This window comes from Myxine glutinosa, chromosome 12 (genome assembly GCF_964187855.1).
Source record: "Myxine glutinosa chromosome 12, kmMyxGlut1.1, whole genome shotgun sequence".
In the NCBI taxonomy this organism is placed as follows: domain Eukaryota; kingdom Metazoa; phylum Chordata; class Myxini; order Myxiniformes; family Myxinidae; genus Myxine; species Myxine glutinosa.
In genome coordinates this window covers 10,184,092-10,256,180 of record NC_136272.1, presented here as the reverse complement: position 1 = coordinate 10,256,180, position 72,089 = coordinate 10,184,092, and the positions used below count along the sequence as shown (strand labels likewise).

General features: G+C 42.8%; 1 protein-coding gene across 1 annotated transcript; it reads left to right on the top strand.

Moving 5' to 3' along the window:
- The first annotated feature begins 34,142 nt into the window (after positions 1-34,142).
- Positions 34,143-70,627, top strand: LOC137416687 (uncharacterized). Its single transcript, XM_078766459.1, has 5 exons — positions 34,143-34,215; positions 34,392-34,473; positions 47,188-47,256; positions 53,143-53,241; positions 70,237-70,627. Exons 3-5 carry the CDS (start codon positions 47,211-47,213, stop codon positions 70,416-70,418), a joined length of 327 nt encoding a protein of 108 aa, XP_078622585.1. The 5' UTR covers positions 34,143-34,215; positions 34,392-34,473; positions 47,188-47,210; the 3' UTR covers positions 70,419-70,627.
- The last annotated feature ends 1,462 nt before the right edge of the window (positions 70,628-72,089 follow it).

Sequence of the window (72,089 nt, the reverse complement as noted above, 5' to 3'; positions counted from 1 at the left end):
GTGGAAAAAACACTTTTTGCACTTGTCATAGTGTTGAAAAACCACTTTTCGCACTTGTGTTAGTGTTGAAAAACCACTTTTCGCACTTGTGTTGGTGCAGGAAACCACTTTTGCACTTGTATTAGTGTGGGAAAAACACTTTTCGCACTTGTGTTAGTGTGTAAAAACCACTTTTCGCACTTGTGTTAGTGTTGAAAAACCACTTTTCACACTTGTGTTAGTGTTAAAAAACCACTTTTGCACTTGTATTAGTGTGGAAAAACCACTTTTCGCACTTGTGTTAGTGTTGAAAAACCACTTTTCGCACTTGTGTTAGTGTTGAAAACCCACTTTTCGCACTTGTGTTGGTGCAGGAAACCACTTTAGCACTTGTATTAGTTTGGAAAAACAACTTTTCGCACTTGTGTTAATGTTGAAAAAACACTTTTCGCACTTGTGTTAGTGTTGAAAAACCACTGTTCGCACTTGTGTTGGTGCAGGAAACCACTTTTGCACATGTATTAGTGTGGAAAAAACACTTTTCGCACTTGTGTTGGTGTGGAAAAACCACTTTTCGCACTTGTGTTAGTGTTGAAAAACCACTTTTCGCACTTGTGTTAGTGTTGAAAAACCACTTTTCGCACTGGTGTTGGTGCAGGGAACCACTTTTGCACTTGTATTAGTGTGGAAAAAACACTTTTTGCACTTGTGATAGTGTTGAAAAAACACTTTTCGCACTTGTGTTGGTGCAGAAAACCACTTTTGCACTTGCATTAGTGTGGAAAAACACTTTTTGCACTTGTGATAGTGTTGAAAAACCACTTTTCGCACTTGTGTTAGTGTTGAAAAACCACTTTTCGCACTTGTGTTGGTGCAGGAAACCACTTTTGCACTTGTATTAGTGTGGAAAAAACACTTTTTGCACTTGTATTAGTGTGGAAAAACCACTTTTCGCACTTGTGTTAGTGTTGAAAAACCACTTTTCGCACTTGTGTTAGTGTTGAAAAACCACTTTTCGCACTGGTGTTGGTGAAGGAAACCACTTTTGCACTTGTATTAGTGTGGAAAAACCACTTTTCGCACTTGTGTTAGTGTTCAAAAACCACTTTTCGCACTGGTGTTGGTGAAGGAAACCACTTTTGCACTTGTATTAGAATGGAAAAACCACTTTTCGCACTTGTGTTAGTGTTGAAAAACCATTTTTCGCACTTGTGTTAGTGTTGAAAAACCACTTTTCGCACTTGTGTTAGTGAAGAAAACCACTTTTCACACTTGTGTTGGTGTAGGAAACCACTATTGCACTTGTATTAGTGTGGAAAAAACACTTTTTGCACTTGTGATAGTGTTGAAAAACCACTTTTCGCACTTGTGTTAGTGTTGAAAAACCACTTTTCGCACTTGTGTTGGTGCAGGAAACCACTTTAGCACTTGTATTAGTTTGGAAAAACAACTTTTCGCACTTGTGTTAATGTTGAAAAAACACTTTTCGCACTTGTGTTAGTGTTGAAAAACCACTGTTCGCACTTGTGTTGGTGCAGGAAACCACTTTTGCACATGTATTAGTGTGGAAAAAACACTTTTCGCACTTGTGTTGGTGTGGAAAAACCACTTTTCGCACTTGTGTTAGTGTTGAAAAACCACTTTTCGCACTGGTGTTGGTGCAGGGAACCACTTTTGCACTTGTATTAGTGTGGAAAAAACACTTTTTGCACTTGTGATAGTGTTGAAAAAACACTTTTCGCACTTGTGTTGGTGCAGAAAACCACTTTTGCACTTGCATTAGTGTGGAAAAACACTTTTTGCACTTGTGATAGTGTTGAAAAACCACTTTTCGCACTTGTGTTAGTGTTGAAAAACCACTTTTCGCACTTGTGTTGGTGCAGGAAACCACTTTTGCACTTGTATTAGTGTGGAAAAAACACTTTTTGCACTTGTATTAGTGTGGAAAAACCACTTTTCGCACTTGTGTTAGTGTTGAAAAACCACTTTTCGCACTTGTGTTAGTGTTGAAAAACCACTTTTCGCACTGGTGTTGGTGAAGGAAACCACTTTTGCACTTGTATTAGTGTGGAAAAACCACTTTTCGCACTTGTGTTAGTGTTGAAAAACCCGCACTGGTGTTGGTGAAGGAAACCACTTTTGCACTTGTATTAGAATGGAAAAACCACTTTTCGCACTTGTGTTAGTGTTGAAAAACCATTTTTCGCACTTGTGTTAGTGTTGAAAAACCACTTTTCGCACTTGTGTTAGTGAAGAAAACCACTTTTCACACTTGTGTTGGTGCAGGAAACCACTATTGCACTTGTATTAGTGTGGAAAAAACACTTTTTGCACTTGTGATAGTGTTGAAAAACCACTTTTCGCACTTGTGTTAGTGTTGAAAAACCACTTTTCGCACTTGTGTTGGTGCAGGAAACCACTTTTGCACTTGTATTAGTGTGGAAAAAACACTATTTGCACTTGTGATAGTGTTGAAAAACCACTCTTCGCACTTGTGTTAGTGTTGAAAAACAACTTTTCGCACTTGTGTTGGTGCAGTAAACCACTTTTGCACTTGTGTTAGTGTGGAAAAAACACTTTTTGCACTTATGATAGTGTTGAAAAACCACTTTTCGCACTTGTATTAGTGTGGAAAAAACACTATTTGCACTTGTGATAGTGTTGAAAAACCACTTTTCGCACTTGTGTTAGTGTTGAAAAACAACTTTTCGCACTTGTGTTGTTGCAGGAAACCACTTTTGCACTTGTATTAGTGTGGAAAAAACACTTTTTGCACTTGTGATAGTGTTGAAAAACCACTTTTCGCACTAGTGTTGGTGCAGGAAACCACTTTTGCACTTGTGTTAGTGTTGAAAAACCATTTTTCGCACTTGTATTAGTGTTGAAACTTGTGTAAGTGTTGAAAATCCACTTTTCGCACATGTGTTGGTGCAGGAAACCACTTTTGCACTTGTAGTAGTGTGGAAAAAACACTTTTTGCACTTGTGTTAGTGTTGAAAAACCACTTTTCGCACTTGTGTTGGTGCAGGAAACCACTTTTGCACTTGTATTAGTGTGGAAAAAACACTTTTTGCACTTGTGATAGTGTTGAAAAACCACTTTTCGCACTTGTGTTAGTGTTGAAAACCACTTTTCGCACTTGTGTTGGTGCAGGAAACCACTTTTGCACTTGTATTAGTGTGGAAAAACCACTTTTCGCACTTGTGTTAGTGTTGAAAAACCACTTTTCGCACTTGTGTTAGTGTTGAAAAACCACTTTTCGCACTTGTGTTGGTGCAGGAAACCACTTTTGCACTTGTATTGGTGTGGAAAAACACTTTTTGCACTCGTGATAGTGTTGAAAAACCACATTTCGCACTTGTGTTGGTGTTGAAAAACCACTTTTCGCACTTGTGTTGGTGCAGAAAACCACTTTTGCACTTGTATTAGTGTGGAAAAACCACTTTTCGCACTTGCGTTAGTGTTGAAAAACCACTTTAGCACTTGTGTTAGTGTTGAAAAACCACTTTTCGCACTTGTGTTAGTGTTGAAAAACCACTTTTCGCACTTGTGTTGGTGCAGGAAACCACTTTTGCACTTGTATTAGTGTGCAAAAACCACTTTTTGCACTTGTGTTAGTGTTGAAAAACCACTTTTCGCACTGGTGTTGGTGTTGAAAAACCACTTTTCGCACTTGTGTTAGTGTGGAAAAACCACTTTAGCGCTTGTGTTAGTGTTGAAAAACCACTTTTCGCACTTGTGTTAGTGTTGAAAAACCACTTTTCGCACTGGTGTTGGTGACGGAAACCACTTTTGCATTTGTATTAGAGTGGAAAAACCACTTTTCGCACTTGTGTTACTGTTGAAAAACCACTTTTCGCACATGTGTTAGTGTTGAAAAACCACTTTTCTTACTTGTGTTAGTGAAGGAAACCACTTTTCACACTTGTGTTGGTGCAGGAAACCACTTTTGCCCTTGTATTAGTGTGGAAAAACCACTTTTTGCACTTGTGATAGTGTTGAAAACCCACTTTTCGCACTTGTGTTAGTGTTGAAAAACCACTTTTCGCACTTGTGTTGGTGCAGGAAACCACTTTTGCACTTGTATTAGTGTGGAAAAAACACTTTTCGCACTTGTGTTAGTGTTGAAAAACCACTTTTTGCACTTGTGATAGTGTTGAAAAACCACTTTTCGCCCTTGTGTTGGTGCAGGAAACCACTTTAGCACTTGTATTAGTGTGGAAAAACCACTTTTCGCACTTGTGTTAGTGTTGAAAAACCACTTTTCGCACTTGTGTTAGTGTTGAAAAACTACTTTTCGCACTTGTATTGGTGCAGGAAACCATTTTGCACTTGTATTAGTGTGGAAAAACCACTTTTCGCACTGTGTTTCTGTTGAAAAACCACTTTTCGCACTTGTGTTGGTGCAGTAAACCACTTTTGCACTTGTGTTAGTGTGGAAAAAACACTTTTTGCACTTATGATAGTGTTGAAAAACCACTTTTCTCACTTGTGTTAGTGTTGAAAAACCACTTTTCGCACTGTGTTGGTGCAGGAAACCACTTTTGCACTTGTATTAGTGTGGAAAAACCACTTTTCGCACTTGTGTTATTGTTGAAAAACCACTTTTCGCACTTGTGATAGTGTTGAAAAACCACTTTTCGCACTTGTGTTGGTGCAGGGAACCACTTTTGCACTTGTATTAGTGTGGAAAAAACACTTTTTGCACTTGTGATAGTGTTGAAAAAACACTTTTCGCACTTGTGTTGGTGCAGAAAACCACTTTTGCACTTGCATTAGTGTGGAAAAACACTTTTTGCACTTGTGATAGTGTTGAAAAACCACTTTTCGCACTTGTGTTAGTGTTGAAAAACCACTTTTCGCACTTGTGTTGGTGCAGGAAACCACTTTTGCACTTGTATTAGTGTGAAAAAACACTTTTCGCACTTGTGTTAGTGTTGAAAAACCACTTTTCGCACTTGTGTTAGTGTTGAAAAACCACTTTTCGCACTTGTGTTGGTGCAGGAAACCACTTTTGCACTTGTATTAGTGTGGAAAAAACACTTTTTGCACTTGTATTAGTGTGGAAAAACCACTTTTCGCACTTGTGTTAGTGTTGAAAAACCACTTTTCGCACTTGTGTTAGTGTTGAAAAACCACTTTTCGCACGGGTGTTGGTGAAGGAAACCACTTTTGCACTTGTATTAGTGTGGAAAAACCACTTTTCGCACTTGTGTTATTGTTGAAAAACCACTTTTCGCACTTGTGTTAGTGTTGAAAAACCACTTTTCGCACTTGTGTTGGTGCAGGAACCACTTTTGCACTTGTATTAGTGTGGAAAAAACACTTTTTGCACTTGTGATAGTGTTGAAAAACCACTTTTCGCACTTGTGTTAGTGTTGAAAAACCACTTTTCGCACTTGTGTTGGTGCAGGAAACCACTTTTGCACTTGTATTAGTGTGGAAAAAACACTTTTTGCACTTGGGATAGTGTTGAAAAACCACTTTTCGCACTTGTGTTAGTGTTGAAAAAGCACTTTTTGCACTTGTGTTGGTGCAGGAAACCACTTTTGCACTTGTATTAGTGTGGAAAAAACACTTTTTGCACTTGTGATAGTGTTGAAAAACCACTTTTCGCACTTGTGTTAGTGTTGAAAAACCACTTTTCGCACTTGTGTTGGTGCAGGAAACCACTTTTGCACTTGTGTTAGTGTTGAAAAAACATTTTTCGCACTTGTATTAGTGTTGAAAAACCACTTTTCGCACTTGTGTTAGTGAAGGAAACCACTTTTCGCACTTGTTGAAAACCCACTTTTCGCACTTGTGTTAGTGTTGAAAAACCACTTTTCGCACTTGTGTTGGTGCAGGAAACTACTTTTGCACTTGTATTAGTGTGGAAAAAACACTTTTTGCACTTGTGATAGTGTTGAAAAACCACTTTTCGCACTTGTGTTAGTGTTGAAAACCACTTTTCGCACTTGTGTTGGTGCAGGAAACCACTTTTGCACTTGTATTAGTGTGGAAAAACCACTTTTCGCACTTGTGTTAGTGTTGAAAAACCACTTTTCGCACTTGTGTTAGTGTTGAAAAACCACTTTTCGCACTTGTGTTGGTGCAGGAAACCACTTTTGCACTTGTATTAGTGTGGAAAAAACACTTTTTGCACTCGTGATAGTGTTGAAAAACCACATTTCGCACTTGTGTTGGTGTTGAAAAACCACTTTTCGCACTTGTGTTGGTGCAGAAAACCACTTTTGCACTTGTATTAGTGTGGAAAAACCACTTTTCGCACTTGTGTTAGTGTTGAAAAACCACTTTAGCACTTGTGTTAGTGTTGAAAAACCACTTTTCGCACTTGTGTTAGTGTTGAAAAACCACTTTTCGCCCTTGTGTTGGTGCAGGAAACCACTTTTGCACTTGTATTAGTGTGCAAAAACCACTTTTTGCACTTGTGTTAGTGTTGAAAAACCACTTTTCGCACTGGTGTTGGTGTTGAAAAACCACTTTTCGCACTTGTGTTAGTGTGGAAAAACCACTTTAGCGCTTGTGTTAGTGTTGAAAAACCACTTTTCGCACTTGTGTTAGTGTTGAAAAACCACTTTTCGCACTGGTGTTGGTGACGGAAACCACTTTTGCATTTGTATTAGAGTGGAAAAACCACTTTTCGCACTTGTGTTACTGTTGAAAAACCACTTTTCGCACATGTGTTAGTGTTGAAAAACCACTTTTCTTACTTGTGTTAGTGAAGGAAACCACTTTTCACACTTGTGTTGGTGCAGGAAACCACTTTTGCACTTGTATTAGTGTGGAAAAACCACTTTTTGCACTTGTGATAGTGTTGAAAACCCACTTTTCGCACTTGTGTTAGTGTTGAAAAACCACTTTTCGCACTTGTGTTGGTGCAGGAAACCACTTTTGCACTTGTATTAGTGTGGAAAAAACACTTTTCGCACTTGTGTTAGTGTTGAAAAACCACTTTTTGCACTTGTGATAGTGTTGAAAAACCACTTTTCGCCCTTGTGTTGGTGCAGGAAAGCACTTTAGCACTTGTATTAGTGTTGAAAAACTACTTTTCGCACTTGTGTTGGTGCAGGAAACCACTTTTGCACTTGTATTAGTGTGGAAAAACCACTTTTCGCACTGTGTTAGTGTTGAAAAACCACTTTTCGCACTTGTGTTGTTGCAGTAAACCACTTTTGCACTTGTGTTAGTGTGGAAAAAACACTTTTTGCACTTATGATAGTGTTGAAAAACCACTTTTCGCACTTGTGTTAGTGTTGAAAAACCACTTTTCGCACTTGTGTTGGTGCAGGAAACCACTTTTGCACTTGTATTAGTGTGGAAAAACCACTTTTCGCACTTGTGTTAGTGTTGAAAAACCACTTTTCGCACTTGTGATAGTGTTGAAAAACCACTTTTCGCACTTGTGTTGGTGCAGGGAACCACTTTTGCACTTGTATTAGTGTGGAAAAAACACTTTTTGCACTTGTGATAGTGTTGAAAAAACACTTTTCGCACTTGTGTTGGTGCAGAAAACCACTTTTGCACTTGCATTAGTGTGGAAAAACACTTTTTGCACTTGTGATAGTGTTGAAAAACCACTTTTCGCACTTGTGTTAGTGTTGAAAAACCACTTTTCGCACTTGTGTTGGTGCAGGAAACCACTTTTGCACTTGTATTAGTGTGGAAAAAACACTTTTTGCACTTGTGATAGTGTTGAAAAACCAATTTTCGCACTTGTGTTAGTGTTGAAAAACCACTTTTCGCACTTGTGTTGGTGCAGGAAACCACTTTTGCACTTGTATTAGTGTGAAAAAACACTTTTCGCACTTGTGTTAGTGTTGAAAAACCACTTTTCGCACTTGTGTTAGTGTTGAAAAACCACTTTTCGCACTTGTGTTGGTGCAGGAAACCACTTTTGCACTTGTATTAGTGTGGAAAAAACACTTTTTGCACTTGTATTAGTGTGGAAAAACCACTTTTCGCACTTGTGTTATTGTTGAAAAACCACTTTTCGCACTTGTGTTAGTGTTGAAAAACCACTTTTCGCACTGGTGTTGGTGAAGGAAACCACTTTTGCACTTGTATTAGTGTGGAAAAACCACTTTTCGCACTTGTGTTAGTGTTGAAAAACCACTTTTCGCACTGGTGTTGGTGAAGGAAACCACTTTTGCACTTGTATTAGAATGGAAAAACCACTTTTCGCACTTGTGTTAGTGTTGAAAAACCATTTTTCGCACTTGTGTTAGTGTTGAAAAACCACTTTTCGCACTTGTGTTAGTGAAGAAAACCACTTTTCACACTTGTGTTGGTGCAGGAAACCACTATTGCACTTGTATTAGTGTGGAAAAAACACTTTTTGCACTTGTGATAGTGTTGAAAAACCACTTTTCGCACTTGTGTTACTGTTGAAAAACCACTTTTCGCACATGTGTTAGTGTTGAAAAACCACTTTTCTTACTTGTGTTAGTGAAGGAAACCACTTTTCACACTTGTGTTGGTGCAGGAAACCACTTTTGCACTTGTATTAGTGTGGAAAAACCACTTTTTGCACTTGTGATAGTGTTGAAAACCCACTTTTCGCACTTGTGTTAGTGTTGAAAAACCACTTTTCGCACTTGTGTTGGTGCAGGAAACCACTTTTGCACTTGTATTAGTGTGGAAAAAACACTTTTCGCACTTGTGTTAGTGTTGAAAAACCACTTTTTGCACTTGTGATAGTGTTGAAAAACCACTTTTCGCCCTTGTGTTGGTGCAGGAAAGCACTTTAGCACTTGTATTAGTGTTGAAAAACTACTTTTCGCACTTGTGTTGGTGCAGGAAACCACTTTTGCACTTGTATTAGTGTGGAAAAACCACTTTTCGCACTGTGTTAGTGTTGAAAAACCACTTTTCGCACTTGTGTTGTTGCAGTAAACCACTTTTGCACTTGTGTTAGTGTGGAAAAAACACTTTTTGCACTTATGATAGTGTTGAAAAACCACTTTTCGCACTTGTGTTAGTGTTGAAAAACCACTTTTCGCACTTGTGTTGGTGCAGGAAACCACTTTTGCACTTGTATTAGTGTGGAAAAACCACTTTTCGCACTTGTGTTAGTGTTGAAAAACCACTTTTCGCACTTGTGATAGTGTTGAAAAACCACTTTTCGCACTTGTGTTGGTGCAGGGAACCACTTTTGCACTTGTATTAGTGTGGAAAAAACACTTTTTGCACTTGTGATAGTGTTGAAAAAACACTTTTCGCACTTGTGTTGGTGCAGAAAACCACTTTTGCACTTGCATTAGTGTGGAAAAACACTTTTTGCACTTGTGATAGTGTTGAAAAACCACTTTTCGCACTTGTGTTAGTGTTGAAAAACCACTTTTCGCACTTGTGTTGGTGCAGGAAACCACTTTTGCACTTGTATTAGTGTGGAAAAAACACTTTTTGCACTTGTGATAGTGTTGAAAAACCAATTTTCGCACTTGTGTTAGTGTTGAAAAACCACTTTTCGCACTTGTGTTGGTGCAGGAAACCACTTTTGCACTTGTATTAGTGTGAAAAAACACTTTTCGCACTTGTGTTAGTGTTGAAAAACCACTTTTCGCACTTGTGTTAGTGTTGAAAAACCACTTTTCGCACTTGTGTTGGTGCAGGAAACCACTTTTGCACTTGTATTAGTGTGGAAAAAACACTTTTTGCACTTGTATTAGTGTGGAAAAACCACTTTTCGCACTTGTGTTATTGTTGAAAAACCACTTTTCGCACTTGTGTTAGTGTTGAAAAACCACTTTTCGCACTGGTGTTGGTGAAGGAAACCACTTTTGCACTTGTATTAGTGTGGAAAAACCACTTTTCGCACTTGTGTTAGTGTTGAAAAACCACTTTTCGCACTGGTGTTGGTGAAGGAAACCACTTTTGCACTTGTATTAGAATGGAAAAACCACTTTTCGCACTTGTGTTAGTGTTGAAAAACCATTTTTCGCACTTGTGTTAGTGTTGAAAAACCACTTTTCGCACTTGTGTTAGTGAAGAAAACCACTTTTCACACTTGTGTTGGTGCAGGAAACCACTATTGCACTTGTATTAGTGTGGAAAAAACACTTTTTGCACTTGTGATAGTGTTGAAAAACCACTTTTCGCACCTGTGTTAGTGTTGAAAAACCACTTTTCGCACTTGTGTTGGTGCAGGAAACCACTTTTGCACTTGTATTAGTGTGGAAAAAACACTATTTGCACTTGTGATAGTGTTGAAAAACCACTTTTCGCACTTGTGTTAGTGTTGAAAAACAACTTTTCGCACTTGTGTTGGTGCAGGAAACCACTTTTGCACTTGTATTAGTGTGGAAAAACGACTTTTCGCACTTGTGTTAGTGTTGAAAAACCACTTTTCGCACTTGTGTTAGTGTTGAAAAACCACTTTTCACACTTGTGTTAGTGTTAAAAAACCACTTTTGCACTTGTATTAGTGTGGAAAAACCACTTTTCGCACTTGTGTTAGTGTTGAAAAACCACTTTTCGCACTTGTGTTAGTGTTGAAAAACCACTTTTCGCACTTGTGTTGGTGCAGGAAACCACTTTAGCACTTGTATTAGTTTGGAAAAACAACTTTTCGCACTTGTGTTAATGTTGAAAAAACACTTTTCGCACTTGTGTTAGTGTTGAAAAACCACTGTTCGTACTTGTGTTGGTGCAGGAAACCACTTTTGCACTTGTATTAGTGTGGAAAAAACACTTTTCGCACTTGTGTTGGTGTGGAAAAACCACTTTTCGCACTTGTGTTAGTGTTGAAAAACCACTTTTCGCACTTGTGTTAGTGTTGAAAAACCACTTTTCGCACTGGTGTTGGTGCAGGGAACCACTTTTGCACTTGTATTAGTGTGGAAAAAACACTTTTTGCACATGTGATAGTGGTGAAAAAACACTTTTCGCACTTGTGTTGGTGCAGAAAACCACTTTTGCACTTGCATTAGTGTGGAAAAACACTTTTTGCACTTGTGATAGTGTTGAAAAACCACTTTTCGCACTTGTGTTAGTGTTGAAAAACCACTTTTCGCACTTGTGTTGGTGCAGGAAACCACTTTTGCACTTGTATTAGTGTGGAAAAACCACTTTTCGCACTTGTGTTAGTGTTGAAAAACCACTTTTCGCACTTGTGTTGGTGCAGGGAACCACTTTTGCACTTGTATTAGTGTGGAAAAAACACTTTTTGCACTTGTGATAGTGTTGAAAAAACACTTTTCGCACTTGTGTTGGTGCAGAAAACCACTTTTGCACTTGCATTAGTGTGGAAAAACACTTTTTGCACTTGTGATAGTGTTGAAAAACCACTTTTCGCACTTGTGTTAGTGTTGAAAAACCACTTTTCGCACTTGTGTTGGTGCAGGAAACCACTTTTGCACTTGTATTAGTGTGAAAAAACACTTTTCGCACTTGTGTTAGTGTTGAAAAACCACTTTTCGCACTTGTGTTAGTGTTGAAAAACCACTTTTCGCACTTGTGTTGGTGCAGGAAACCACTTTTGCACTTGTATTAGTGTGGAAAAAACACTTTTTGCACTTGTATTAGTGTGGAAAAACCACTTTTCGAACTTGTGTTAGTGTTGAAAAACCACTTTTCGCACTTGTGTTAGTGTTGAAAAACCACTTTTCGCACTGGTGTTGGTGAAGGAAACCACTTTTGCACTTGTATTAGTGTGGAAAAACCACTTTTCGCACTTGTGTTATTGTTGAAAAACCACTTTTCGCACTTGTGTTAGTGTTGAAAAACCACTTTTCGCACTTGTGTTGGTGCAGGAACCACTTTTGCACTTGTATTAGTGTGGAAAAAACACTTTTTGCACTTGTGATAGTGTTGAAAAACCACTTTTCGCACTTGTGTTAGTGTTGAAAAACCACTTTTCGCACTTGTGTTGGTGCAGGAAACCACTTTTGCACTTGTATTAGTGTGGTAAAAACACTTTTTGCACTTGGGATAGTGTTGAAAAACCACTTTTCGCACTTGTGTTAGTGTTGAAAAACCACTTTTTGCACTTGTGTTGGTGCAGGAAACCACTTTTGCACTTGTATTAGTGTGGAAAAAACACTTTTTGCACTTGTGATAGTGTTGAAAAACCACTTTTCGCACTTGTGTTAGTGTTGAAAAACCACTTTTCGCACTTGTGTTGGTGCAGGAAACCACTTTTGCACTTGTGTTAGTGTTGAAAAACCATTTTTCGCACTTGTATTAGTGTTGAAAAACCACTTTTCGCACTTGTGTTAGTGAAGGAAACCACTTTTCGCACTTGTTGAAAACCCACTTTTCGCACTTGTGTTAGTGTTGAAAAACCACTTTTCGCACTTGTGTTGGTGCAGGAAACCACTTTTGCACTTGTATTAGTGTGGAAAAAACACTTTTTGCACTTGTGATAGTGTTGAAAAACCACTTTTCGCACTTGTGTTAGTGTTGAAAACCACTTTTCGCACTTGTGTTGGTGCAGGAAACCACTTTTGCACTTGTATTAGTGTGGAAAAACCACTTTTCGCACTTGTGTTAGTGTTGAAAAACCACTTTTCGCACTTGTGTTAGTGTTGAAAAACCACTTTTCGCACTTGTGTTGGTGCAGGAAACCACTTTTGCACTTGTATTAGTGTGGAAAAAACACTTTTTGCACTCGTGATAGTGTTGAAAAACCACATTTCGCACTTGTGTTGGTGTTGAAAAACCACTTTTCGCACTTGTGTTGGTGCAGAAAACCACTTTTGCACTTGTATTAGTGTGGAAAAACCACTTTTCGCACTTGTGTTAGTGTTGAAAAACCACTTTAGCACTTGTGTTAGTGTTGAAAAACCACTTTTCGCACTTGTGTTAGTGTTGAAAAACCACTTTTCGCCCTTGTGTTGGTGCAGGAAACCACTTTTGCACTTGTATTAGTGTGCAAAAACCACTTTTTGCACTTGTGTTAGTGTTGAAAAACCACTTTTCGCACTGGTGTTGGTGTTGAAAAACCACTTTTCGCACTTGTGTTAGTGTGGAAAAACCACTTTAGCGCTTGTGTTAGTGTTGAAAAACCACTTTTCGCACTTGTGTTAGTGTTGAAAAACCACTTTTCGCACTGGTGTTGGTGACGGAAACCACTTTTGCATTTGTATTAGAGTGGAAAAACCACTTTTCGCACTTGTGTTACTGTTGAAAAACCACTTTTCGCACATGTGTTAGTGTTGAAAAACCACTTTTCTTACTTGTGTTAGTGAAGGAAACCACTTTTCACACTTGTGTTGGTGCAGGAAACCACTTTTGCACTTGTATTAGTGTGGAAAAACCACTTTTTGCACTTGTGATAGTGTTGAAAACCCACTTTTCGCACTTGTGTTAGTGTTGAAAAACCACTTTTCGCACTTGTGTTAGTGTTGAAAAACCACTTTTCGCACTTGTGTTGGTGCAGGAAACCACTTTTGCACTTGTATTAGTGTGGAAAAAACACTTTTTGCACTTGTGATAGTGTTGAAAAACCAATTTTCGCACTTGTGTTAGTGTTGAAAAACCACTTTTCGCACTTGTGTTGGTGCAGGAAACCACTTTTGCACTTGTATTAGTGTGAAAAAACACTTTTTGCACTTGTATTAGTGTGGAAAAAACACTTTTCGCACTTGTGTTAGTGTTGAAAAACCACTTTTCGCACTTGTGTTAGTGTTGAAAAACCACTTTTCGCACTTGTGTTAGTGTTGAAAAACCACTTTTCGCACTTGTGTTGGTGCAGGAAACCACTTTTGCACTTGTATTAGTGTGGAAAAAACACTTTTTGCACTTGTATTAGTGTGGCAAAACCACTTTTCGCACTTGTGTTATTGTTGAAAAACCACTTTTCGCACTTGTGTTAGTGTTGAAAAACCACTTTTCGCACTGGTGTTGGTGAAGGAAACCACTTTTGCACTTGTATTAGTGTGGAAAAACCACTTTTCGCACTTGTGTTAGTGTTGAAAAACCACTTTTCGCACTGGTGTTGGTGAAGGAAACCACTTTTGCACTTGTATTAGAATGGAAAAACCACTTTTCGCACTTGTGTTAGTGTTGAAACCATTTTTCGCACTTGTGTTAGTGTTGAAAAACCACTTTTCGCACTTGTGTTAGTGAAGAAAACCACTTTTCACACTTGTGTTGGTGCAGGAAACCACTATTGCACTTGTATTAGTGTGGAAAAAACACTTTTTGCACTTGTGATAGTGTTGAAAAACCACTTTTCGCACCTGTGTTAGTGTTGAAAAACCACTTTTCGCACTTGTGTTGGTGCAGGAAACCACTTTTGCACTTGTATTAGTGTGGAAAAAACACTATTTGCACTTGTGATAGTGTTGAAAAACCACTTTTCGCACTTGTGTTAGTGTTGAAAAACAACTTTTCGCACTTGTGTTGGTGCAGGAAACCACTTTTGCACTTGTATTAGTGTGGAAAAACCACTTTTCGCACTTGTGTTAGTGTTGAAAAACCACTTTTCGCACTTGTGTTAGTGTTGAAAAACCACTTTTCACACTTGTGTTAGTGTTAAAAAACCACTTTTGCACTTGTATTAGTGTGGAAAAACCACTTTTCGCACTTGTGTTAGTGTTGAAAAACCACTTTTCGCACTTGTGTTAGTGTTGAAAAACCACTTTTCGCACTTGTGTTGGTGCAGGAAACCACTTTAGCACTTGTATTAGTTTGGAAAAACAACTTTTCGCACTTGTGTTAATGTTGAAAAAACACTTTTCGCACTTGTGTTAGTGTTGAAAACCCACTGTTCGCACTTGTGTTGGTGCAGGAAACCACTTTTGCACTTGTATTAGTGTGGAAAAAACACTTTTCGCACTTGTGTTGGTGTGGAAAAACCACTTTTCGCACTTGTGTTAGTGTTGAAAAACCACTTTTCGCACTTGTGTTAGTGTTGAAAAACCACTTTTCGCACTGGTGTTGGTGCAGGGAACCACTTTTGCACTTGTATTAGTGTGGAAAAAACACTTTTTGCACATGTGATAGTGGTGAAAAAACACTTTTCGCACTTGTGTTGGTGCAGAAAACCACTTTTGCACTTGCATTAGTGTGGAAAAACACTTTTTGCACTTGTGATAGTGTTGAAAAACCACTTTTCGCACTTGTGTTAGTGTTGAAAAACCACTTTTCGCACTTGTGTTGGTGCAGGAAACCACTTTTGCACTTGTATTCGTGTGGAAAAAACACTTTTTGCACTTGTGATAGTGTTGAAAAACCAATTTTCGCACTTGTGTTAGTGTTGAAAAACCACTTTTCGCACTTGTGTTGGTGCAGGAAACCACTTTTGCACTTGTATTAGTGTGAAAAAACACTTTTCGCACTTGTGTTAGTGTTGAAAAACCACTTTTCGCACTTGTGTTAGTGTTGAAAAACCACTTTTCGCACTTGTGTTGGTGCAGGAAACCACTTTTGCACTTGTATTAGTGTGGAAAAAACACTTTTTGCACTTGTATTAGTGTGGAAAAACCACTTTTCACACTTGTGTTAGTGTTGAAAAACCACTTTTCGCACTTGTGTTAGTGTTGAAAAACCACTTTTCGCACTGGTGTTGGTGAAGGAAACCACTTTTGCACTTGTATTAGTGTGGAAAAACCACTTTTCGCACTTGTGTTAGTGTTGAAAAACCACTTTTCGCACTGGTGTTGGTGAAGGAAACCACTTTTGCAATTGTGATAGTGTTGAAAAACCACTTTTCGCACTTGTGTTATTGTTGAAAAACCACTTTTCGCAATTGTGTTGGTGCAGGAAACCACTTTTGCACTTGTATTAGTGTTGAAAACCCACTTTTCGCACATGTGTGATAGTGTTCTCCTTCATGATGTCTCTGATGCCTTGGTATCTCTCCCAGGTTACTCCCTCCTCCGGTATGATAGACCTGAGCCTCGTCCTGGAGGTGGGGTTGCTATCTTTATAAAAAACTCTCTTCCTCACTCGCCCTCCACTGCCCTCTCTCCACCTCACCCCCAGGAATACCTTTGGCTACGGCTTCCCCTTCGCTCCCACCTTTTGTTCATATGTGTGTTGTACCGTCCACCAAACAGCGATGACTCCATCTACATCTCGCTGTCTGATAATATGGACCAAATTCTATCGACCCATCCCAACTCTCTCTTCCTCATATGTGGTGATTTCAATTGTCACCATGCCAGTTGGCTGGGTGTGGGTACCTCTCTCACCAGCCATGGCTCTTCAGCAAAGGACTTCTGCGACTCACTGGGACTGACACAATCTGTCAATTTGCCGACCCGGATCTCAGTCAACGGAGCATCTTCTCTTCTGGATTTGGTTATGACAAACTTCCCTGAAAATGTCTGCTGCCCTTCTTCTGCTCCAATCGGCTCATCTGATCATGTGCTTGTCAAAGTGGACATCTCTCTGACCATTCTCAGAGAGCCTCTTCAGCGTCGACGAGTCTGGCATTTCACTGAGGCCAACTGGCACGGTCTTCAAGCAGCCATCAATCATCTGGACTGGTCTCCCATCTCTACCGCCTCTGACATCAACTCATCCTGGGAATTCTTTCAAAGTAAATTGCTCACTCTCATGCACAGATTTATCCCATCTCGTCTTCAGTTGTCATACCCTTCCTCCCGTCCATGGTACACGGAATCTTGTGGTGAGGCTGTTGCCCTGAAACAATTTGCTTTTGTCTCCTGGAAAGCAAATCCAACGGAAGGAAATCTCATTTCCTTTCACAAAGCCCGAAACAAGTGTGTGTCCACCCTCAGGAGAGCCAGGAAACAATATCTCACCGTTCTCAAGACCGAACTCTCTTATCTGTCTCCCTCTTCCAAATCCTGGTGGCGTCTGGTCAAATCTGTTTCTGGTGTTTGTTCCCCCTCCATCCCCTCCCTCACCTCAAATGGCTTAACGGCTGACTCCGCACATGAAAAAGCTGAATGCCTCAACTCTGTGTTTGCCTCTAAATCTTGTGTCCCAAACCCATCCCTCTCTGTATCCACCGTACCCAGTCGTACCCAGCTGCTCTTGGACTCTGTGTCCTTTCCTCCTGACAAGGTGGAAAAGTTTCTGTCAACCCTCGACTCTGATTCTGCAACTGGTCCTGACGGCATCAGCCCACAGGTCCTAAAATCATGTTCTTCCGCTCTTTCACTCCCTCTTTCTGTTCTCTTCACCCTCTCTTTTGCTCAAGGTCATCTGCCATCTGCTTGGAAATCAGCCAACATCACCGCTTTGCACAAAAAGGTGCAAAAACAGATCCCAGCAACTTCAGACCAATCAGCCTTCTCCCAATTATCAGCAAAGTCATGGAATCCATCATTGCTTCAGATATGAAATCTTTCCTCTTCTCCAATGGCTTGATCTCTGATCATCAATTTGGTTTCAGACCTGGTCACTCTACTCTGGACATGCTGCTTCTGCTTTCTCAACAATGGATGGAGGGCCTCAACGCCAAACAGGAAATTAGAGCTGTCTCCCTTGACATTTCATGTGCCTTCGATACGGTCTGGCACCCTGCTCTGCTCACCAAACTCTCCTCCTTTAGTATCCATGGAAATCTCCACGCATGGCTGGCGGACTTCCTCTCTGGTCGTAGTCAACGTGTGGCCCTGAATGGGTTTCTCTCATCTCCTCTTCCTGTTCAGGCTGGAGTTCCCCAAGGTAGTGTTCTGGGCCCTGTGCTTTTTCTGGTCTTCATCAATGATCTCTCTGACTCTCTTGAAAATCCTCTCTATCTCTTTGCTGACGACTCTACTCTCTGTCACTCCATTCCTCATCCCTCAGATCGGCAGTCTGCAGCCTCCTCACTCTCTGCAGACCTGGACAAAATCACAGACTGGGCAAACAAATGGAACATGTCTTTCAATCCTGATAAATCTCACACTCTTACGATGTCTCTCCGAAAAGACCGACTGGAAAACCCTCCCATCCACTTTCTGAATAATCCTCTCCAAGAAGTTCTGTCACTCAAGCTTTTGGGTCTCACTATTTGCCATGATCTTTCCTGGGAAAACCACATTTCAAATCAGGCCTCCAAAGCCAGTCGCCGACTGGGCATCCTCCGTCGTGCGAAGTCCTTCCTTGGCACACCTGAGCTCCTCACCACATACAAGGCTTTCATCCGCAGCTCTATGGAATACTGCTCTCCCCTCTGGTCTGGTGCTCCTGCCTCACACCTAGCCCGTCTTCACGCTGTTGAAACCAAAGCGTTCAGAATCATTGGAATCTCCCGCGATGAAGCTAACTCCAAGGGCCTTTCACTCACTCACCGCAGGCAGGTTGGTGGTCTTTCCGTCTTCTACCGACTCCTCTCTGGCCTTGCCCCCCCAGCCCTCTCTGGGCTCTGTCCCCCAAATATTCCTACAGGTCACACAAGATCTGCCTGCAACCCTCTTATGGTTAAACTGCCAAAATCAAGACTTTCTGCTCACCTTCACTCCTTCATTCCTCTTTTCTCCCGCCTCTGGAACAAACTCCCTCACTCTCTTCAATCCCACTCCACCCTCCAGGTCTTTAAAACAGCTGTTCACCACCATCTCTTATCCTCCCCCATCCAAAACCTTGATCTTTTCTACCCCCGCTAATTTCGGTCCCCTTGTGTTTTATACCTCTCCCCCCCCTCCTCCCCCCTCCCCTTCCCACGCCTCCTGCCCCCAAGCCCTCTCCCTCCCACACTTCTCCCTGCTCTCAAATGTTGTGGTTGTGTGCTTCCCCTTCTCTCCCCATCTTGTCTTCTGCTCCCTCTTTTTGTATATTTTGTTTGTCTGGTTGATTTGTTTGTGAAATAAATGTTAGCTCTTTCACGAGCCTCGATTCAGTATACAAAAAAAAATATATATATAAATATATATATATATATATATATATATATATATAGTTATGAATTTGAGAATGGTGTTTTTTTTGTGTTGTAAAATATCACTCTCCTTCCTCCAGTTGTTGTGTATAAAGGTCAAAGGGCGTCCCTTAGTTAGGTCATATACAATCACGTAGCCAAATCATAGATCTCCCTGTTTAGTAGTTATCTCCTTATTGTGTGTATTAGATTAAGGCTGTTGTAGAATAATAAATTTAACTGCTTTTCTACTTCAGAAACTTCCAGAAACTCGTTATAGCAAAATCAATGTTTTATTCACTTTTGAGAGTTTTGCTGTATTTCACTAAATGTACTAATTAGATATTAATGACGTTGTTCTGTCGGTCGTGGCTGTAGCTCCTTCTGTAGGTCTTTTGTTGAACCTCGTTCAGTTGTTGACCAGTCTCCAGTTGGTTGATCAGGTCAACTGGTCTTCAAGTTGTTCAGTCACTCTCCCAGTCCATTGCTTCTCCGTCACTCTCCCAGTTCTCTCTGCTTCCCAATCGCAACTTTCTCCTGGTTTTAAAGCCCCAAACTCCTTTGATGTTGCGGAGCATGCAGGGTGTCTCTGGTTCCCTTATCCAAAACGTTATTTGGCTCTCTCTTGGCCAGCTAGTACTTATTTCTGTTCAAGAGGTCAAATGCTCTGACCTGCTGAGGAAGAATTTGCAGTCTGTGTGCAGTGAACTGAACATAGGCTATTTTTGATAGACAGGTGGCGGTCCAAGAGCGTTACACATTTTGTCTAAAATTAACTCTCTCGATCACCTGTTAGCTCTAGTTCTATGCTCTTGGCTCATCTTGTAAAGTAAAACATATTCCTTTTACTTTGTAAAGTAAAACATATCCCACTTTAAACAAGATTACATTGAGATATATTCTAGCAATATTGTCAATATGAATATTTATTCCCTGACAATCCCCAGTTTTTCTTTTATGTTTATATTAACCATTAATCTAAACATTACCACATTAAATATTCAAACCACTAATCTGGTAATTCAATTTCCTAAGGCATACACCGTCATTCTGGAAGAATTTTGATCACAATACATTTCCTTGTTCATTGACTCTTTCTATGTTGATAATTCAATTCAACTCATTTGCATAAAGATCACAAAACATTTCACCTTCACCAAAACGCAATAATTTCAGTTCATCATTTAAAATAATAAAGCATCTGCAACATTTGGCAAAATATTTGCCTTTAATCAAATATTGACTTTCTTTGTTTGAAAAAAGGGGCGGATCACTTGTGTTTGAAATTTCAGCATAAAACATTTTCCTCCTGTTGTCTTCATCACACCTTCACTATTTGCGTAGGATTTTCTGCTGTTCTGATAGCTGGGCAGAGTCATAGACTGACCCTGCTCTCCATGCAGCATCCTTGCCACTCTTGCTGTGAGCCATAGTAGATTTGAACAAGGCCTCCATCCAGTTGTAGTCGACTTGCCTCCTCACTCATCGTGAGCATGGAGCAAGTGTTGATGTGATGTTGATTCGTCAACGATGTGGAGCAGGGATGCCGGATGCATCCGCAATGATGATGTTGGGACCATGGTACTCAGTTGTCCATGGTCCATACCAGGAGCACACAGCAGAATCGTGCACAGCTGTTGTGAAGGAAAAGGTGCAGCCATTCGCTTGCAGCTCCATGCTGGCTCCCCGGAAGTTGGTGAAGTAATGACACACACCGTATCCCGTAGACGTTGCAGGTAAAATGTCGTCGTCCTGCAATTGCTGATGTGATGAATGTTCGAGGTATTCGAACACAAGTAAGTGATCGCCCTTTTCCATATGTTGCAGTGTGACCCAGACAAATGGTCACATAATTTTCCCTTGGTGAAGGTAAACATCCATCTTACAAAGGAGTATTTCTTCATCATTCTTTGAGAAAGAGGGTGTATGCCAGAATTAACTTCATTTTTCACAAATTTTCCTTTTTCAAACTTCTTCCCAGATGTCGTTATCACTCCATTTGGGATGTGGTCTTGTCTTTCCTTTACTTAGCCACATTTATATCTGCTCTCCACACAGATTGAATCAGATGGGGTACATTGTAACATGAAATCACTATATTTTATAACAACTTTACACGAATAATATTCAAATCAGACATGTGTTTTTCACTACTAAACTTAGAATAGCATCCACAATTGCTTTCAAGTTCATATAATTCAAAAATTAAACTCATGCAGGTATTGTAACCCAACTTCAAAGAAAATAAATGCATTAATAATGAGTATATATGATTGAAATCACAAACAGGAATATCTAATTCCCAACAAATCTTGCACATAAGCAAACTATGCATAATGTATTATTAGCATAGTCCTCCCCGCTTTTTGTTTTTCTTTAACAGCGTAACTCGTGGTGATATGAGTTCATCGATCTTGTAAAACGGACATAGTTCACAACAAGTTGTTATGCCCTTATTTTAACTCTACTGTATTCATTTTCAACATTACTTGATTCAATCGTTGAATCTCAGTATTCATGTCGCCATAGAAGTCTTCCTCTTTTGTGGTTCCACATTCATTTCCTCATTTGTTGCTTTGTTTATTTCCTCTTTTGTGGCTGCTTGCACTATCATAGTGTTGTTTGTTATCTTATTCAAACCCACCGTCACTAAGGTTTTCAAGCAAGCCACTACTAAAACTATTGCCAATATAACCACTAATCCAATAAACAAATATTGGAGTATCTCAGCTGCTACTCCTCGTATATGTTCATACCTATAACATAATTATATGTCAATGACATTCAACATTATATACCAAACTAACAAACTTCTTAAAATGTGACTAAAGAAAAATCCCTTAATATATAACATAAATCTGATTATTTGCCTTATCCTGATGCCCCTATCTCCCGGGGTCCATATTTGTTTCTATTGTTATCAACTTCCTATGATCTGTGAATTCGTTCCAAAATACCACAACCATAGGTTTTAACAAAGCTCTACCAAACTATTTCCAAGTTGAACTCAAAATACTAGTAAAACAATCATTTGAAGAATTAACTTCAAAGGGTCAGCAAATTCATTCTATAACCAGATCTAATTTTCCCATCCAATAGTGTGCCTTGACACATGTCATATTATAACACTTTAATAAACCTGCAGAAATGTTTCCCATCGCAACAACTTCCCTTTTACAAATAGCCATGTGTAAATTACGTATTGAACGACAATTTTCTCTCAATGTGTTTGGCCTAAATGGCCGCAAAAGTGGCTGCCAACATGCAGTACCTTTTTATCTACCAAGTAAGTGCTCGTCGACATAAGACCTCTACCAAATGTTGTTTGTAAAAACAACTCTGGGATTTCTAATTACATGGATGCACACTCTCAGGACATTTTTTCAGGCTGCTGTTAACAATCCACTACAATAAATTAATTCCTTTACCCACAATCAAATAAGTAACACAAATTGAGGATATTATCCCTATCACATTCATTTATAGATTCATTTGGTTCTAATTCTCTCTTTTCCCACTGCTATAAGGAAGAACAGTAGCTCTTATAAGTCTTTGTAAGATCTCACTTAATTTACCCCTTCTTGGAAAATTAATTTACTATCCATTTCCCTTCTGTTTATCAGTAACCTTGTTTAAACTGCATAACTTAATTTGATAAATCCCGTGTATACAGCAACCACTTATTGAAACCCCTACTGTTGTAGAAAATATCCAAATAAGTGGTTGTATGCTCCCTGAAAAGTTGCTCCTCCATTTCTATGCAACTTAGTGAATACTACTGACACCAGTATGCCAATATAGGTGTGGCAGATTAACAAAATATGTTGCAGGTACACGTAACATCGTGTTCTGAGTGTAAAAACCCCTAAAAAAACAAAAAAAACATCTGAGTGTAAAAAAACATAACAGCGCGTTCACGTCTGCCCCTTGGTTTTAAGATTCAGGTTTTAAGGTTTTAAGATTTTAAGTTTTAAGATTTAAGATTCACAATGCATTTCGTTTTAAAACTCACAATAGTTCAATTCAACAAAATTGTCTTTACTATCTGCCCATATCATCTATGCCTAAGACACATCCATAAAAATAAATAAAAATAAATTAAAAAAAACCCTTTAGAGGCCATTTTTCCCCGCAAAGCGGGGGTTGGCCTTTTTCGGAAACCGTGGTTGTTGTTGTTTTTCGGTCCCCTTTTTGAAGCAATGTTTTACGGCCGGATGCCCTTCCTGACGCCAACCCTTTTTGCCGCCTTTAACGACAAACAGGGAATTACCAGTGAACTGGTACTCAATTAGCCGACCTCGGAAGGATGACAGGCTGAGTCAACCCCCCTGGCGTTAATTCAGCGATCGACCGGGATTCGAACCCAGGATCCTAGGATCCTAAGCCGGCACCCTAGCCGCTAGCCCAACACCAGGCTAAGACACATCCATACATACAGCACAATTTATATGCTGATAAAGGTCAAGTTTATATATGTAAAAATCCATGAGCAGAGCACTCTGGAAAGTCAGTGTAAGACCACTTCCAAATTTGACTAATGTTGTACTCATTTTGTTTATGAAGCTCCTATCCATAAATAGCTGTTATTCTCATATAAATTCTATCAAAAATGGAATCCCAAAATTACTCACAATTTTACTATTAATTAATGGCTGCTCATTACCTAGCACATCAAATCTGTATATTTCATCTCCCTTGACAAAAGAGATAATGTACATAATCAAATTATATTCCTATTTTATTTTACGAATTTTCTGGATATTCTTGTAAGATTGACACACAAAACAAAAAAAACATTGACACACAAACATACACAAACCCAAGCATTATGTATATTTGTTTGCATTTGAACCATCATTAACAGATCAAGATGGGTGTCAATTTTCATTTCAATTTCGTAAAATTTATCCTTTAATGTTAGAAACGCTAATACACAAATAGACAAAAAGTTTATTTTTAGAAAACCCCTATAATGTCACATTGAAATTACCCTTTTTTGGTCCTACAATAATTTATCCAAATTTGACAATACATCTATTTACATGTCAGTCGACCACTGACCTATCAGCATGCAAAAAAATAGTCCAAAATGCTCACCTGCTGATCATGTGACGCTCGTCACTTGGTTTCCAAAAAATTTTGCAAAGCAATGTTCCACACTTTGGTAATTGTTTTGTTGTAAAAAAATTGTTTCGCCCCAAAATACTCCCTAAAACGACATTTATAATTGGCAAATATGAGGCTTCCAGAATGAACTCTAATTCTGGATCTTTTAATTCATGTTCCAAAAAAAATCCAATTTTGGCATTTAATCAATTAATTATTAATTCACTAATAAGCAAAAGTAAAATTCATTCTTGCTCCAAAAAATTTTTTGAGACAAGAAGCAGGAACAATTATTCATGTTGGTCTGTTGGCATTTGGGATCTGCAGCAATGAAGGCCTAATCGTTATCTGAGGTACCGGTAAGCACTGGTACCCTTGATCTTGGTTCGTCCTATTGCGAAATCGTGTTTTGTTGACGTACGGACATCTTCTTTTCCAATGTCCAATATTTCCACAATTAAAACATCGATGTCTGTCATTGGCTGGTCTGTCCACCTGTTCACTTATATCTCTAGGCTGCATCTCCAGATCCCTGAGTTGCCACCGCAATCTCTGGTTCTCTCCTGTAACACGAAAAAATTCTCTGTACCGTCCTTTTTGGGGAGACAAATGGGAATCAGATGGGACAACTGTCACTTTTATTCCTTTTTTCGAGGGCAGTTGTGCATTTATCTCCTCCAATGTATCCTGCATCGTTTTTATTTTAAGTTCTAGGTCCAATATCCTTTCTTGAAGTGATTCTGCACCATATTTCTGATACATGGAGTTGATACAAGCACCTCTTTGACTCAAGTCTAATTGACCTTGTTTATGCTTGCAGAGTCCACTTCCCATCCTGTCTGTGTGTGAGTAACACTCTATACTCACTCAATGTACCAAATAACTACTAGGACTACACATCAGACTACACCTATACCCACTATCAACAGTGTGTACTGCAAAAATCTCTGAAGTTTGTTCCACCTTATTCAGAGTTGTTGTCTAGCTTATTCCTATAAGCTCCACTCTGTGGTCTTCCAGGAAGTATCTCTCCACCTGTCCACTCGATGACTTCAGGTGATTGCCAGAGAGTCTCCCTGCCCTGTGGCGTTTCCCACACCCCAATCTCACTGATCAGTGTTGCAGATGAGTCTGGATCAGTAAGTCCTGTTGAGGGGGGGGTCAAACAAAAATAACCACATATAATATAACAAATAACTACCAGACTCACCACCTCGTTCATCGTCCAAGGTTGTCTGCACATTGATGTTTCGCAAATGTCTCAAAGCTTCTTTCTTGAGACAGCAATTTTGATCAATCAAACAATCAATATATTCAATTCAATTTATTTAGTTCAATTTATTCAGTTAAATTTATTCAATTAAATTTATTCAGTTCAATTCAATTATTCAATTTCAATTAATTTATCAATATTCATCAATAAATCAAATTAATCATTTTGGATGACTCCTTGCATAAGCCCTTTCATAACAATATCGACTAATCATTAAACAATTGAAAGAAAAATCGCTTCTACTGCTCCAGCCGCAGCATTCGTCATTTTGTCTGTTCATTCGCGTGACCAAAACGAAATAAAGGGAGCTCAACCATTACACGGCGCTTTTAATGGCGCATGCCATAGGAACTCAACGCAATTTCGACTCGGCCAGAAAAACGAGCAAATTTTGCAGGATGTTAACTGGAATTTGTCGTGAAAATATATACAAAATACACAAAAATATATACCCACAAAAATAAACAACAAACCCAAACAAACCCAAGGTCGACCATATTCAATTCAATTATGCAATTTCAATCAATTTATCAATATTAATCAATAAAATTCTAATAATAATACATAATAAAATAATATAAATGATAATATCAAAAGTCACATTTATCAGTCTGATAACTCTATACCTAAGCCTTTTCCCAATGTTGCCAAAACAGTTCCGTCCGCTGGCGGAGGTATTTGATCATGGACGTCACTTTCGACCCATACCTTCCGTCAATTGACAAATAACCGTTCTGCCTCTGGATCATATCTGACACATCTTTCAATCCTGTCTGGTCACAAATGCAAGTTTACCAACCACTGAAGGCAATTCAACCCTTCATTTGTGAGACAATCAACCAAATTGATCAGACAGATATGAACCAGTTCATTGGGTACCCAAAGTGCTTGATAATTAAAATGTTGTAAGATTCCTGAAATGCCGTACCAATGAATGGCAATTAATTCATAATATTGACCCATGTAATCCAATCACACTGAAAGTGCAACCTTCCAACAAACTTTGTGACCTGTAATACAGCATTTATCCTGCAGGGCTGTAAAACTATCCTTAACAGCCCATGCACTCAATTTACATCAAAACCCAATGATGACATGCCTGACATGATGACATGATGACATGCTGACATGCCTGACAATCATAGCAATTTTCATGATTGTAAAACCTTAGGGGTATTAATACTATGCGAAATACGACACTCATTGTATTTTTGTAAAAATAACTGTGTATTATTGGCTGCACTTATTCTCCCTTACAAGGCTGTGAGAGGTTATATGGTGGATACTATTGTCCCTCTCGAACTTCTGTGCAAGTCATACACTCATCTGTATATTATCTAACGATGTAACTGTGTCGTACCATTTCACAAATTATTTTAGCAGTATTGGGGCCATGGTTTGAGGAGGGGGGGAAGAGGGGTGCAAAAACACATGCATACCCACACATACATACCCACATACCCATACCCACACACACAAAAACACAGCAAGACCACATAATGAGGTGATATGCTAAATCAATATGGGATCCAATGGGATATGGGATCCACAATCCCATCCAATCCCATACAATCAACAATCCTATTCAACAACACACTTCTATACATGCCTCACAATCTGTAATATAACCTGACTTGGTGGGGAGGATGATGGCAGGATGGGGTTTAGGATTGGGGTAGAGGGGACAGGAAATGGAAGGGGGGGGGGGGGAAAGGACGTGATGTTAGTTCACCACTTGAAAGGGTCACCAAATCCATTTACCTGTAAATTCACCCATATATATACAGATCTAAGTTTTGTTTCATCAAACAGGTACAATTTTGTGTTTGGGTCCAGTTAATTGCCTTGCCACATGGCATAGTATCTTATTTCAATAAATTCCTGTATGACCTCCCCAATACTCATCTGTAACTTACATATGTAATTACAATTGTCTCCCAAATGTGTTTGGCTGGGGGGTGTAGGGCAGGAGAAGGTGAAAGAGGTTACATTTAAAAAAAATCGTTTCTGATCCCATATGTAAGAAGTGGACAGGGACCAAGACGCAACACCAAGCATTGCCATGGGCAACCTGCCTGCACGCATTCCAGTGGCAGGATACAATTACCGGCATCAGTGTGTGCAAATCTTACTTGGAGATGACACGGAAAACCTTTATGACAATGCTAAACTCACTTTTGTAGCACAATGGGAATTTATGTTTGAAAATCGAAGCCAGCCGATTTTCCCTTAGCACTGTATACTGTATAAAATGCAGTTTTTTTTTTTACAAAAATCGCTAGTTATTTAAAAATCCTCAGATAATCGTTTTTTAAAAATCGCTGTTCAACTTGTGCGAGAGCATATCGACTCGTCCCTCGTGACCACATCAAAGAAGAGGCTCACCACAGGAAAAATATATTATATAAGTCTCAACCGTAGGAACCCAACAATATTTGAATCATCATACAAAAGGAACGGGCAGATATGTGACGCAGACCATTAAACTGGAATCACGTATGAAATCAAATGAATACACAAAAAGCATATTCATACACAAAATATTTTCATGACTGGACGAATGCAGCACCTTTTTCGCTAACGTCCCGGGATTCGTTAGTGGCTCTTTGCAGTCGTAGAATGTACCGAAAAAAATTCAAATTACAGAAAAAAAACAAAAAAAAAATTTATTATTATTATTTAAAAAAAAAAAAAAATCGTCATGACTTCTGACATCTTTTCACACCTTTAAGACCCGAAGGGACCAAGCGGTCCTCCCTCGAGGAGGTGTGCCTCGTGGCTTTTTCCACCTTCCACATATCAACAAAAATACACAAAACTCAAACACTGAACAATTATCGCAGATTAACATCAGACTACACAGATAACAAACAAAAGCTTACCTTGTTCTGTGGAGTTGACTCCCTTACGGACCACCAATTTGTAGAATAATAAATTTAACTGCTTTTCTACTTCAGAAACTTCCAGAAACTCGTTATAGCAAAATCAATGTTTTATTCACTTTTGAGAGTTTTGCTGTATTTCACTAAATGTACGAATTAGATATTAATGACGTTGTTCTGTCGGTCGTGGCTGTAGCTCCTTCTGTAGGTCTTTTGTTGAAACTCGTTCAGTTGTTGACCAGTCTCCAGTTGGTTGATCAGGTCAACTGGTCTTCAAGTTGTTCAGTCACTCTCCCAGTCCATTGCTTCTCCGTCACTCTCCCAGTTCTCTCTGCTTCCCAATCGCAACTTTCTCCTGGTTTTAAAGCCCCAAACTCCTTTGATGTTGCGGAGCATGCAGGGTGTCTCTGGTTCCCTTATCCAAAACCTTATTTGGCTCTCTCTTGGCCAGCTAGTACTTATTTCTGTTCAAGAGGTCAAATGCTCTGACCTGCTGAGGAAGAATTTGCAGCCTGTGTGCAGTGAACTGAACATAGGCTATTTTTGATAGACAGGTGGCGGTCCAAGAGCGTTACACATTTTGTCTGAAATTAACTCTCTCGATCACCTGTTAGCTCTAGTTCTATGCTCTTGGCTCATCTTGTAAAGTAAAACATATTCCTTTTACTTTGTAAAGTAAAACATATTCCACTTTAAACAAGATTACATTGAGATATATTCTAGCAATATTGTCAATATGAATATTTATTCCCTGACACTGTGTCTTCCATTAATTGACACTCCATTGCACCGAATCCAGACAAGGTAGTATCCCCTTTCAATTTCCCCAGAACCTCCATTGGATTTCCCTTTCCTCAATTGCCAGCTGCATTGAGCGGTTCGCTGAATTCTGCTGCAGCTGTGGGTTGTTGTTTTCGCTGCAAGACTCCATTAGACACGAGGTCATCTCGGAGCCGAAGGTGGGAGGAGTCGGCCCAGCGCTGGGAACAAGGCGTGGCCTTGCCAACGCCTCCTCTAAGGGCGGGATCGGTGAGCCCTCGCGACCAATCAGGGCCGAGGCGATCTCACCGATGGGCGTGTCCTGGAGGCCGGGCAGCTTGATCGCCCGAGAGAGATATAAGCGCGCGTGGAAGCCTTTAGTTGAGTTGCGTCAGAGATACGGCAGATGCGTGACCCAGCTGATTTCTGCAGAGAGCCGCTTCAACCAGCCCCGTTTCAACCAGCCGCGTGAAGCCCTGACGGGGCAGCGAGTGACCCTGCCGGTGTGCGGTGTAAAGCCGAATACAAGGAGCTGCCGGCTCCTCGCTTCCCGCCCGGAGTGGACCTGCTCGCTGTGCCCTGTGATTCCACCTGCTCATCCCTCCAAACCATTCCTGCCATTCCATCCTTTTGTGTACGTGAGTTTGTTTTGTGTGTTCTGTCCTGGGTTATATCCTTATTGTGTGTATTAGATTAAGGCTGTGTCTTCCATTAATTGACACTCCATTGCACCGAATCCAGACAAGGTAGTATCCCCTTTCAATTTCCCCAGAACCTCCATTGGACCTCCATTGAGTTTGTTTTGTGTGTTCTGTCCTGGGTTATAAGTAAGTCTGTATAAGCTAGAAATTGCACTGTGTCCTTCTGGTCCGTCCCCCTTTCTACATTATTTTATTATCCTTCCTTCTTCCTTGGCTTCTTTCATTGTGTAAATAGTAATAATAAATAATAGTCGTATTTCCAACCTTTTGCCTTCGTCTTCTTCTTCTTCACATCCGTCGTCTTTGTCTTTTCCCCATTGAATACCTGTGGCACGATTTGGCCAACGCTCAGGATCGGGTCTAGTTTCTGTTAACGGTTCGTGCCGCGGCTGCCATCCGCTTGGCAAATTAACATCTTATCCGCGGTCGTGAATGAATCTGCTCACCTGCCTCTGTAGGGAGCTTGTGCAGCTTCAGGGACCACGTCGGTCAGTCACAAATGAGGGGACTAATCCCCCCCCCCCCCCCCCCCCGAGAAGGGATCCGAGGCCGACGTTGGGTTCCGTAACAATATATATATATATATATATATATATATATATATATATATATTAGGGTGGTCCTCAAATGTAAACATTAACTTTTCTAAAGTGCTTTTACATTTTTTTATTACACCTGTAGAGAGAACAAATTGGGTAAAATTTCATTTCATTTTGAAAACTTTTACCACTATCACATGGCCCCTGCTAATCTACTAATCAGCACTATACAGAAATTATTTCAGTTTGTTTCAGTTATGATGGCGAGTGCAAGTACTTCAAGAAAAGCAACCAGAAAAAAGAACCATGTGTGGCTGATAGGCTGCCATATTGAAAAACTACCAGAAACTCGGCTCCCATCTTGGCAAGAGATTCTGCAGCGATACTTTAAGCAACATCATGCTGAGAAATTGAACATAAGCAGTGCCGCAATAACTGTTGTTCGTGAGACATTATGCATCTGGGAGAAAGCACGGATCCCCACTGTAGATGAGTGGAATATCATTGCAAAACTAGAGAGAAAAGTAGAACAATACAGATCCATCCTGAAAGTAAAGAGCTGGCGATCTGTCCCTCAGATAAAGAAAGAAGAGCAGTTTCAAACCGGTCGACGTGACTTATTTGACATTGCTCATGTTGATGTCTTTGATCTGATCAAAATATCAGAGGACCGTGAATTCCTTGAGGCATAATGGGAGCCAGGTCGACGGGGCTTTATGGTTGGTGTTGACAAGGTGCTAGCAGGAAAAGAGGAGCGGACACATCAACGCGACAAGGTGTTGACTGAAAGAGAGCAGCATGAAAAAGAGAAGCAAGCAGCCCGAGAGGAGACTCTTGAGCTCGCATCATCAACAGACAGCAGTGCTGAAGCCAGTGATCATGACGACTCTGCTGTTCTATCTGCTTCAAAGAGGCAGAGCCGAAAGCGTGCAAGTAGCATTGTTACACCGGACCTAACAGCAGCTCTCGACCACACCAAGGTTAGCGATCGATCAGATGTTCACATCTTGTCAGCAGCAGCCTCTGCTCTGGGACATGACCCTTCAGAGTTGGCCATCAACTGCACATTGATCAGGAAATCCAGGCGGATCCAACAGAAGGCAATTGCAGGTGACATCCAGGCTTCCTATGCTCCAAACACAAGGCTGGTGGTTCATTGGGATGGCAAGCTCCTTCCAGACGATGGGACTAAAAAAGTTGATCGCCTTCCTGTCATTGTCAGTGACCCTCAAGGAACTGGAAAGCTTCTGGGTGTGCCAAAGCTGCCAGCAGGAACTGGACTAGCAACAGCTGCTGCTGTTATGCAATGCCTCGAAGAATGGCATTTGCAAGACATGGTGGCAGGTATGAGCTTTCACACGACAGCCAGCAACACTGGTTCAGCACTTGGTGCATGCACTATTTTGCAGCAAAAGCTTGGACGACCACTATTACATTTTGCATGCCGGCATCACATTCTGAAACTAGTGGTAGAGGCAGCAATGGCATCATTCAAACCATTTCTTGGTCCATCAAAAGGACCTGAGATAGCCGTCTTCAAGCGTTTCCAGTCAAACTGGATTTCCATTGACCAAAGCAAGTTTAAGCCAATGATGCCTGATGACCTGGACTCTGTAGTTTCAGGTGTATTTTTAAGTTGCAAAGAAGATGTCGTTTCATTCTGCATCCAGAAACTGGAATCGGGCCAACTGCGAGATGACTACCGTGAACTTCTTGAGTTGACTATTATTCTGTTTGGTGAGCATCCTCCGAGAGGATTCAGGTTCATGCAGCCAGGAGCCATGCATCGGGCAAGATGGATGGCCCGTGTGATTTATGGAATCAAGATCTACTTGTTCCGTGATCAGTTTCGACAGACCCCAAAGGAACTCACTGGCATAAAGCATTTTACAGCATTTGTTGGAGCAGTGTATACCAAAGCCTGGTTCAGCACTCCATCTGCCATTGGCGCTCCCGCTGGAGACCTAACTCTCTTAAAAGCACTCACTTTCTATCCTGATTCAGTGATTGCCGAAACCACCAGCAAAAAGCTTTCCAATCACTTGTGGGACCTCAGCGAAGAACTGGCAGGACTTGCTCTGTTTGACGATAGTGTTGAGCTTGATGTCAAGCGAATGATAGTAGCTGCTCTTAAAGAAGAATGCCAAGAGAATCCTCAACCACGGGTACATGTGGATCTTACAGCAAAAGAAGCCATCGCTGCCAAGACTGTTGCAGATTTTGTTACTTCTGCCTCACTGCGAATTTTTACTGCATTCAAAGTCAATACTGACTTCCTAGAAAAGGACCCTGGTGAGTGGGCTGATGACCCATCATTTCAGTCATCACAGCAAGTCTTGCATGGTATTGCCACTGTCAACGACTTTGCAGAACGTGGTGTAGCATTAATACAGTACTACAATCAAGTCTTGACAAAGGATGAACAGCAGCGCCAGTACCTGTTGCAAGTTGTTGAGTGGCATCGCCATCAGTTCCCCGACGCAAAGAAGATAAAGAGGAAATAATTTACCACAGAACTTATTCATGAGGAATCAATGGTCTGGAGGACTCTTACTCTGTGTGTTTATGATGATTGTCATACATTCTTACTGATTTGGGATTACATCTGAGTATTAGTTTATTAAAAACAATTTTGTGTGTCGATACTGAAACATTGTAATTTTCAACCCATGTGTGACAGTAGTAAATAAAGTCGTGCAGAAACCATCTTTGGCACATTTCATTTTTTCACAACAAGGAACAATTTTAGCAACAAGCACCTGAAAAAAGTCCAATTTTATTTTTTGGTGTACATTTGAGGACCACCCTAATATATATATATATATATATATAAATATATATATATATATATATATATATATATATATATATATATGTATATATATATATATACATATACATAATATCTTATTGTAATAGTCTTATGGTTATAATGGAGCAAACGTATATGGTTATGTCGTCATGTCGTTATGTTTATATGCGACGAAAATGGCTTCTTCTTCTTCTTCAATTAAAATTGAAGTTACAACCCACTCCCCTGTGTGTTTGTGTGACCCACTCGTGTGTGTGTGTGTGTGTGTGTGTGTGTGTGTGTGTGTGTGTGTGTGTGTGTGTGTGTGTGTGTGTGTGTGTGTGTGTGTGTGTGTGTGTGTGTGTGTGTGTGTGTGTGTGTGTGTGTGTGTGTGTGACCCACTCCCCTGTGGGTGATCCATTCCCTGGTGCAGTGTGCGTGATGTGGGAGGGTGAGGATTTGAGCTCTTGAAGTCACACTTTACATGAGATGCAATCACACATTTCAAACTGTATTTCCCATGTGCACGCACATGCATTCACATGTTATCAGAAGTAAATACATTGTGTAGATTACATTATTTGTGGATCTGATAAATTGCCAGTAACCAGTTTGTAAAACTGAATGTGCAGCATCAAACTCAAGATGTCCAAATGTCACACACGTTGCTGCCCGTGGGATTCCCACGGGTGACCCCACTCGTTCCAAAGTAAATGAGAATCACCTGCTTGAAATCCAATTATTTATAACAACTTCTAAAAGGTGCCAATAATATTGTCCGGGCCGTTTTAGGATTTCTGTGTGGAATTAGCCAAGATTTTGTAAGTTTTTCAGCTTTTTTATTTTGTTCCACTAAAAACCAAAGAAATATAAATGTGGATACCAAAATATTTTTTAATTCCAAAAATTTTCTGGAAGAAATGGTGCATTATTTGAAAAAAGTGCAAGGGTGCCAATATTTTTGGCCACGACTGTACATTGTACGGTACATATATACAACACAGTAAATATACACAGTACATTATACTGTCTCCAACACACTATACCCACACACTTGTAGTGAATACCCCGATTTCCTGTTTGGAGTGTGGATTCCACCGTAATTAAAAGATCCTTTTACAACTCTGAATTTACCGAGTTTATGACACGATTATTGCTGTGATTTTGGCTTTAACAGTTTCACCAATGAAAAAGTGTGTTGGATTCTTTAATATTTGTGGTATTCCGATCACTGAGAATTCATTGACAAGGTGCTCGTGCTTACGATAATTTATTAACAACATGAGCTCATTTCTAATCACGTGATGCCAATGAAACGCTGTTGGTTGGTCATACGTCATCACCCTACCCCCATACACCCCAGCACCACCCCTTCCTGCCCTTTTCCAGCTTACACTCCTAAAACACACAAGACCTCTTCAACAGGTAGGCTACAAACATTTTGTGCTTATATAAACGGCTAAAATACAGGAATTTCCTCTTTTTATTTGGACTTTCAATTTGGAACCAAAGAGGAATTCATTTTTCAAGATGTTTCCTAAATTTTATAGAAGTCACACAACTGTGAACTGAGCCTCTTGTCGATAATGTCACCTGTGCAGGGAGTGACCAAGTGATATATAAAGAGGCAGTCCAAAGCATAAAGATCAGCACCAAGACTGAAGAATCTCTTTGTACACAAAGGTAGGAATCTTTACCATACTAATTTTCCTCTTATTGTTGTAACATTTATATATTCTTACATTGTGTAAAATGATACAAGTGCAGTACTGTACCGTTAGATAAAACAACATGTGCATGCTCGGACAGAACAACAACAACACTGATGATTTTGAGAATTCGGGTAAAACCTTGTCGAAGTTTTAGGAAAACTAGGGGCCCGTTGGTCCATTGTGTCAAATTGTCTTTGGTTTTCACCGCCATGCAGCATACCTGCCTGCCGTGCCCCGGATTATTTTGGGTCCTCGGAGTCTTTTGGGTGCTCAGGGACTTTTGGGTCTTTTTTTATTTTTATTTTTTGTATACAAGATCGAGGCTCGTGAAAGAGCTAAGAGTATTTCAGAGTATTTTATTTTTCAGGGTCTTCAGAGTATTTTGGGTCTTCTGGGTCTTTTGGGTGGTCGGGGAATTTTAGGTTTTCTGGGTCTTTTGAGTCCTCATAGAATTTTGGGTCATCTGCGTCTTTCGGGTCCTCAGGGACTTTTGAGTCCTCAAGGACTTTTGGGTTATATGGGTCTTCGGTGACTTTTTGGGTCCTTGTGGACTTTTGTGTCCTCTGGATCTTTAGGGGTCTTAGGGAAATTTAGGGGTCTTAAAAGGTCTTCAAAGGTTGAAGGGTCTCAGCAGTCCAAAGAGTTAAAAGGTACATTTCATTCATAGTACATAATACATTTTTAATTAACCGACGTATGCAATTAATAGATAGAAAAAGTATGCCTCTCTCTCACACACACACACACACACACACACACACCACACACACACACACACACACACACACACACACACACACACACACACACACACACACACACACACACATACCTCGTCCATTTATAGTAGATAAAAGTATATTGTTACGTGTCGATCTTGGGGCACCGCAGCGAGTGCACCGAGAACCCAGAACCTGGAGAGTGTCTCACAGAAAATAAAAAAGACACTGATGTGCCCTTAGGGTAAAACCAACAAATGACAGGAGGGAGGCACAAGGGTAACTTTATAAGGAATATATTAATCCCAACTTATTGAAGCATGGAGAAGAACCTGAGTCCATAGAAAAATCTGTATCACATTTTATGAACACGGGAACTCCAATCTGTGAAAGACGATGTGTTACGTGAAGGACATGAGAGGTTGGAGGGACGAATGAGCTCCGAGAGCATGCACCAGTCAACCAGCCGAGAGCCTTCTCAAGAACAGCGCATTAATTACCAGAAAGGACAAGGAGCAGCTTTGAAATTGTCGCCGAGATAACAGCAGTGTAACAGCAGTGTAACAGCAGTGCAGGTAGATTCCATGAGTAGAGGGAGTTCAGAGACGAATACATCAAAATGTATGATTATAAGAAGCGAAGCCGAACCTCCACAGACCAATGCACAGCGGGTTGAAGTTGGTCTATCGTAGTTATGGAATAGGTGAATCGCTGAAACTTCCCAGGTTCGCACACAAATGACCCCATATTCCTCCTTCACTCGGTATGGCTTGGTTCATCCGGTTTTGTTTATAGCGTCTTGTTATCCTCTTCCCTGTTTACTTAACAAATAAATCTTTTAAAAAGGTAAGAAGACATGTTTCAGCTACCTATCTGTTTCCATGTGTGTCTGCCACCATTATTTCCCACAATTGAATGTTCCCCGGAGAACAGTAAAGTTAGAATGAATTAATTGAATGCAGTACAATAAAACATTGTTCGGTCCATCTTTCGAGTCTAACTCGGTCCTGAGGTTCCTGTCTTAATGGGAGCTTCAGACGTGACAATATATAAAATTATATATATATATATATATATATATATATATATATATATATATATATATATGTATATATATATATGTATATATATATATATATATATATATGTATATATATATGTATATATATTGTTATGTTTGTAGGGGGTAGGGATACGATAGGCCAGTTAGAGTGGATAGATTAGTGTGCTCCGACTGTCGTGAAGAAGAAGAACCACCTAGATGTACTCCTAGTACCCAACTGCAAAGCCGCAATGAGCTGGCGAAGCCAAAGCCTCTTGCCACTATTTTACCCATCACTGTGGCATCAGTAGGTTAGGTAGTTGGTAGTAGGTAGGTTAAGTAGGTACCGTCGGTGTAGTATGTTTAGTAGGTGTAGTAGGTGTAGTAGGTGTAGTATGTGTAGTAGGTGTAGTAGGTACCATTTGCATTCTGGATGAGATTAAAATTGATAAAATTTACTTCTTGATTAATTCGGTGAATTCTGTCTCAACTTCGGATATTTCCGGCCGTGAAAAACTATCCCCGATGGCCGCGAGATTTCTAAAAAATAATTCTTCATCAATTTTAGAATATTTGACGCCGTTTTCACCCTCCGAAACGCGTAATAAGCTTTTTTAAAATATTTTTCAAATGCTCGAATCTCATTGGTTCCGGTGTTTGGTGACGATTTTCGTTGAACATAACGAGGTTGGTCTTAACGTATTTTAATTACAAATTAGAGGTGCATTAGATTGTGAATCAAACAAAGACGGGTGAAACAAACTCCTATTTAACTTTTTCGCAATTGTTTTATGCAAACTTCCGCATCCGGTCGATGGCGGCCTCCATTGCGTGATTTGGTTTTAGAAATATTTTTTCAAATGCTCGAATCTCATTGGTTCCGGTGTTTGGTGACGCTTTTCGTTGAAGATAACCAGGCCCGTGCGGGCCGAGGTTGGTCTTAAAGCATTTTAATTATATCAATTAGAGGTGCATAAGATTGTGAATCAAACAAAGACGGGTGAAAGAAACTCCTATTGAACGTTTTTCAATTTGTTATGCATACTTCCGTATCCGCAAGATGGCGGCCTCCATTGCGCTTCGGAATTCTCAAGCCAAGGGATACAGCATAATCTGGTTTTGGACATAATACGTACGCGTTTATTGACAACACCGGCTTCGCCGGCTACTAGTACCGACTGCAAAGCCGCAATGAGCCAGCGAAGCCAAAGCCTCTTGCCACTATTTTACCCATCACTATGGCATCAGTAGGTTAGGTAGTTGGTAGTAGGTAGGTGTAGTAGGTACCGTACCTGGTAAGACTTGGTAAAAGAGAAGAGCAGACAGTCCTCCCCAATACCTGCATACAATAAATGTCACAAGAAGCTTAAGGAAGTAACTATACGATGTGCTAGCTTAAGGCCTATTTTAAGAAATTTTAACTGGGCTTAACATGCGTTTTCACAGTATGTGTGTAGTCTTCTAACTTCAGTCTCGGTCAGGGCTGGTTCTCTCCGGGCACTGCGGCTTTCTCCACCAGAAGAAGTTAGCTTGCAATGATTAATTCGGTGAATTCCGTCCGTCTCAACTTCGGATATTTCCGACCGTGAAAAACTATCCATATTTCTAAACTATATATGTAAACCGCTTATACCGTATTTCTGGCCGTGAAAAACTATCCCCGACGGCCACGAGATTTCAAAAAAATAATTCTTCGTCAATTTTAGAATATTTGACGCCGTTTTCAGCATCCGAAACGCATAATAAGCTTTTTTAAAATATTTTTTCAAATGCTCGAATCTCATTGGTTCTGGTGTTTGGTGACGATTTTCGTTGAAGATAACGAGGTTGGTCTTAACGTATTTTAATTACAAATTAGAGGTTCATTAGATTGTGAATCAAAGAAAGACGGGTGAAACAAACTTCTATTTAACTTTTTCGCAATTGTTTTATGCAAACTTCCGCATCCGGTCGATGGCGGCCTCCAGTGCGTGATTTGGTTTTAGAAATATTTTTTCAAATGCTCGACTCTCATTGGGTCCGGTGTTTGGCGACGCGTTTCGTTGAAGATAACCAGGCCCGTGCGACCCGAGGTTGGTCTTAAAGTATTTTAATAATAAATTGGAGGTGCATAAGATTGTGAATCAAACAAAGACGGGTGAAAGAAACTCCTATTGAACGTTTTCAATTTGTTATGCATACTTCCGCATCCGCAAGATGGCGGCCTCCAATGCGCTTCGGAATTCTCAAGCCAAGGCATAATCAGGTTGTCGACATAAGACGTACGCGTTTATTGACAACACCGGCTTCGCTGGCTATAAGTAGGGATCTGGTGGACCATGTTTTCGGATTGAGTGTATCTTCGTCCCCATTACGAGGAGTGGGGTATGTTAATTAGTTCAGGGATTATGGGTAATGTATCCCTTGCATGTCGATACCTCTGTAATTTATTTTCTGTGTCCCTTTTGGCACCACACCATAGACACTAGCCAAATCGCGCATTTAAACATCCCTAGTTAATAAAAAGCTAACCGGAAGTCATGCATCAAGCCCTACCGCTGACCACCCAGACTTGGGAAGCACACAGCCACAGGTCGGGCAGGCGGAGGCCAAGCCCCAAGGAGCCATGATTGGGCAGGGTTTTGATTGATGGAAAGGACTGGAAGGGAGTGACTCGCTGATTGGCGAAGCACCCCAGATGACGTCAGAGCTTGGTGATAAAAGAACGTGCTCGCGGACATTTTCTCCCTCTTCGCTCTTCTTCTTGGCTTGACACGCTAGTGGACATTCTCTGTTCTCTTCTCCTTGGCTCCTCGCTCTGACTGATTCCCTCTTACGCCTGCTCGCTTTGAACTTTGTTGGTGAACGATCGCATTTTTTATCTCTCTCCACATCAATGCCCTTCTGGTTCTTCTCTGATTTTGGATCTCATCACGGGCAGCCGTGCGCCAATATGTTGCTGGTGGTCATGAGGGGGAAGAGCCGTGGCTTCCCAAGCAAGAGCGATGGGTGGACGAGCACTGCTGGCTCGCTGCAATGCGACACACAGTGAGGACTGGGTTCCAGCCAACAAACGAGCGGTTCCAGCCAACAAACGAGCGGTTCCTGCCAACAAACACAGGCCGTTCCTGCCAACAAACACAGGCGGTTCCCGCCAAAGAGCGATTGCATTTTACCGCGAATGCCGAGACGAGTTCTGATGAGACGCACTGGTCGAGTGGAGCTAAGTGCAATTAAATAACACGTTTTGCTTTTACCGTTCTATTTCCCATTGTCCGTATTTGATTCAGTGTGTGGGAGCGCTCCATATATACATTTTAGTGCTACTGTGTTTTATTTTGTACCGGCAATTTCCTAATAAACCGGATATTTATTTTTGAACATTTTCAATCCGTTTCCTGTGAGTTTATTTATTACAGGTGAACACTGCATCGGGGAAACCATTCAGGTTAGGATCCGGTTTCCTCTCTCCCTCTTAATCCCCTTGCGTATTATCCGCCATTTGATTGAATGCCTCGGAGTGACAGCTCGTTTCGTCATCCGTGCTACCCTGCTGTGTTCACCACACAAGGTAGTTACTCGACAATGTATATATATATATATATATATATATATATATATATATATATATATATATATATATATATATATATATATATATATATATATATATATATATATATATATATATATATATATATGTATGTATGTATGTACGTACCCTACGTATGTAGAGGAACTGAGTTCGATTCCCAATCTGGGCACATTATTTTCCCAAAAATATTGACTGGTTGATACATACACGCTTGTTATATTGATACATACACGTTTGTTATATTGATATATACACGCTTGTGATATTGATACATACACGCTTGTGATATTGACGCATACACGCTTGTTATATTGATGCATACACGTTTGTTATATTGATACTGTTACGGGGTCCCCCCCCGCCTTACCCCTGGTCTCGATGGACCTCCGGACCCCGAGAGGGTCCCCGGCAGAAAGATGTTTCTACCCCTCACTGGAACCAGCAAATGAAACAGTCGAGTCAAATGATGCAACCACACCCGGTTTAAGCAAACCATAATATATTATAAATCCCACACGAAGAGCCATACCGAAATGGGGCAAGCCATACAGCAATGGGGCAAGCCATACAGCAATGGGGCAATCACACACAAAGAGCCATACAGCAATGGGGCAATCACCCCTACTTTCAAATCCTACGATAATATCCCTATCAAGCCCCTCAACCCCACACTCACGGCACCTCCCCCAATGTCTCTGCTCCACTCCAAGGCGAAGTCCCAATGTCTCTGTGCGCTCCCGCGATCGGGGAGTCAAGGTCCGATGGTCAATTGAGGCGTCGACGAGCGAGACGACCCCGAGGTCACGTGCTCAGCCCCCAGCAGCACAGCGGTGGAGAGGAACCTCACAAAGATTCGAATTGAGGCGTCGACGAGCAAGACGACCCCGAGGTCACGTGCTCAGCCCCCAGCAGCACAGCGGTGGAGAGGAACCTCACAAAGATTCGCTCCGACGTACACGTTGCGGTTCAACCCGTGAGCCTCCGTAGAATTCGCACGTGCCCCTCTCTGGCACGGCCGTTCCCGGCAATCCACCAGGGAATAATGCCCAGCCGACACGACGAAATCCTGTTCCCTGCAGGGTGCTCGCGTGGCCAGAATGGCGAGCAGCTTTCGCTCCAACCCGGGGTCTCAAGGTCTGGATCCTCCGGAACCTCACGGAGAATACCCGGCGACACAGGCTCCCCGCACTCCGGCGATATTTCTTATCGACCAAACTTCCTTTTAAGGACGCAAGGTTCCCTCGCACTGTACGTCGAACGCTCGACCCGGAGCCTCCACCACCATGTCTCTTTCGGATCTCCTCCCACCTCCCTTTTCTTCGCTCCACCTCTTCCGGTCTCGATCCGGATTTCCTTTAAACAACAACAATCCCAATACTTGGACCCACAATAATAATAACAACACTAGGAATGAGTGCCGAACCCATAACACTCCCCCCCCCCCCCCCCCCCTTCAGGAAAGAAAGTTTGACCCCAGCGAAAACTTTCTTTGCAGGCCAACTTTTGTAAACAAACCACCCAAGCCCATTGATAGTACTTTTTCCCGGGAGGCCAAGCTGAGTATTCCTTACATGGACGCCTTTAGGAACATGGAGTTCACGGTTAGTCCATGCAGGAACGTTTACTACATGGACGCCTTTAGGAACATGGCGTTCACGGTTAATCCGTGTAGGAAATTTCATTACCTGGACGCCTTTAGGAATGTGGCATTCACGGTTAATCCGTGTAGGAATTTTGGCTCGGCTGCTCCGCAGCATTCAGTGCTTCACCTCTTTCCAACTTCCCTAAGATTCACGGTTGGACCACCTGTCACTGTAGTCACGTGAATAACGGTCTCCTTCTCGGCCGCTATCCTGATAGTCGTCCTTTCGGGAGCTGCCGTAACTCGGGGAGCCTCCATAGCAATATCGGCTGCGGCCACCACCAACACTACCGCCAAGTTGTCCTCTTCTGTAGCCCCCTCGATGCCGACGAAATGCCTTCCCTACTGTTATGGTCCAACCCTCCAACTCCTGGTTATTCAGATCCTTTTCTGCATTTCTGGCGTCCTTTGAGTTTTCAAACGTGACAAAGCCAAACCCTCTGGACTTCTGTCTCTCCCTGTCTTTTATCAGCAGCACTTCCAAAAGCGGTCCATATTGGCTGAAGGTAGACTCCAGAACATCTTCCTTTGTTTTGAAGTTCAGTCCACCTACAAAGAGCTTGCCAACTTTGCCTCCATCCCTGACTGGTGTGGTGTTATTTCCCATATCGGACTTTTTCACAACCATCAGGTTACGAGAAACTTGACCCCCGGCCAAATCATTCCCAACCACAACTGATACTCCCTCTACAGGAAGAGTGGATTGCAACCCCACAGTGACCAGTCCTGACACCAAATCAGACTCTAGATTGATGACATGAAGGGGAGCGCTAACCCAGCCACCGATCCCCTGTAACCGAACACTATCACCAGTTGCTGTACCCTCCGACAATGGCAAAATGCCTTCAAGCATTAAGGATTGATGTGCTCCGGTGTCCCTCAATACCCTAACAGGTCTTGGGTTAGTCGAGTCTCCCTCCAGTGAGACAAACCCCTCATAAATAAATGGTTGGTAACTCTTCTGCGGGTGATTCCTCACATTTGCCATCGCATTCGGAGTGGTACTAGTCAGACTCCGCTCCCGATTTTCCTTTCCCAAAGCATGACAGTGGGACATCAAGTGTCCCGGTTTATGGCAAAAAGGGCAAGTAGGCCCGGAGGAGAACCTCATGGTCTGCCTCGAGGCCCACGGAGGATACGACTGCCTTGAAACCGTTGACTTCCGACCTCCAGAAGTCGTGATATGAAAGTGGTCCTCCTCTCGAGTCCGCCCCCATGAATTTTCGTTCTCCGCCCCTGCTGTACCATAGCTCCCCTGGCTACGTCTAGGCGAGAAGTTAGGGTTGTGGAACCCCATCCTGTGGGTTAAGGCAAAGTCATCTGCCATGGTTGCTGCCTCATACAACTTTGGTACTTTCCTTTCCTCCAGGTGTATTTTAATGTCCTCGTGGACACACTGTTGGAATTCCTCCACCAGGATCAATTGTCGCAATGGTTCGAAGTCTTTCCCAACTCCTTTCGAATTGCACCACCTATCAAACATGGTTTCTTTCAATCTGGCAAACTCCACGTGGGTCTCACTCTCCCTCCTCATGGCATTCCGGAATTTCTGCCGGTAAGCTTCCAGGACCAATTCATAGGCTTTGAGAAGGTGTTTCTTCAATACCTCATAATCTGCACACTGGTCAATCGGTAAAGCCGAATAAATCTCTTGAGCTTTACCCACCAGAACACTTTGCACGAGTATGGACCAGTACTCCTCAGGCCAGTTTAACTCTCGAGCCACTTTCTCAAAGTGTGGATAAAACTTGGCTACCTCCTTCTCATTGAAGGGTGGGACCAGCCTCACATGTCTGCCAACATCGCAGGTGTTCTGACTAGGTGTCGAACCAGTCAGCAGGGATGGTACCTCTCCACATTCTCTTATTAACTCCAGCTCCTTGACTTTAATTTCCTGCTGACGCGCCAATTCACAGTCCTTTAACTCCCTTTCGGCTCTTCTCTCCTCTGCTTCGAGGTCTCTTTCCACTCTCCTTTCCTCTCTTTTTTTGTCTTCTAACCTTTCCTGGAGTTCTCTTTCCACTCTCCTTTCCTCTGTTTTTTTGTCTTCTAACCTCTCCTGGAGTTCTCGCTCCTGTGCTTTTTCCCTTTCTTGGCTCCGTAATTGCATCTCCAGTTTCCGGAGCTCCACATTTTCTTGTTCTTCTGGTAACCAATCCCAGGGGACCTCTTCCCATGCTTTTAATCCCACCATAGATTGTATCACCACTGTCTGCAACTCTGCCTTCCTCGTATTAGTTCGGACCTCCAAGCTAAAATGTTTGGCCAATTTCCAGAGGTCCGATTTTACTCACGCTCTGAACTGTGCTTCACTCGGGGTCACCGTAAACTTCTCTGCATCAAACGCCATAGTGACTACTGGTAACACCTGTTAACCTTCACACAAGAAATTTCTAACAAACAAAAACAAAAGTATATATTTTTTTTTTGTTGTTGTTGTTGTTGTTTGTTTTTGGAAGAAATTTGGGAATGTTGGAAAAAGTTCCACACTTGGGAATTCTTTCCCAGACTAAATTTAGGATTTTTTTTTTTAGATCCCGGACGCAGACCCAATTGCGAATCCACGAATATCAATTTGGACGAGCCCCCAATTTCTGTTATGGGGTCCCCCCCCCCCCCCCCCCCGCCTTGCCCCTGGTCTCGGTGGACCTCCGGACCCCGAGAGGGTCCCCAGCAGAAAGATGTTTCTACCCCTCACTGGAACCAGCAAATGAAACAGTCGAGTCAAATGATGCAACCACACCCGGTTATAAGCAAACCATAATATATTATAAATCCCACACAAAGAGCCGTACCGCAATGGGGCAAGCCATACAGCAATGGGGCAATCACACACAAAGAGCCATACAGCAATGGGGCAATCACCCCTACTTTCAAATCCTACGATAATATCCCTATCAAGCCCCTCAACCCCACACTCACGGCACCTCCCCCAATGTCTCTGCTCCACTCCAAGGCAAAGTCCCAATGTCTCTGTGCGCTCCCCGCGATTGGGGAGTCAAGGCCCGATGGTCAATTGAGGCGTCGACGAGCGAGACGACCCCGAGGTCATGTGCTCAGCCTCCAGCAGCACAGCGGTGGAGAGGAACCTCACAAAGATTCGCTCTGACGTACACGTTGCGGTTCAACCCGCGAGCCTCCGTAGAAATCGCACGTGCCCCTCTCTTGCACGGCCGTTCCTGGCAATCCACCAGGGAATAATGCCCAGCTGACACGACGAAAGCCTGTTCCCTGCAGGGTGCTCGCCTGGCCAGAATGGCGAGCGGCTTTCGCTCCAACCCGGGTTCTCAAGGTCTGGATCCTCCGGAACCTTGCAGAGAATACCCAGCGACACAGGCACAGAACACTTTACCAACTTCATCGCACTCCGGCGATATTTCTTATCGACCGAACTTCCTTTTAAGGATGCAATGTTCCCTCGCACTGTACGTCGAACGCTCGACCCGGAGCCTCCACCGCCATGTCTCTTTCGGATCTCCTCCCACCTCCCTTTTCTTCGCTCCACCTCTTCCGGTCTTGATCCGGATTTCCTTTAAACAACAACAATCCCAATACTTGGACCCACAATCTATCTATAATTCCAGTAATCTCTGTGTGTATGTGTGTGTGTCTGTGTGTTTGTCTGTGACCGCTGTTTCTCGACAACCACGGGTCCGATATACTTGAAACTTGCCAGGTATATTGCTGGGGACCTGAGGATGTGCCTTTTCAAGGTTTCATATTAATCGGAGAAGTAGTTACCGAGCTATGGCGATTTATTTACCAAACTAATCACAGAACAGGTTGCGGGGTAGGCCAGCCAATCACAGAACACGTTGTTGCGTAGGCGTGGCCGATGTGAGAGCGCGTGCGCCATTACGGATAGTAATTCAATTAAAATTGCCAGATATATTGCTGGGGACCTGAGGATGTGCCTTTTCAAGGTTTCATATTAATCGGAGAAGTAGTTACCGAGCTATGGCGATTTATTTACCAAACTAATCACAGAACAGGTTGCGGGGTAGGCCAGCCAATCACAGAACACGTTGTTGCGTAGGCGTGGCTGATGTGAGAGCGCGTGCGCCATTACGGATAGTAATTCAATTAAAAACATAAAAACATTGTCCCAATTCAGTCAGAGCGAAGGGCGTTGTTTTTTTTGTTTTTTTTCCCCACGCACGATCACGCGAAAGCGAAGAGCGTTTTATTTTTCCCCTAAAATTCAGTCGCCGGACGGTGAAAGTTTTTTTTTTTGGGCAGCTACTGGCAGCCACGTACGGGCAATCACAGGACACGTTGTTGTGTCGACGTGCCGTGTTGTTTTCCCTCGCGGTTTGGAATGTTTTTCCTTTTCATTTTTTGTTCTCTTCTCTTTCTACTTTTCCTTGCGATTAAATTGCAAAAAGCCAAAATACGTTGGCGCTAATTGAATAATTGGGCATTAACACTAAATGGCGAATAATCGTAACTGCGATATGCGAACTTCCGGACACTTGATTTGAACTTGATTTAAATTTGGAAATTTTTTTTTTTTTTTTTTTTTGGCAAGGAACGGGCACCCACGTACGGGCACGTCCTAGTAATAATAACAACACTAGGAATGAGTGCCGAACCCGTAACAATACATACACGCTTGTGATATTGACACATACACGCTTGTCATATTGATACATACACGCTTGTTATATTGATACATACACGCTTGTTATATTGATACATACACGCTTGTTATATTGATACATACACGCTTGTTATATTGCTCGAATCCAGAATCCAATCCGGGGTGAGAATCCAGATGCAGATATATACTGTTTTGCTGGTTTGTCACAGGCAGAATGAGTCATCAATGTGTGTGTCGTGCCGTCCTTCAGATAGACGTTAATCTAAGCATCCCATATGCCAGAATTAGCTAGTTAACGGTAACGATTCCACAGTGTCTTTCGCTTAGAGTAGCCGAGCTATCCTCAAAACCATGAACAAATTACAACATTCCTACTCCAATCTACATTGTGTCATTGCATCATGGCAAAGCCACACCTTCAGCCAATGATGCTATTGCTACCTTATGCTGCTGCATGAGGTGGCATCCATATCCATCACCTTGTGCTGCATATGGAAGAAGAAGAAGAAGATGATGATGAGGGAGAATCATGGATGTTGGACACGATTGTCCTTGCGATCCATGATTCCCCCCAATTCCACGTCAGGAGAAAGAACTTTGCTAAAATCACACAAAACTTCCCTCAAACGTCTGGGAAGTCAAAATCCATGACAGCGAGAGATGCTCATTCATCTGATTTGTAAAACTTGATTTGTTCTGTCTACCTGCACCTGCAGGGCCTTTAACCTCATACCTTGTAAGTTAGCTCACTTGGTGTTTACAAAGAAATATCCTCCAAACACTAACACAAAGGATTTGATGGTGAACTTGAAGTGTCCAAGGTCCGTACAGTTGTTTGGCACTAAATGTCCGACAAGCCGTAAGATTTGCCTGAAACTAAATGTGAGATTGTAGATCAGGATGCATTTATAAATAGGAGGGAAGGAATTTTGTTTATACCAGCAAAAAATTTCCATTAATGTCATTTTCATGTATTATTGTAAATAACTGTTTGAACACTTTACCAACTTCATAATGGAAACATCGTTAAATATTTTCATTGTTCACTTCTCCTTTCCTCAGATCCTCATTTCCTAATATCCCATCTCTACCCATTTTATACCTGTAGGTTCCCGGAGAATACCTGAAACGATGTCTGTGTTACCGTTTGTGGTTTTGATTGGAATTCTTGGGGCAGGTAAGAGAGTTAAAAGGATGACGTGTGTGTTTAGATTGTTGGATAAATATATAAATGTTATTTAATATAATTCAGTGTTGAACTTCATCTGAATCTTTGATTTTCTTGCAGATTTACAGGTTTGGAGATTTTATTGACTTTGTTAATTATGATTATGTAAGGCTGAAAAGGTGATGTTTCTCTTCTATTTACACGTTTGGAGATTTTATTTACTTTGGTAATTATGATTATGTATTGCTGAAAAGGTGATGTTTCTCTTCTATTTACAGGTTTGGAGATTTTATTTGCTTTGTTAATTATGATGATGTAAGGCTGAAAAGGTGATGTTTCTCTTCTATTTACACGTTTGGATATTTTATTTACTTTGGTAATTATGATTATGTAAGGCTGAAAAGGTGATGTTTCTCTTCGACTTACAAGTTTGGAGATTTTATTTACTTTGGTAATTATGATTATGTAAGGCTGAAAAGGTGATGTTTCTCTTCGATTTACACGTTTGGAGATTTTATGTACTTTGATAATTATGATTATGTAAGGCTGAAAAGGTGATATTTCTCTTCGACTTACACGTTTGGAGATTTTATTGACTTTGTTAATTATGATTATGTAATGCTGAAAAGGTGATGTTTCTCTTCTATTTACACGTTTGGAGATTTTATTGACTTTGTTAATTACTAGGGCATGCCCGTACTATATATAAGCTAGGACGTGCCCGTACGTGGGTGCCCGTTCCTTGCCAAAAAAAAAAAAAAAAAAAATTTGTGTAGGGGTGTGTGTGTGTAAACATCCTAGGGCGTGCCCGTACGTGGGTGCAAAAAAACATGCGTGCAAACAACAACAACAAAAAAAAACTTTGAAACCACGTGGCAGTAACGACCACAGAACCCCCCCCCCTCTATTTACATGAATGGTTTGGTCCATTCGCAACGACCACAGAACCCCCCCCCCCTCTATTTACATGCAATGGTTTGGTCCAAAGCGAACGGCTTGCAGTGTTTGGTAAAGAAATCGCCATAGCTCGGTAACTACTTCTCCGATTAATATGAAACCTTGAAAAGGCACATCCTCGGGTCCCCAGCAATATACCTGGCAAGTTTAAAGTATATCGGACCGGTAGTTGTCGAGAAACAGCAGTCACAGACAAACATACACACATACACACATACACACATACACACATACACACAGAGATTAATGGAATTATAGATAGATGATTATGTAATGCTGAAAAGGTGATGTTTCTCTTCTATTTACATGTTTGGAGATTTTATTTACTTTGTTAATTATGATTACGTAAGGCTGAAAAGCTGATGTTTCTCTTTTATTTACACGTTTGGAGATTTTATTTACTTTGTTAATTATGATTATGTAAGGCTGAAAAGGTGATGTTTCTCTTTTATTTACAGGTTTGGAGATTTTATTTACTTTGTTAATTATGATTATGTAACGCTGAAAAGGTGATGTTTCTCTTCTATTTACAGGTTTGGAGATTTTATTTACTTTGTTAATTATGATTATGTAATGCTGAAAAGGTGATGTTTCTCTTCTATTTACACGTCTGGAGATTTTATTTACTTTGTTAATTATGATTTTGTAATGCTGAAAAGGTGATGTTTCTCTTCTATTTACACATTTGGAGATTTTATTTCCTTTTTTAATTATGATTTTGTAATGCTGAAAAGGTGATGTTTCTCTTTTATTTACAGGTTTGGTGGACATTTTATTTACTTTGTTAATTATGATTATGTAATGCTGAAAAGGTGATTTTTCTCTTTTATTTACACGTTTGGAGATTTTATTTACTTTGTTAATTATGATTTTGTAATGCTGAAAAGGTGATGCTTCTCTTCCATTTACAGGTTTGGAGATTTTATTTACTTTGTTAATTATGATTATGTAACGCTGAAAAGGTGGTTTTTCTCTTCTATTTACAGGTTTGGAGATTTTATTTACTTTGATAATTATCATTTTGTAATGCTGAAAAGGTGATGTTTCTCTTCAATTTACAGGTTTGGAGATTTTATTTACTTTGTTAATTATGATTATGTAAGGCTGAAAAGGTGATCTTTCTCTTCTATTTACACATTTGGAGATTTTATTTACTTTGTTAATTATGATTATGTAAGGCTGAAAAGGTTATGTTTCTCTTCTATTTACAGGTTTGGAGATTTTATTTACTTTGTTAATTATGATTTTGTAATGCTGAAAAGGTGATGTTTCTCTTCCATTTACAGGTTTGGAGATTTTATTTACTTTGTTAATTATGATATTTAATGCTGAAAAGGTGATGTTTCTCTCCATTTACATGTTTGGAGATTTTATTTACTTTGTTAATTATGATTTTGTAATGCTGAAAAGGTGATGTTTCTCTTCCATTTACAGGTTTGGAGATTTTATTTACTTTGTTAATTATGATTTTGTAATGCTGAAAAGGTGGTTTTTCTCTTCTATTTACAGGTTTGGAGATTTTATTCACTTTGTTAATTATGATTTTGTAATGCTGAAAAGGTGATGTTTCTCTTCCATTTACAGGTTTGGAGATTTTATTTACTTTGTTAATTATGATATTTAATGCTGAAAAGGTGATGTTTCTCTCCATTTACATGTTTGGAGATTTTATTTACTTTGTTAATTATGATTTTGTAATGCTGAAAAGGTGATGTTTCTCTTCCATTTACAGGTTTGGAGATTTTATTTGCTTTGTTAATTATGATTATGTAATGCTGAAAAGGTGATGTTTCTCTTCCATTTACATGTTTAGAGATTTTATTGACTTTGTTAATTATGATTATGTAAGGCTGAAAAGGTGATGTTTCTCTTCTATTTACATGTTTGGAGATTTATTTACTTTGTTAATTATGATTATGTAATGCTGAAAAGGTGATTTTTCTCTTTTATTTACACGTTTGGAGATTTTATTTACTTTGTTAATTATGATTTTGTAATGCTGAAAAGGTGATGCTTCTCTTCCATTTACAGGTTTGGAGATTTTATTTACTTTGTTAATTATGATTATAATGTAATGCTGAAAAGGTGGTTTTTCTCTTCTATTTACAGGTTTGGAGATTTTATTTACTTTGATAATTCTGATTATGTAATGCTGAAAAGGTGATGTTTCTCTTCCATTTACATGTTTAGACATTTTATTGACTTTGTTAATTATGATTATGTAATGCTGAAAAGGTGATCTTTCTCTTCTATTTACACGTTTGGAGATTTTATTTACTTTGTTAATTATGATTATGTAAGGCTGAAAAGGTTATGTTTCTCTTCTATTTACAGGTTTGGAGATTTTATTTACTTTGTTAATTATGATTTTGTAATGCTGAAAAGGTGATGTTTCTCTTCCATTTACAGGTTTGGAGATTTTATTTACTTTGTTAATTATGATATTTAATGCTGAAAAGGTGATGTTTCTCTCCATTTACATGTTTGGAGATTTTATTTACTTTGTTAATTACTAGGGCATGCCCGTACTATATCTATATCTAAAATTATATCCCCCCCCTCTATTTACATGAAATGGTTTGGTCCAAAGCGAACGGCTTGCGAGTGGTGACAATCCCCCCCCTCTATTTACATGCAATGGTTTGGTCCAAAGCGAACGGCTTCCGGAGTTTGGTAAAGAAATCGCCATCGCGTGCACAAACGCGCAGGAAAGCGAATGAATCGCAAATTCGTTTTTATTAGTTGTAAAACATAGTTTAACGCCAACATAGTTTGCAAACGTGAAATAAATGAATACGCTCTCAAATGTGCCATCCGAGGCAGAGTGTGTCCGCCACGTTCGGCACACGCGATAGCTCGCTGCTCTCTGATTGGTTGAATCGTTTTTTGGACATAGCTCGGTAAGTAATTGTCCGATTAATATGAAACCTTGAAAAGGCACATCCTCGGGTCCCCAGCAATATACCTGGCAAGTGAAAAGTATATCGGACCCGTGGTTGTCGAGAAACAGCGGTCACAGACAGACAAACGTACAAACGTACAAACGTACAGACAGAGATTACTGGAATTATAGATAGATGATTTTGTAATGCTGAAAAGGTGATGTTTCTCTTCCATTTACAGGTTTGGAGATTTTATTTACTTTGTTAATTTTGATTTTGTAATGCTGAAAAGGTGGTTTTTCTCTTCTATTTACAGGTTTGGAGATTTTATTCACTTTGTTAATTATGATTTTGTAATGCTGAAAAGGTGATGTTTCTCTTCCATTTACAGGTTTGGAGATTTTATTTACTTTGTTAATTATGATATTTAATGCTGAAAAGGTGATGTTTCTCTCCATTTACATGTTTGGAGATTTTATTTACTTTGGTAATTATGATTTTGTAATGCTGAAAAGGTGATGTTTCTCTTCCATTTACAGGTTTGGAGATTTTATTTGCTTTGTTAATTATGATTATGTAATGCGGAAAAGGTGATGTTTCTCCTCCATTTACATGTTTAGAGATTTTATTGACTTTGTTAATTATGATTATGTAAGGCTGAAAAGGTGATGTTTCTCTTCTATTTACATGTTTGGAGATTTTATTTACTTTGTTAATTATGATTATGTAAGGCTGAAAAGGTGATGTTTCTCTTTTATTTACACGTTTGGAGATTTTATTTACTTTGTTAATTATGATTATGTAATGCTGAAAAGGTGATGTTTCTCTTCCATTTACAGGTTTGGAGATTTTATTTACTTTGTTAATTATGATATTTAATGCTGAAAAGGTGATGTTTCTCTTTTATTTACAGGTTTGGAGATTTTATTTACTTTGTTAATTATGATTATGTAATGCTGAAAAGGTGATTTTTCTCTTTTATTTACACGTTTGGAGATTTTATTTACTTTGTTAATTATGATTTTTAATGCTGAAAAGGTGATGTTGCTCTTCTATTTACAGGTTTGCAGATTTTATTTACTTTGTTAGTTATGATTATGTAATGCCGAAAAGGTGATGTTGCTCTTTTATTTACAGCTTTGGAGATTTTATTTACTTTGTTAATTATGATTATGGAATTTTTTTTTTTTTTTTTTTTTTTTTGTATACTGAATCGAGGCTCGTGAAAGAGCTAACATTTATTTCACAAACAAATCAACCAGACAAACAAAATATACAAAAAGAGGGAGCGGAAGACAAGATGGGGAGAGAAGGGGAAGCACACAACCACAACATTTGAGAGCAGGGAGAAGTGTGGGAGGGAGAGGGCTTGGGGGCAGGAGGCGTGGGAAGGGGGGGGGGGGGGGTGGGAGAAGTATAAAACACAAGGGGACCGAAATTAGCGGGGGTAGAAAAGATCAAGGTTTTGGATGGGGGAGGATAAGAGATGGTGGTGAACAGCTGTTTTAAAGACCTGGAGGATGGAGTGGGATTGAAGAGAGTGAGGGAGTTTGTTCCAGAGGTGGGAGAAAAGAGGAATGAAGGAGTGAAGGTGAGCAGAAAGTCTTGATTTTGGCAGTTTAACCATAAGAGGGTTGCAGGCAGATCTTGTGCGACCTGTAGGAATATTTGGGGGATAGAGCCCAGAGAGGGCTGGGGGGGCAAGGCCAGAGAGGAGTCGGTAGAAGACAGAAAGCCCACCAACCTGCCTGCGGTGAGTGAGTGAAAGGTCCTTGGAGTTAGCTTCATCGCGGGAGAATCCAATGATTCTGAATATGATTATGTAATGCTGAAATCCGACGAAGCCGACGAAGCCGACGATGTAATGCTGAAAAGGTGATGTTTCTCTTCTATTTTCAATTGATGATTCACATTATTTAATATAATTATTGAAGACATACCTGGATAGTGGATATGGACAGCAGTTGTACAGGACATTCGGATATTTGATGATTTTATAAATAGCGAGGTAAAATGTGTTTCTCTCTGACATTGCTCCTGTTCTGTGCATTTTCAGCTGCAGAATTGAAATGCTATGTTGGAGTCCCAGGTGTGAACACAGAACTGACCTGCCCAGGAAGTGAACCTGCTTGTGGCACTGCGACATCATCAATCCGTAAGCAATATTTACTTGTTTAATTTCATACAGTTAGTTACATGAGATGTTGAAAGTAATTGCTTTCCTTCTATCACACATTTCCTGCAGGTTGATTGTGAGATTTGATTTTCTATAATCTACAACGATATTTAATTGGGTATAACTTACTACTGAGATTGATGAGCATGGATAAAAGTTCATCCAGTAATGTTATTCTAACTGAACCGGTTTTGCTCCTTGTGATGTGAATTTCTCAATCCTGCGACATGGAGGGACATTCTATAGACTGGATCGTTGTAAGTGGAAGCCGACGATCATTTTTGACAGTTATGGCACTTTGAACTTTGGGAATTCTGATAATTCTGATGATCCTTAACTCAGTGCCATTTTAAGTTTTAATTTCCTTTAAAAACCAATCTCTGCAATAATAGGACCGATTGAGATCAAATTTTCACCGTAGGTGGGACTCTGTCTGTAGAATATTTTAATGGTAATTATGACGTCACAGGTCACGTGGTTCGGCCGCCATATTGTTTTTCGTGAAAACACAAAAATCCCTTTTTCTCTGCAACAGCTAAACAGATCGAGGCCAAATGTTGCAGGCAGAATCACATACCCATGACGAACAAAAAAGTCAGCGAGCATGACGTCATGCGTCACATGGTTTCAGAGTTATGACGTTTTAAAGCATGAACCTTTAAAACCGAGCTCCTCCCTCATTTTTGATCCAATCGAGGGGAAACTTCACAGATCTGTTCAGCGTGTCAGTCTACTAAAATGTCCTTTTGGAATTTGCAATAGGGCACGTGGTTTGGCAGATATCGTTAATTAAACGAAAAAAAAATGGATATCTCTTCTTTATTCTAGAGTTCTCCTCAAGCCGTACCGTGCGCCCTCAGCCTGGTCTCGCGAACGTCAACAGCGCGATACAGAGCGTGCTTTCGGGAGGGGCGGAGCCAAGCCGAGCAACATATATACGTACGTAGTGTGTTCAAAAAGTATCCGACCTTTATTTTTCGTGCGTAAAAAAAAAGAAGCTAGGGAGGCGTTGATTGGTGCACGTATGTAGGCGATCCTAATGCACACGCGTGAATTTTTTCCCACCTGCAGAAGCTGTCATTCGACGGCAGACCGCCGATGAGTGAGGACATGTAAGTGAGCGCCGTCGGATTTTCATTTTTGACAAAATGACGGAAAAACTTGAACAACGCTACTGCATCAAATTTTGTGGTTTTTGGCCTCGGGGATGTTGGATGCTTCCATTGTGATGACTGCAACTTGGTTTCTGGGTCGTACCCATAAACCCAGGACTCATCGCCAGTGATCACTGTGTTGAGGAAGCTGGGATCGCTGTTCACAGTCTCCAGCATGTCCTGTGTGATCTCCAAACGGAGTTGCTTCTGCTCAATCGTTAGCAGCTTTGGTACGAACTTCGCTGAGATTCTCCTGAAGCCCAAATCCTCCTTCATAATGGAATGAACGGTGTTGAATCTTGCGGATCGTTTCCACTTGGGAATCGCCAAGCTTTACACAAAATTTGATGCAGTAGCGTTGTTCAAGTTTTTCCGTCATTTTGTCAAAAACGAAAATCCGACGGCGCTCACTTACATGTCCTCACTCATCGGCGGTCTGCCGTCGAATGACAGCTTCTGCAGGTGGGAAAAAATTCACGCGTGTGCATTACGATCGCCTACATACGTGCACCAATCAACGCCTCCCTAGCTTCTTTTTTTTTACGCACGAAAAATAAAGGCCGGATACTTTTTGAACACAGTAGTATACACATCGATCATTGATCGTGAACCGGAAAATATAATAATTTACTGATATTTAGCGACTCGAAAGGTTCTTTATCAACAACTTATTTTCTCGTGCTTCTGCTGACCTGTCTGCAAGGTGTATAAATCGAAGTCCCGAGTGCGAATCACAGGTGAGCCCATCCTGAATTAATTTGCGATTGGGAACGATTCAGAACCTGTGGGTAAAGAACCCTTGGTAATTTCCCCAACAGTTTTCCGGACGACAGACTGCCGGTAGGGGACATGTATTGCAGCGCAATACTCAGAATGCTTGTTTTCTTTTGTTCACTGTCATGCCTCTGTTTTTCTCCACCCGAGAGTGTCATTCTCAAGACCAAAATTTTTTTTACTGCATTGGCGCTGCTTGTGCACGTACTGTATATATATATATTTCACGATATATATATCTGTGCAGTGTCTGTCCTGTCCTGACCTGTGTTGTGTTGTCACTAAACTACTCCCTCAAACTTTTGTGAAATCCTACCAAACTTCTGGTATGCGCCTACCTCTCCCGTGTGTATGTCCTTAGGGTATTTGTTTTAGAAAAATTTGGATTTTTTCTTTTCTTTTTTTGAAATGGTGAAGTGTTTAAAACTTCAACTTCTATTTTTTTATATAAAATGTATCATCACGTATATTACTAATACATTTGTGCAAAATAATTGCTTGTATTATGATTGGTGTGTGTAAACCATGAGAAAACAGCAACTGCTGCTTCTGCTGTCTCAACAATGGATGGAGGTCCTCAATGCCAAACAGGAAATCAGAGCTGTTTCCCTTGACATGTCACGTGCCTTCAATACAGTCTGGCACCCCGCTCTGCTTTCCAAACTCTCCTCCTATTGTATCCATGGAAATCTCCACTCATGGCTTGCGGACTTCCTCTCTGGTCGTAGTCAAAGTGTTATGGATTTACCGCCCACCCCAGTAGGGATGAATCTGAGACATCTTAGACAGTTACAGGATAATTTATGAGGGTCTTAACAAGTACATGGGAAAGCTGCCATTTTAAGAGCAACGAAAGTGTCTCAACAGAACACATCAGGCTAGGGTCTTTATACTCGACAGGAAATAATTAAATTTACTTCAAAGACAAGATGGAAAGAATAACAATTGGAGTTGTTTTTGTAAGGGGAAGCTATCAAGCCGCATCCTCTCGTCCACGCTGCTTTTGCTCAAGGTCGGTGCCTGAAAGCTTCAACAAGCAGGCCATGTTATCACAGGCCAGGGGTAGTTTGCCAGCCCTGCTCAATTCCCAGAATTACTCAAGGGGTTGCTCAGACAACAGGGCCAAATGTGAAATCCCTGACATTGGGATTCGACTGGAATCCACCACAATTCTCCCTTTGATACTAAATATCTTCTTTTTTTTTTAAGAAAGGAAGAAAGAGAAAGGAATGAAAGATATTTCATTATCACCCTTTGTCCCCCTAGGGATGCCATAGAAGTATTTCTCCTTTATTCCCGATGTACCTTGTACTCCATGAGGGTAAGTGAAAATCCCCCCCCTGCCGTCAAGAGACCTCAATAGTGCAATGGGGCAGGGCCAATTCCCACCTAACATGGAGCTGGGTCGGTGGATCGAAAACGAAACCCAAATACCTCGATGGGCCCCTTTCCCCTTATGATCTGGGTGGACCTATAAAAAGAAGAAGAAGAAGAAGAATATAGATAAATGATTGAGTAAATCTTGGCCTCCCTATACAATTCTGAGGCTATGTAAACAGCCTCCCTCGATAATTCTGAGGCTATGTAAACAAGCAATGTCGTTTGAAATCAAATACAGTGTGGGCCAAACCCTCCCAAACAGAATCAAACGCAAGAAGCGATCTGAAGCCCATTACTTCGGATGGGCCTTTTCAAAGCAAATCTCAGGTTAACAGCAGGCATTCATTTTGCCTTTATTTTCAGTTGACGCGAGTGTTAATGAGCTCTTGGTTGCACAAAGCAGTGCAGCATATTGAAGTACCGTTTTACCATCGACGTCATTGTTTAAGACAAGGCACTCTTCTTGACGTTTTCCCCCCTTTGGGCAATCAAGGGGGCAATCCTCCGGCTCGTGCAAGGGGCAATCCTCATTTTCGCTCTTCCGGAATGCACATGGGGTACTGGGTTAAAGATAGGGAGATGGCGGCACTCGTACAGGGGTGAATTGGAGTTCTTGTACAGGGGTCGTACAGTGCAACTGTTTCCTGCTTTATGGGGGAGTTTACCAGCTCGCTTTGCAAGTTGTCTTTTCTTCTTCATCAAGGCATATTGTATGCATGGTACGTTCTGTTGTCTTGGTCAAAAGCTTCCACCAATTTCTGCAGATTGCTGTTTCCGGCAGCAAGCTCAGCCAATTGCTCCTCAACTGAACCATAAAATATGATTTGTCCATGTACTGCCTTTGGAGACCATTTGAGGGTGGTATTCCTGCTGCCAAGGCCTTCACAAGTCATAGGGTGGTCAGCAGCAATAGGAGCCCCAAAGGAGCTGGGGGACATGCCAATGAAGACTTCTCTTGAAGTCGTCAGCCTGGCTGTATTGCTGTATTGGGCATTGTATGAACACGGCTCAAGGATGATCACAACGGTGTTCGTGGAGGTCTGCCAAATCCACTGACGCTTGAGCGAGCAATGGGTCGTCCCAGACTGGAACCTGATCTGCAGCCACCACTGGTATCTGGTCGAAGGTCACTCTCGTGCCTCTGTCTCCTGACCCCGGACCACACAGGGGAGTTTCCCCTGTACCTTCATTGCAAATTTACTGACACACATACAGATCAAAACTCCCCAGCCCCCTCCCCCTCCCAATGACAATGATGATCGATAGGAGGAGGCCCATGGCGACCCTCAGCCCATGAAATATCTTTTGAACCCATTTTCCGAATTGCCATTTATTTCCCTCATCTTCTAGACGGCTGGCTATTTTGAGCCGCACTCCCTTCGTCGTGTCTGGAAATCCAAATGCCACATTTACCTTCAACAATTTTCAAAATCACCTCCCTTAAACATTTCCCTGTATCTAAAAATGCATGATTTGCCAATCATTATCTCATCAATCATTATCTGCCAATGGAGAAACTCACCATATTTTCTCCATCCTGCTTCGTTGCATCCCTGCTTCGTAAACATCATTTTTTGTAAACACAAATATTTGTAAACATGATCCTGTATCGTTGCCATCCCAGGAACCTCTCATTCCTGAAACCTAAATCTGAAGCACATATTTTTCATATACACTTGCATTATTGCACCATTTTATTCCAAACATCTCAACAATCATCCTGAATGCAAAAATATTACACATTAAATCACAACACAATCCACATCACAAAAACTGGTAGTTGGGTGGGTGGGTCACACATGGGGGGGGGGGTCGGTTACACACGTGGGGGGTGGGTTACACACGGGGGGTGGGTCACACATTGTGGGGTGGGTCATACACGGGTTGGGTGGGTCACACACATGTGGGGTGTGTCACAACTCATTTCTTTTTTTCAATTCTTATTTTAAAATGCATTAAATTAATTGTACAGTATTGGTTGTTCCTAAACTTAAATCTTACTATAATTCACCAAATGTCCTTCCGTCTGTCTGTCTGTCTGTTCGAAGGTACCGTAAAAACTGCTGAATCGATCTCAAAGATATTTTGGATGGATAATCCTGGGATCTCCAGGAGTAAAATAGGCTATTGTGGCGGGCACAAGGGACAATAATTCCGCGCACCAGTGGGTGGCGCGAGCGTCCAGGCGGGGAACGAAAGCGCATGCCCCGCCTTTCGACCGATCGGCCACGCCCGGGGACAAGGCGTGGCCTCGGGACATATATGCAGGCTCTAAGCTCGAGCCCGCCCAGTGCTGAAGTGCGAGCTTTGAATAAAGACTCTTGTTTGTACCAATGCGTTGTGACCTACCTCTCTGGCAATCGAGTCATGTGTGCACAGCACCACACTGGTGACCCCGATTGGTTCAGCCGTTGCTGACCCCCAAACGCGCCATGGCTACCAACACCGTCAAACTCCCCGAGTTTTGGGAAGCGCAAGCCGACGTTTGGTTTGTGCAGGCCGAAGCTCAATTTCAGCTCCGAGGCATCACGGCGGACGAGACTCGGTACTACCACATGGTCGCCGCCCTCGGGCCCGGCACTGCCGCCCGAGTCGTGTCCATCCTTCGGCACCCGCCGGGTGACCACAAGTATGAGGCGCTCAAACGTCTCCTCCTCGCCACGATCGGGCTCACGGAGATCGAACGGGCCGACTGCCTCCTGGACCTTCCCGCCCTCGGCGACACACGACCATCCGTCCGGATGGATTTCATGCTGTCACTGCTTGGAGAACAGCGCCCGGATTTCTTGTTCCGCGCACTTTTCCTACGCCAGCTACCTGCACAGGTGCGCCTCACGCTAGCCGGTTCCAAACTAATGAAACCTCGCGCCCTGGCTGGAGAGGCCGACAAGTATTTCGCGGCCTGCGACACGCGGTCGGTGTACGGTGCTGCCGTAGTGGCTCCCGGTGCGGAGGCTCCAGCCCCCCCTGCTTCCCTCGTGGCCGCCGCCACCACCACCGCCACCGACACGGCCGCCGCGGGGGCCACCACCGCAAACCTGGTGCTACTACCATGCCAGGTTCGGCCGCAAGGCTAAAACGTGCCGCCCGCCGTGTTCTTTTGACAGGTCGGGAAACGACCAGCGCTCACTTGCGGCCATGAGCTTCGGCCATTCCGGCAGCCTCCTGTTCATCATGGACACCTTGTCCGGGCGCCGTTTTCTTTGCGACACAGGAGCGCAGGTAAGCGTCCTCCCCGCCTCCACGTTCGACAAGCAAGCCGCGGGCCGGGGCCCCCTTTGCTTGCCGCCAACGGTACACCCATCCGCACATTCGGGAAGCGTTGCCTCTCACTGCAGTTCAGAGGGCAGCGCTTTCAATTGTCGTTCGTGACCGCCAGCGTGCCAATGGCCCTGCTGGGGGCGGACTTCCTATGTGCGCATGGGCTGTTGGTCGACGTGAAGCGCAGACGTCTCGTCTAGGCCGAAACCTTCAGCTCGCTCGCTTGTTCGCTGAGCAGCTCGTTGAGCGGCTCACCGAGCGGCTTGCCAAGTGGCTTGCTGGAAGGTTCCGTCCCGGCGAGTTTAGTTTGCACGCTTCCGGCAGCGGATGACTTTACCCGCCTCCTAGCCAGTTTCCCGGCCCTCATGCGGCCCACCTTCTCAGCGGTGGCCGTTAAACATGGGGTGGAGCACCATATACCCATGGTCGGGCCGCCGGTCTACGCCCCGGCACGCCGACTCGAACCCACGAAGCTCGCCGTGGCGAAAGCGGAGTTCGCCACGCTGGAGCGGCTTGGGATCGTACGGCACTCCAACAGCGCTTGGGCTTCTCCTCTGCACATTGTGCCAAAGCCCGGCAGGGGATGGCAGCTGTGCGGGGACTACCGCCGGCTCAATGATGCCACCACCCCCGACTGCTACCCGGTCCCGCATATCCAGGACTTTTCCGCCCGGTTGGCAAACACGACCGTGTTTTCCAAGGTGGACCTCATCCGGGGCTACCACCAGGTCCCCGTACAACCGGGCGATGTCCCGAAGACGGCCGTCATCACCCCTTTTGGCCTCTTCGAGTTCCTGCGAATGCCTTTCGGGTTGAAGAATGCGGCCCAGGCGTTCCAACGGCTTATGGACAGCATCTTGCGCGACTTACTTTTCCTCTTGGTCTACATGGACGACATCCTAGTCGCGAGCGCGTCCCGGGAGGAGCACCTGCACCACGTCCGCACGCTTTTCGAACGCCTGGGCCAGCATGGCCTAATCATCAACCCTGCAAAGTGCCGTTTCGGCATCGCCACCATCGACTTCTTGGGGCACCGCATCACCAGGCACGGGGCCGTCCCTTTACCGGCCAAGGTGGAGGCGGCCAGGGATTTCCCGCGACCCCGCACGATCAAGGGGCTCCAGGAGTTCCTGGGCATGGTAAATTTTTACCACCGCTTTGTGCCCCACGTCGCCCAGCTCCTCCGCCCCCTGCACGCGGCCCTCCGGGGCAAGCCGGGCAAAGGTGATATCGCCTGGTCGGAGCCGATGGCCGCGGCATTTGCGGGCGCAAAGCTGGCCCTGGCCAATGCCACCATGCTGGCGCACCCGGCACCCGATGCGCCGATCGCCCTCACCACCGACGCGTCGGACTACGCGGTGGGCGCGGTGCACGAGCAGTGGGTGCGTGGTGCTTGGCAACCGCTGGCGTTTTTTACCCGGCAGCTTCGCCCGCACGAACGCCGCTACAGCACCTTCGACCGCGAGCTGCTCGGGCTCCACCTGGCGGTCCGACACTTCCGCCATCTGCTGGAGGGCCGCCCGTTCATGGCTTTCGTCGACCACAAGCCCCTTGTGTTCGTGATGGCCAAGGTCGCCGAGCCATGGTCGGCATGGCAGCAGCGTCACCTCTCTGCCGTGTCCGAGTATACGACGGACATCCGTCACGTGGCGGGTAAAGCCAACATGGTGGCGGATTGCCTTTCCCGGTCCGTCGCGCACGCGGTCCACTTCGGGATCGACTATGCCCGGATGGCGGAGGACCAGACCGCCGACCCCAGCGTCCCGGCCTTGCGGACCGCCGTCACGGGCCTCCGCGTCACCGAGGTGCCGTTCGACACCGCGGGCGCGGCCCTCCTGTGTGACGTCTCCCTCGGCCGGCCTCGCCCCATCGTGCCCACTGGCTGGCAGTGCCCAGTGTTCGACGCCATCCACGGCCTGTCCCACCCGGGCATGAAGGCCTCCCAGAAGCTCGTCATGGCAAAGTTCGTCTGGCATGGCTTCAGGAAGGACGTCCGCGACTGGGCCAGGACGTGCCTCACGTGCCAGCACACAAAGGTCCGCTGCCACACCCAGGCCCCGTTGGCCCCGTTTGCGGTGCCCGAGCGTCGGTTCGACCACGTACACGTCGACTTGGTGGGACCTCTGCCCCCCTCGCAGGGGTTCACCCACCTCCTCACCATGGTGGACCGCACCACACGGTGGCCGGAGGCCATCCCATTGGCGGCGACGTCTGCGGCTGATGTGGCGCAAGCCTTCATCGCCACTTAGGTTGCCCGGTTCGGTGCCCCCGCGGACATCTCATCCGACCGCGGCCCCCAGTTCACCTCGGAGCTCTGGGCCGTGGTGGCGCAAGGGCTCGGGGTGAAACTACACCGCACCACGGCCTACCACCCCCAGGTCAATGGCCTGTGCGAGCGCTTTCATCGCTCGATGAAGGCCGCGCTCCGGGCCAGCCTCCACGACGGCAGCTGGGCCGACAGGCTCCCCTGGGTCCTGCTGGGCCTTAGGACGGCGCCCAAGGACGACCTGCGTGCGTCCTCGGCGGGGCTGGTCTTCGGGCAACCACTGCGGGTACCGGGCGAATTTATCCCCGACTCCACGGCTCCTTGGTCCGCGGCGCAACAGCGCTCCGCCCTTCAGGAGACCGCCCGGAGGTTCGCCCCGGTGCCGACGGCACACCACGGTTGCCCGTCTTCCCACGTCACCCCGCAGCTTCGCAGGGAGTGGATACACAATCTCGTTTTTTCTGATCCTCAAAATTCTATGTCTCTCTTATCCACAGACACACACACACACACACACACACACACACACACACACACGGTGGGGGGGGGGGGGGGGGAGGTAGGGGAGTGGGTCACACACACACACGGGGGGGGGGGGAGTGGGTCACACACACACGGGGGGGTCACACACACACAGGGGGGGGGGGGAGTGGGTCACATACATATGGGGGGGGGGGGGTCAGTGGGTCACACACACACGGGGAGGGGGGGAGTGGTTCACACATACACATGTGGAAGGGGGGGAGTGGGTCACACACACACAGGGGGGGGGGAGTGGGTCACATACATATGGGGGGGGGGTCAGTGGGTCACACACACATGGGGAGGGGGGGAGTGGTTCACACATACACATGTGGAAGGGGGGGAGTGGGTCACACACATAAGGGGGGAATGGGGCACACACACACCTCTGCCCCCCTCGCGGGGGTTCACCCACCTCCTCACCATGGTGGACCGCACCACACGGTGGCCGGAGGCCGTCCCATTGGCGGCGACGTCTGCGGCTGATGTGGCGCAAGCCTTCATCGCCACTTGGCTTGCCCGGTTCGGTGCCCCCTCGGACATCTCGTCCGACCGCTGCCCCCAGTTCACCTCGGAGCTCTGGGCCGCGGTGGCGCAAGGGCTCGGCGTGAAACTACACCGCACCACGGCCTACCACCCCCAGGCCAATGGCTTGTGCGAGCGTTTTCATCGCTCGATGAAGGCCGCGCTCCGGGCCAGCCTCCGTGACGGCAGCTGGGCCGACAGGCTCCCCTGGGTCCTGCTGGGCCTCAGGACGGCGCCCAAGGACGACCTGCACGCGTCCTCGTCGGAGCTGGTCTTCGGGCAACCACTGCGGGTACCGGGCGAATTTATCCCCGAATCAAAGGCTCCTTGGTCCGCGGCGCAACAGCGCTCCGCCCTTCAGGAGACCGCCCGGAGGTTCGCCCCGGTGCCGACGGCACACCACGGTTGCCCATCTTCCCACGTCGCCCCGGAGCTTCGCAGGGAGTGGACACACAATCTCGTTTTTTCTGATCCTCAAAATTCTATGTCTCTCCTATTCACACAGACACACACACACACACACACACACACACACACACACACACACACACACACACACACATGGTGGGGGGGGGGAGGGAGAGGAGTGGGTCACACACATACACGGGGGGGGGGGGAGAGTGGGTCACACACACGGGGGGGGGGGGGGGTCACACACACACGGGGGGGGGGAGTGGGTCACACACACACAGGGGGGGGGGAGTGGGTCACATACATATGGGGGGGGTCAGTGGGTCACACACACATGGGGAGGGGGGGTGTGGTTCACACATACACATGGGGAAGGGGGGGAGTGGGTCACACACACAAGGGGGGTAATGGGGCACACACACACACGGGGGAGTGGATCACACACACACACACGGGGTAGTGGATCACACACACACAGGGGAGTGAGTCACACACACACACACATGGGGGAGTGGGTCATACACACATGGGGTGGGGGCACACACACACACACACACACACACACACCCAGGAGTGGGTCACACACATCTCGTTTTTTCATTTCTGTTCCTCACAATTCTGTCTCTCTTCTTGAAAGACACACACGCACTTTTACACATACATCCACAAACACACACACACATCCACACACACACACACACACACACACACACACACACACACACATATATATATATATATATATATATATATATATATATATATACATACATACATATACACATATATACATCCACACACATACACACACACACACACACACACACACACACACACACATGCACACACATGTACACATACACACACACATATATATACAGATACACACACATATACACTCACATACACACATATATACACACACATACATACACACACACAAACATATGGGGGAGTGCATCACACACACAAACACAGGGGAGTGGGTCACACATTCACATGCACACACACGCACGCACACACACACACACACACAGGAGCGGGTCACACACACACACACACACACACACACACACACACAGGAGCGGGTCACACACACACACACACACACACACACACACACACACACACACGGGGGAGTGGGTCAACACACACAAACGGAAACTAGTGCCAAAACAACAAAAAAATTTAATAAAGATTTCACGATTTTATTTCCTGTAGCTCTGAAACTCAATTTCTTTGGGTGGTGTATAATATACACATATACATACATACATGTATATACTGTATATATATATACATATATATATACGTATGTATGTATATATATATATATATATATATATATATATATATATATATATATATATATATATATATATATATATACATATATATATATATATACATATATATATATATATACATATATATATATATATATATATATATATATATATATATATATATATATACATATATATATATATATATATATATAATTATAAAATTGAAATCTTGCGTGTTTGTATGTAACATTCGATCGGTCCAGGGGCGTGGCTTACCCCTTTGAGAGAGTAGTAATATCCACCATTTTATTAACTCGCATAGCTTTGAGGCCTGTTTTGTAGGCCCGTGGTGTCTTGCTCTCTCTCTCAGTTTTATTTCAAATCATATTCGATATATCATTTCATTTTTCACAGTCGCCAACATAGTTTTAGACTCGGTTGAAAAAAAACGGGAAGAAAATCCGATGAAAGTTTCCGTTTATAGAACGAAATGAATTCTGAAAGGCTTGTATCTTCAAGGCCATTGAGTCTGTTTCACGCCTTTATCTTCAATCTAAGTCGCCATCTGATTTCATTTTTATCGATGGTTTTAGACTCGGTAAAAGAAATAATTGAGAACATTCACGCACACACGGGAAATTGCAGAGGTATATTTTAAAAATCGCGCCACGTTGATATACGAAAATACACCGCCTAAAATAACAGGCATACAGTATATATCTTCGTCATTTCATTCAACATTATTACCCGGAAGTAAAATATGTTTCAGGAAATTACCGAGAGATATTTCTTCGATTTTTTTTATTATTTATATGCGCATACACTTTAAATAGGTTTATTTGAAATCTTTAATTTTCACAATGTAATTTATTTGTCATTTGATGATCGGCAAAACGATAGCACAAACACAATACTATTTGCAGGAAGAATGTCGTATCAACCCTCCGACGGCGCTACGGACGCGGACAACGAATCACACCTCACGTCTATGGACGCGAATAGCAACATCCGCACGAATCAGTCATCAATGATTTTCATTGACGCGCCTGGAGGCACAGGGAAGACGTTTCTTATTAACCTGATTCTCTCTAAAGTGAGAGCGAGTGGAGAAGTTGCCCTTGCGGTGGCCTCATCTGGCATAGCTGCTACCCTCATGCCTGGTGGAAGAACAGCGCACTCAAGGTTCCAAATCCCTCTGACACAGAGGGAAGATGGGGTATGCAACATCGATAAAAATTCCACTATCGCAGACCTCTTTCGAAGTACAAAACCCATCGTGTGGGATGAGTGTCCTATGATCAGGAGAGAGAGTTTCGAGGCTGTGGATCGCACGTTGCGTGATGTATGTGACAAAGACGAGCCTTTTGGAGGGATCTTGACGATATGCTGTGGTGATTTCCGTCAACGTGATCGGAGATAAGGGCCGAAATCACGTGTCACAGGTAAGTGATTTAGAACGCTGGAGAGGTGAGCCTTATGGCTTGCTGGCCCAAATAATCTCCCTGATGATGTCCAGCGTTCGCTTTAGTTCTATTCTCATATCTATTCAAACTGACATTGACCCAACGGGTCATGGGTCGTCTAGGGGTAGCATCATCATCATCATTGGCTGAGGGGTAGCATCATTGGCTGAGGCGTAGCATCATTGGCTGAGGGGCAGCATCATTGGATGAGGGGCGACATCATTGGCTGAGGGGCGACATCATTGGCTGAGGGGCGACATCATTGGCTGAGGGGCGACATCATTGGCTGAGGGGTGGCATCATTGGCTGAGGGGCGGCATCATTGGCTGAGGGGCGACATCATTGGCTGAGGGGCGACATCATTGGCTGAGGGGCGACATCATTGGCTGAGGGGCGACATCATTGGCTGAGGGGCGACATCATTGGCTGAGGGGCGACATCATTGGCTGAGGGGCGACATCATTGGCTGAGGGGCGACATCATTGGCTGAGGGGCGACATCATTGGCTGAGGGGCGACATCATTGGCTGAGGGGCGGCATCATTGGCTGAGGGGCGACATCATTGGCTGAGGGGCAACATCATTGGCTGAGGGGTAGCATCATTGGCTGAGGGGTAGCATCATTGGCTGAGGGGTAGCATCATTGGCTGAGGGGTAGCATCATTGGCTGAGGGGCGACATCATTGGCTGAGGTGTAGCATCATTGGCTGAGGGGCGACATCATTGGCTGAGGTGTAGCATCATTGGCTGAGGGGCGACATCATTGGCTGAGGGGCGACATCATTGGCTGAGGGGCGACATCATTGGCTGAGGAGCGACATCATTGGCTGAGGTGTAGCATCATTGGCTGAGGCGCGACATCATTGGCTGAGGGGCGACATCATTGGCTGAGGTGTAGCATCATTGGCTGAGGGGCGACATCATTGGCTGAGGTGTAGCATCATTGGCTGAGGGGCGACATCATTGGCTGAGGTGTAGCATCATTGGCTGAGGGGCGACATCATTGGCTGAGGTGTAGCATCATTGGCTGAGGGGTAGCATCATTGGCTGAGGGGTACCATCATTGGCTGAGGGGTAGCATCATTGGCTGAGGGGTAGCATCATTGGCTGAGGGGTCACATCATTGGCTGAGGGGTAGCATCATTGGCTGAGGGGTGGCATCATTGGCTGAGGGGTAGCATCATTGGCTGAGGGGCGACATCATTGGCTGAGGTGTAGCATCATTGGCTGAGGGGCGACATCATTGGCTGAGGTGTAGCATCATTGGCTGAGGGGTAGCATCATTGGCTGAGGGGTACCATCATTGGCTGAGGGGTAGCATCATTGGCTGAGGGGTAGCATCATTGGCTGAGGGGTCACATCATTGGCTGAGGGGTAGCATCATTGGCTGAGGGGTCACATCATTGGCTGAGGGGTAGCATCATTGGCTGAGGGGTGGCATCATTGGCTGAGGGGTAGCATCATTGGCTGAGGGGTAGCATCATTGGCTGAGGGGTAGCATCATTGGGTGAGGAGTAGCATCATTGGCTGAGGGGTCACATCATTGGCTGAGGGGTAGCATCATTGGCTGAGGGGCGACATCATTGGCTGAGGTGTAGCATCATTGGCTGAGGGGTAGCATCATTGGCTGAGGGGTAGCATCATTGGCTGAGGGGCGACATCATTGGCTGAGGGGCGACATCATTGGCTGAGGGGTAGCATCATTGGCTGAGGGGTCACATCATTGGCTGAGGGGTCTTCTCCTCACTGCTCATTACTAAAAACTGCTCTTCTATGTGAGGATTGATAAATAAAAGCAATTAGAACCAGTAAATTTAGTTTTATATGGCATTTTGCCTCTCTATTAGAAAGTGTGAGAAAATTATATATCTTCGCCATAGGTTGACCTTTAACCCCCACTGTAACCATGGTAACCCCTTAATTATATATAATAACATTGACCCAACGGGTCATGGGTCGTCTAGTATATATATATATATATGTGTGTGTGTATATATATATATATATATACACACACACACATACAGGGTGATTCACATACGACGTACTATTTTGTTTTTGAATAACTCTGTGTTGCTTGAAGCGATTTGCTTGTAACTTGCAGCACTTACAGACAAATGTTCCCCATTTATTATGTGAAAATTTCATTTAAAAATAATTGATACAAATTTAGTTATTGGTCTTGATATGTGTGTTTTGAGGCTTACAATTTAAATTTAAATATATACACATATACATAATGTATATATATCCATATATATTAATATATGTATATAAAATAAATTGCTTTATACACCATTATAATCTAAATCGAAAACAATAAATTTTGGCCATTTTAAAATAACATTTTCTGTCATTAATAATTTTAATAATGGAACTTTCTTCATGAAAACCACTTGGAAAATTATTTTAAAATCCTGCAATCCAGCTCAAATATACCTAATTTTTAAAAAGTCATACCATCTCAAAATAGTGGCTCATACATCCTCAATAATTTTTTGACCAAGGATAGCGATGCTCCTCTCACACAACATTGAATTAACGTCAGGTTTTCCAGAAACAGAAATATACAAGAGTTATAAAAATTCCCAGTCTCTGGCATGATGTGGCTCATAGCCAGCTTCATCATCGTCATCATCTACAAGGTTCCTTGGGTTTTCGGACGTGTCACCCATGCATATACAGACCCCTGTACACACAAGTCCATTCACTCTCCAAGTCCAATCAGAGCGACGGCCGGCATTCTTGGCACAGTGGCACACAACAATCTCAACGACACCTTTTGGTGTTGTATCTTTGTCCATCAGCTTGGGCTGAATCATAGCTTGCGCATCTTCTGATATTTCCAATCCACTGCTAATTGGATCTGGTAGGTTTTGCTTTGCCCGTAGAAATCGCTTCCACACAGGTGTCTGATAGTTAGCCCGTTTTAATATGGAAAGCTAGGCTGTCTGGTGTAGGTGGAAGCCCTTCATTTCTCTGATTCTTTTGGAAAAACACCAATACCGGACTGCGTCAAATGTAGTGCCAGCCAGCCTTGTAGACATGGGTATACAGACTGCATACAAACTTCTCGCAATGTGCATTTTTTCTTTTTTTGCCAGTGCTTTCTGGTGTTCTGGATTGCTGCTGAGGATGCCAAATGACTTCTTCTTACCAATGCCAAAAAGGAACTATTACTGTCCAGGGAACCCAGGAGAGATGATAGATGGAATGACAACCCCCTGCTCTTCAGACTTCGCCAGAATCTCTTGCTAGCTACTGAAGGCTGCCCAGGGGCCTCCACATGTCTAAATCCGGCCCTGATAGTATCATTGGTGTCTATCTCATCGTAAGAGGAACAGAGACCTATTCTGTTTAGTAAAGTGATTAGATATTTTGATCTGGTTACGTGGCGTACTGCCATGGCAAGACAAGTGTGCTTTGGGGTGTTGACCCTTGCATGTGAGGAGCAATGCTAACTATCTTGTGCAACCATGAGGATCCTTCTCTCGTCCGACTGATTTTTGCATTCCGGAGGAAGGTTCCAAGCATCATCACTCTCATCAGCGGAAATGACCCAATGCAGGAACCAATACAGTATGTCTTGAATAATGGTGTTGGCTGAGGCAAGATTCAAATACGTGCTATTCATAGGTTTTGTACAGATTCCATTACACTGAGCAATATCACTTCTGACCAGCATCGTCACAGTCTGGTACAAAAGCCTAATGCGTTCTTTGTCTCGTCGCAATGTCCTTCATCACATGTAGATAACACTGGGTTCAGCCAAGCTAGATGCGGGTTTAAAAGATGCATTCAGAACATCCTGCAGAGAGATGGAACTGCTAAATTTGAGAGCTGCTCTTCTTACCGTGGAGGTTGGTGTTTGTAACTTTATTTGACCAGATATTCTTCAGGCAATAACTTGTTTCTCCTCTGTTCCAACAGTGTTTTCCTCGACAACTGCATTGTCGTGCGCTACAAAAACGATTTGTGACCTACCAACCCCCGGTTTTGAAATTGAATGCTGCTACACGGATCTCTGCAACAGCACCGGGAACCTTGCATCGTCCAACATCCTCATAATCCTCACACTGTCCCTCTCAATGATGCTCAATTACATCATGTAGGGATCTCATGGCGATACCTCCTTGTTAGCGCAATGGGGTCCCAAATATGATTTTTTGCTTAAAATAATTTGCTATCATGCTTTGGTGATTTTAGTTCTTTAAATCATAATCCAATTGCTTGTCGGGAGAAAATTATGCAAACTTCTTGATGGATGGAATATCGTGTTTTGTTTTCAAATGTAGAAATATTAAACATAAAAAATGCACAATCTTTTCTTGTGAAATTACCATAATCTCATACGTCATTAACAATTTTTCGTTGGTGATTTTAGACATAGTTTTGAAGAAACCATTCTATCTTCAGCTATCTCAAAGCTGGTGGACTCGCCTTTGAGATGTCTCGTGGAGACCGATATTATGTTCGAATAGGATTTGATCCCAGGTCTAATTCACAACCAGGGTGTTTATAATTTTAATCAAGAATTTGTTTCAAAATGGCACCGAACACGTGTCAGTCCGATTAACTATTTAAAACTTTGGTGACAAGGTTGTATATTTAGAGGACGTTCCCGCATCAGATGTGAAGAATCATCTCATGTTCAGGCCTCTTTAAGCTCCACCCTAAGACATCCACCTCCACAATAGTGGTGGAAACATCCACCCTGAGATAGTGATCTTCATGAAATGGTAAAACCAACAAAAACCAGAGCAAGGTCGATGGCGCATTAAAGATCCCAGCGCTTCCCACCTAAAGCAAAATTGAAAGATGGCCAAAATCGCGGCGAGTTTTGTTCTGACCCCTGGGATCCCATGTCCACACCACCTGAGGCATGAACCGTGGGTCATATCAATAAAAATCGCTGGTCATTGAAGGTCATATCATCCCGGCCGTACAGACAGACAAACAGACGGGGTCGATTACAATATCCCCCCGTTTTGGTTTTTTAAAGTGTGGGGTTAATTATTGTTTCGGTACTTTGGTGTCGGTTTACAATTAAAGTTAAAATCCCATTGAAAGTTTTGTTTATTTCTCAGTAATGCACTTTCATCACCATTTTTCCTATATATATTTTTTGTGCTTGAGTTCATGGAAAGCTTGTTCATCCCTTGTGTCTTCTTCGTCCTCCTTCCCCTGATCTCAATCTTCCCCATATTCATTTTTCCATAAGTGTGTCTCTGTATTGTCCCTCTACCTTGCTGTTGGTGTGTCCTCTCCCTCCTCCTTTTTCCAAGTTGTTCTTATTGCTGTACATTGCCCCCCCCCCCCCCCTCTCCCAAATCCACCTTTTAGCAGAGTTGCTTAGGTCCAATTTTTGTTAAGATCGTACACTTTGTGACAAAAGCACCAAACTTGGCACAAACCTTCTTTGGGATGTGTAGAACAATTTCAGAAGGGGTGCCAAAAAATCCGACTAGCTTAATGACGTCATCGGCCACGCCCTCTTTTTAAACATATTTTGCCAAATCGTCCATTTTTATCTTTACTTAAACATGAGTGCATTTTTGGGTTGCCGCGAAAACGCGTTTAGTTGCTAAATGAAACGCAAATAAAGCGAAAATGTCAGTACCAAGAGTGGATCATGGGTACGTATGCGCGAACAAATCTGAGATTGATTTCAATGATTGTGAAGATAGTTTTGACAATGCTCACTTGGTATTTTGGTGATTCGGGTGATTATTACACGTAGTAAATAATAATGTTGAGCGTAATCTGTTAAAATGAGAGATTTC

What these genes read in the sequence shown, in the direction of transcription:
- LOC137416687 (XM_078766459.1), top strand. Translation starts at nt 47,211, where the DNA reads ATGTCTGTGTTACCGTTTGTGGTTTTGATTGGAATTCTTGGGGCAG. An exon ending in GATTGGAATTCTTGGGGCAG is followed by an intron (nt 47,257 to 53,142) that starts GTAAGAGAGTTA and finishes GTGCATTTTCAG; the next exon opens with CTGCAGAATTGAAATGCTAT. An exon ending in CACTGCGACATCATCAATCC is followed by an intron (nt 53,242 to 70,236) that starts GTAAGCAATATT and finishes CTGTTCCAACAG; the next exon opens with TGTTTTCCTCGACAACTGCA.